Source organism: Pituophis catenifer, unplaced genomic scaffold (genome assembly GCF_029215685.1).
Source record: "Pituophis catenifer annectens isolate HBS135680 unplaced genomic scaffold, rPitCat1.0.hap2 SCAF_15, whole genome shotgun sequence".
NCBI classification, from domain to species: Eukaryota; Metazoa; Chordata; class Lepidosauria; order Squamata; family Colubridae; genus Pituophis; species Pituophis catenifer.
The window spans coordinates 16,657,543-16,723,619 of record NW_027256895.1 but is presented as its reverse complement, the minus strand read 5'-3'; the positions used below and the strand labels follow the sequence as shown (position 1 = coordinate 16,723,619).

Here is a 66,077-nt window from a genome sequence, read left to right as displayed (position 1 = left end):
TGGGTAGAGTTAGCCTGCAACACTATATTCTAATCCCAGAGCCACAACAAAGACTATTTGTGGAAGCTCTGTAAATCCCATGGCATTTTCTTCTTTTTATTTTTTTTCACTGACATCACTCACAAGCCTTTCCACCAAGCCTGATACAAAGTGGAAGCTTTGTAGAGCAAAACTATTATTACACAGTCTTGAAAAATGCAAAGCATTCTCTTCTATCCTTTATGAACAGGTCCGGCCACTTTCTCTGTGTAATAACTATTGCCCTTTGGGTTATGCTAAGAAGAGAATAGAAGGGAAGCCATTTTGTTGTTATGACTGTCTTCACTGTCCAGAAAGGAAGATTTCAAATAGAATAGGTGAGTGATGAACAATGAGTGATGCAGATTTTACAGATGTATTTATTTATTTATTCATTTAAATATTTGTCAACAAGTACAAGGAAACAGTATCAGTATAGACATAGACATGGACACATCAAAAAATGGCACAAATAAATGGATATAAATAACATAGCCATAAACACATGAAATGATTACATATAAATGGGGACACTACAACAGGGATTGCAGGCATGGTGGTGCGCTTATGCACGCCCCCTTAGGGACCTCTTAAGAAATGTGTAAGGTCCACTGTAGACAGTTTAAAGAAAAAGGTATGGGGTTAGAGAAACTAACAACAGGATCAGGTAGAGTGTTCTAGACATTTACTACTCTATTGCTGAAGTTGTATTTTCTACAATCAAGATTAGAGCGGATTACATTTAGTTTGTATCTATTGATAGCCCTTGTGTTATTGTGGTTGAAATTAAAGTAGTCATTAGCAGGTAGGACATTATGGTAGATAATCTTATGTACTAAGCTTAGGTCGTAACGTAGGCCGCACAGTTCAAGGTTATCCCGGCCTAAAATTTCAAGCCTGGTAGTATAAGAAATTCTCCTATAGAGGAGTTGAGAATTCTTTTACTTCTTGTAAAACTACTCTTTTTGTATTGGTATTAGGTACCATAAATATTCATTTCTATGCAGACAAAACATTCTCACAGTTTATAGATGCAGTGTAACTGTATAGTATGATAAGAATACAGATCTTAACTCCATTTTGTCACACTGTAGAAAGATCCCTATTTTCTCTGGGCAGCTCACATAACAGCAGTGGTGGGATGCTGAAATAGTTGATATTCAGGCAGTGCAGAGATTGAGATCAGATCCATATTAATCACTTCAGAAGACCATCTTCAACAGTTCAAGCTATCATGTCATTCTATGGAAACGCTATGTGTGTTTGAATGATGTAGAGAGGATATAATTTTGTGCTTCTGCAAACCAGAAGCCACGTTTGGAGATAAAATCCTATGCTTTCCACAGCTCTATTTGGCATTTCTATGTTGAATTAAACAATCTGATTGATTGTAAAAAATGGGACAATGGAATTAGAAAGAAATATTTACGGAAGTCCTTCTAATGCGGGTAGATGAAGAAGGACAGAGGAGAACTGCAGAACATCAGCAAAGTGAAGCTGCATTTAGAGTGGTAATGAGTTCAAAGGAGAATATCTGTTTATGGGTCCCTAGGAGTAGATACCAGCTTAATGCACATAATCAATAATTAATGTCAGTTCATTGTATAAGGACAATGCTTCTACCTGATTTTTTTCCTAGATATGGACGACTGTTTTCCATGTCCAGAAGATCAGTATCCAAACAAGGAACAGAATTCATGTCTTCCAAAAACTGTAACATTTCTGACATATGAGGAAACTTTGGGGTCCATCTTGGCCACTTGTTCTCTTTCTTCCTCTTTTATCATAGTGTTGGTGCTGGGTATCTTCATTAAGTACCAGGATACGCCCATCGTCAAGGCCAACAACCGAAACCTCACCTACATCCTTCTCATTTCTCTCCTGTTTTCATTCTTTTGTGCTTTACTATTCATTGGCAAACCTCACAAAGCGACCTGTCTCCTTCAACAAAGTGCTTTTGGTGTCATTTTTACTGTAGCTGTATCCTGCGTGTTAGCAAAAACTATTGTGGTGGTTTTAGCTTTCATGGCCACCCAACCAAAGTCTACTATGAGGAAATGGGTGGGGAAAAGATTGGCCATTTCCATTGTTTTTTTCTGCTCTTTCATTCAAGTAGTTCTTTGTACTGTCTGGCTGTTGACTTTTCCTCCATTCCCTCATTTTAACATGCACTTAATGGCAGAAGAAATTGTTCTGGAATGTAATGAAAACTCCTTTGTCATGTTCTACTGTGTCTTGGGCTTCATGTTCCTCTTAGCCCTTGTCAGCTTTACGGTAGCTTTCTTTGCCAGGAAATTACCAGACTCTTTTAACGAAGCCAAATTTATCACCTTCAGCATGTTGATTTTCTGCAGTGTTTGGCTCTCCTTTGTTCCTAGTTATCTGACTACAGGAGGCAAACATATGGTGGCTGTGGAGATCTTCTCCATTATAACATCCAGTGGGGGGCTCCTTGCGTGCATCTTTTTCCCTAAATGCTTTATCATCATACTGAGGCCAGAACTGAATAGCAAGCAGTATATAAAACAGAGAAATAACTGAGAGATCTATGACTGTATTACCTTCTATTATTTTACCCATGAGAAATCAGTAAGACCTCAAAGTGAAGACCTGTAACCTTTTGCCATTTGATGATGATGTTGTTATCCATTCAGTTGTAGCATACCTTTATTAAACATCATCAGAAACATTCATCAGAAACAGGTGACGGCCAAATTAGGACAAAAAATAGAGGGAAACAAGGAAGAAAAATGAAGAGTAGCAAAGCGATAAAAGGACAGAGGATTTAATATCAACAATTTACATTGTTACACATTCATATGGGATGAGGTTGTTGTCTTTTAGTATTCTGAGACAAATAAAAAGGCAATGCTAGAATATTATTGATTATTTAAAAATTAAACTATGTAGAATAAATAAAAGACAGAATGAAGACTCTTTTGGCCTTCTGTTGATCAAAAAATGCCCAAACATGACAGTGCTGTATTTTCAAATGACTAACAGGAGAATAACAACTTCCTACAAGAATCTCCTAGACCATCTTCATTGCAAAATCTTCCTGAAATTCTCCACCTGTGGAACACCATGCAGACCTCTCTCTTTGACCTGCTTTAATGCCATGCCATCTGCAATGTTGGAAAGGAAATATAACACAGCTGTTGCAGAGCAAAGTTGTCTCGGAGATTTGAAAGAACCAAAGATTCCAGCCAAGATTCCAGTCCTTTCTATTATAACCTTTATAACTCCATTTTCTGACAGAAACTCCACATTATCTCTTTCATACACACACATATCTACATGCATACAAATATATATGATTTCTTATTGAAAGAATAAACATATTAAGAAGGTGATGTTAAAATGGGAGGAATTAAAATTGTCACTATTAAGGAAGTATTGCTGCAAAATGAATAACTACTGAAATGAAGATGGGAAGCCACCTTTTAAATGTTTATTTTCATATTTTTTCATATATATATATATATATATATATATATATATATATATATATATATATATACATGTATGTATGTATGTATGTATGTATGTATGTATGTATGTATGTATATATATTACATAGTATTCTTTTGCATTTTAAGAATGTGCCTGATTTCCACTAAGAAAGCTGGAATTCATTTGAAAGATAGGAAATCACAATGGATAGTCTCCAATGGGGGGAGGGGCAGATTTGAACAGCTTGGCTTCAATGGGGTTTGTCCTCGGGATGAGCAAAACAACAGAGAGGTGTGGTGTTTTTTATTTTATTTTATTTTATTTTATTTTATTTTATTTTATTTTATTTTATTTTATTTTATTTTATTTTATTTTATTTTATTTATTTTATTTTATTTTATTTTATTTTATTTTATTTTATTTTATTTTATTTTATTTTATTTTATTTTATTTTATTTTATTTTATTTTATTTTATTTTATTTTATTTTATTTTATTTTATTTTATTGGATTTATATACCGCCCTACTCCCGAAGAACTCAGGGCGGTGAACAGCCAAAAAGATAAAACACACAAACTACAAAATTTAAAAGACAATATAAAAACCCATTTAGATAATTTGGCCCAAAATTGTTGTTGTTCTTGCTGTTTTCTTGTTTTGTGGAAGGGAAGTGGCTTCTGAAATCAGTGTTTGATCACTGTATGAAATCAGGAATTGATCATTGTATATGAATCATTGCATATGATTTGCAAAATCAATAAGTCAAACTGTTAAAAAAAAGTCATGTAACCCCAGTTTCAAGGAACAATACCATGGGATCAATTATGGAGGTAGCACAAATGATATCATTTTGCCAGGACCTTTTTAATTAATTAATTCATTCTTCCATCCATCCATGTGTAGCATTTATTTTCTATGGACTTCACAGAGACTCCCCCTTCACTGTTATAAATACAACATTGCAAATAACTGGGACTTTCATGCCTGCATTTAATTATCTTTTTCATCCTTGCTGCTTTGAGGCTTGCTGTCAAATCCCATTATTGCTTGGTGTCAAGTGGAGATTTTTTTTTTTTTGAGACATGACAAACAAACTGTTCCTTCTTGTTCAAGGTCCCTCAGGGCCTGGGAGTTGGTGGTTATCTCAATAGCAATAACAAGTATAAACATGAAGACATGACAAAACCTATAATCAGAAGACAGGGAGAAACCTCAAATAGATCAAAATCTGTTAATACCTGCCCCTGGAACATCCCCATCTGCAATTCCAGTTAGCTACTGCTTGACCGCATGTGATTTTTATCTCAAAGTCTGAGCTTTCCAATTTCTCCATAAGCACAGAAATAAAATATAAAGACAAGTACAGAAACAGGCAGCAACTATTTCTTTTGGACATAAATTAAAAATCTAGAAGGACAAGACGAGCTGGAGAAAGGTGACACACATTGAAGAATGAATTGTTTTCTTCTATGTATTATGTCCATAACATTCTTATCAATGCTTTGTCCACAAGGAATGTGTCACCTTTCTCATAGTAAATGCAGCACTGCAGATCCTCTGCCTCTTCTCCACAAGCAATACCAGTCAGGGGACATCCACTTTGCTAGCATCATTTCTCAGATCTTCCTGTTTTATACGATGATGGACTTTAAGGCACCTCCTTCTAGAAACCTCTTTGAGGAAAGTATGTAAGTATTGAGTTATGGCCAGAGAGATATATGTCAAATAAACCTGAAGATGAATGAGTGAAATGAGTGAGTGAAAATTCATTATTTGAATTGTATTATTCGTATAACACAACAACTGTTATGCTGATGTCTTGCATCAAATTCATGTAAGTATTCAGTTATGGTCAGAGAGATATATGTCAAATAGACCTGAAGGTGACTACGTGAAAGGGCATTGTATGAATTGTATTATGCATATGATATAGTTACATGTCTGCTGATAGTTTGCATCAAATTCACCATGTAGTTTTGAGTCATATGTAGAGCATGAAATAATTGCTAGCTATATGTGTTATATCAGTATATTTACAGTATCCCTGCATATGCATAAACATTTTATGTACTTTGCATATTTGGTGACTTTATCTGCTTCATTGAAGTTGGATCATCAAATGCCAAGCAAAGAATGTGGATGTTTCTTTCTGTCCAGTTATGTCTTTGTCATTGTTCCCCACCCTTATATTTCACCAAAATTAGGTTTGGTCTATGGAACCCAGGGCCTTCTCTTTGGAGATAATGTACAATATACTTTCTTTAATATGAATATTTTTGAATATTCATATTTATACAAATGGTGCTGCTTCTTTCACAATGACAAAGCTCCATGGGGGAGTTGAGACCCAAGGTTCCTTCCTTAGTAACTTCTTTGGATGAGCATCCTAGCCTAATCTAACAAGTAGCACTGTCCTAGTCTTGCCATGTAAGTATTTCCAGAGAAAAGATGGAATCAAAGAAAAGGTGGAAAAATAACTAATTATAGATCCCATCAGCAACTCTCATAAAAAAAGATACCCAAGAGATTGATGTTCACTGTTGCTTCCTGGGTCAATAGTGAAGGCATCACTGACATGCCAATAATACTGGGCTAGAATAAAAAAATTGAGATACTTGGCCAAAGAGCTAAATCTGATGGCAACTATATATTTCAAATAAAGTGCTTTGATTATTTTATTAGCTTAAATAAGTGCAATGAATGAAACTTTTTTTTTCATTAAAAAACAAACTTTATTAAACATAAAAAGATAAAATACCATATCGAGTATATACAGAATACATTTATATTAATCCGAACATCATTACTTACTCACAACAAAAGTAGAAAAAGGATAATCAAACAAAATAAAAAAGAGAAAAAAAATGTAGAAAGTGACTTTGTCACTTTATCACATCCTTTATCTTGTTGAGGGTGCCTATTTGTTAATTTTATTCTCTTACAGAATTTTACTTTAACTCTCCTTTTTTTATTGATTTATCCAGTCGTACCATCAATTGCCAACTGATCAACTAATAATCCAAAAATTTTACAATTGTGCGGAAATGGATAAATTAACATTTGAGTTAAAAGATAAGGTAGACTCAAAATACTACACGGCATGGAATAGATGGTACAGCAATGAATGAAACTTATTGCTTGTTACATATATAGACTGGATCAACTCCTTATATTACAGTATATTTGAAAGGAGAGACTAAATAGATATCATATTCTGCAAGAAATGAGTTACAGCAAATAATGTACCTCTCTCTTCAGGGTCATAACCCAGATTTACCAACATATTCTGGCTTTAGTATTTGCTGTTAAGGAGATCAATACTAATCCCCATATTTTACCCAATGTTACCCTGGGCTTTCAAATCTATAACAGCCATTTTAATCCAAAATGGATGTACCATGCTACAATGGAACTCCTTTCTTCTAAAGGCAGATTAATTCCTAATTACAACTGTGACATTCAGAAATATCCAGTAGCAATGATTGGAGGACCTGATACTGACGTATGTCTTCATGTGGCCATCATTCTACACATCTACAAATTTCCTCAGGTAACCATGTATGTGGAGTATGGATACATTCAAGTTAAATTTCTCCATTTATTTAAGTAAGACTTGATCGCTGGCATACAGTAAACACTGACTGAAATCAAGAGGAACATTTTTCTTTCAAACTTCTTTTCAAATCTAAGAAACACTCTTGTAAATAGTTGGATGTTCCATGTTAACTGGACGAGAAAGTTTCTGGTGCACCAAATGTTATTGACTGAATTCACAAAGTAATTTAATAAACAATTTTCTATCCAGAGCTTAAACAATAGATTGAACTAAACGTGAAGGTTTATACAGGAAAGGAAGCCCCAAAGAAATCAAAGCAAAATTGAGGCTATATATATGTATGTATATATGTATGTATGTATGTATGTATGTATGTATGTATGTATGTATGATAAATGCCAAATCTAAACCTGTTAATATGTAATGGAACTAAACTTTTGCTTTGTGTACTATAATGAAAAATATACATTAATGCACTTTTTAAAAAATCAAACCTATTGTCTCCTTTCTGAATCCTTCTGCATTTTCTATAGTTTATGTATGGGTCTGCTCCAGTGACAAATAAGGACAAACAGGCAGGTTTCTATCACCAAATGTTTCCAAATACGGACCTTCAGTATGAGGGAATTCTTCAGCTACTGCAGAATTTTAAATGGAAATGGATTGGGGTTGTAACTGTGAATAATGAGAATGGGGAGAAGTTTGTACAAAATGTGGTTCCCATGTTTGCCCAAAATGGGATCTGTTTTGACTTCATTGAAAGATTCCCATTTGCTTCTTATTTGACTGATATTGTCAATATGGTGGAAAGAGGGATGAAAATATACCGCACTGTCATGAAAAGCACTGTCAATTCGGTGTTAATTCAAGGCGAAATTGACATAATGATAATTTTGAGAATGTTTCCCTCAATGTTAAAATTTGAAGAGATACCAATACAAGGAAATAGTAAAATCTGGATTATGACAGCCCAAATGGATTTCACATCTCTTCCTTTTCAGAGATGGGAAGACCTAGATTTTCTCCATGGTGCTCTATCCTTTGCAGTTCATTCAAGAGAGGTCGTAGGATTTCAGGAATTTCTTCAGACAAGAAAACCAAACTTTAATGAAGAAGATGACTTTATTAGGGTTTTTTGGAGGGAGGCATTTGGATGCGTGTTCTCAGGCTCCATGGTTGGTGAGAAGAGAAACTCCATAATGGGCAGTCCATTGATATGCACTGGGGAAGAGAAGATAGAGACCCTCCTTGTATCTGTTTTTGAAATGGACATGACTGGCCACAGCTATAGCATCTACAATGCAGTCTACATTTTGGCACAAGCATTACATGTTGCTTATTCAACTACCTTCAGAAACAGAGCAAGAGTAGGCAAAGTTGGAGTTATTGAACTTCTCCAACTTCATCCATGGAAGGTAATGTCTCACGTCATGGGGGTTTCTACTCTCCATTATGTTAACATAATGTTATGTTATGTCTGACATTGTTGTTGCTAGTTGCAAAGTGATGTCCGACCCATTGCAACCCCATGGACAACATTCCTTCTTGTCCTCTACTGTCCTCTAGAATCCATTTAAGCTCACACCTACTGCTTCAGTGACTCCATCCAGCGACCTCATTCTCTGTCGTCACCTTCTTCTTTTGCCCTCAATCTTTCCCAGCATTAGACTCTTCTCCAGTAGGTCCTTTCTACTCATTAGGTAGCCAAACTATTTCAATTTCATCTTCAGGATCTGGCCTTAGAAAGAGCAGTCAGGGTTGATCTCCTCTAGTACTGACCAGTTTGATTGCCTTGCAGTCCAAGGGACTCGCAGGAGTCTTCTCCAGCACCATAGTTCAAAGGCCTCAATTCTTTGATGCTCATCCTTCCTTATGGTCCAACTTGCACAGCCATGCATTGCAACTGGAAAACCATAGCCTTGACTATAGGCACTTTTGTTGGCAAGGTGTTGTCTGACAAACAATTGTATAAATTTGTCTCCATATTATTGGATGGCCAGTTAAATATGCTAGCATGCCATTGAGAATTTATCACAAAATGGAGACAAGTCCCTTCCATTAAGATATAACCTATATGTAAAAAATGTACTTTCTTTTCCATGTTTCTGAAATGGAGGTAGGCTTTCATCATTTAACAGATTCTGATGAATTGTTTGTCCCCTCCCTTTATTCTTTGTTTCTGTTTGCAGCTCAATCAAATAGTAAGAAGGCTCTCTTTCAATAATACTGCAGGAGAAACATTATCTTTCAACCAAAATGGAGAACTAAAGGCTGGGTTTGATGTCATCAATTGGGTTACATTCCCAAATAAATCCTTTTTGAAAGTCAAAGTTGGTGGAATAGGATCTGTGACTTCCCAAGAGGACAGGTTAAAAATAGATGAAAAATTGATCATTTGGCCAAGCAGGTTTAACCAGGTTTGGATAATCTGGAATGAGGTTACTACTGTTTTAACTGAATAGATGTGAGCTGTGGGATAATTCCTGTGATTCCTCTGTCTGAAATACTAAAAGATATGCCTGGGGAAACCTATAATGGTTGATGTTATAGAAAGGGAGGTTTAATTGTCATATAGTATTCCTGCAAGTTAGAAGAAGAAAAAATGCCTTTAGAAGTGATGTAACAACCATGTCAACAAAGCTTTTACACATTTAGACCGTGCTGAAAATGTAACAATTTAATTGTAACCAAAATAAATCCCCAAAATTAGGAGAAATATCCCAATTTATTCCATAAGAACCTCTTAATTATGTGCTGGAAGAAATATCCACCTGGTTCAGTTCCAAGGTGGGAGAAAGACACTGGAAACATGGAAGCTGATTGGAAAGATGGTTTAATGATGAAGCAGAACCACCAAGCACATGGTTCTCTGGTGCAGCTGAACACATGGAGTTGAGAGTGAGGGGTATTTATACCTTCTCTTGGGCTTTGAACTTGAACTTCCTGTTCCTGTGCAAGAACATTCATTCTATTTTCTGTTGTAGGGGACATAGCTCTGTAGGTTGTCTCAGGTTTCGTTGAAGTTTTCTGGGTGATACAAAGTCCTTAAGAGATTCTGCAATGTGGTGCTGCTAGTCGGTTAATCCTATTATGTCCTGGAGGGTCATGTCTTAATCCCATCATCCTAGAGCTGAAAGTCTTTTGTTTTGTAGATAGAATGGCCCAATCTCTCTTAATGGGCACAAAATATCTGCTGGGGGGAGAGAGTTTGGGTTGAGTTTCTGTCTATTTCTCTCTTAGGGGAAATATTTTACCTTGTCTTTTTAAATATTCCTTAAAATATTTCATTCTTCTAGGAGATGGGTGGGTACTAATTTTCTACATATGTAATCCATATCATTATGCAAAATATATCATCTTAAATCACAGCAGGAATTGCCATTGAATAGTTCTTGGTTGATGGTATAGAAACTAAACCATTGATTTCTTTTAGTAGTAATTTACCAGAATACTAGAAAAGGCTATAGGAAGCTTCGAAAATACAAAGAAGACAAGGTAAACTATATGACTATATTACCAATAGGACTGCTCCATATTGCTTTACAGCACTCTCTGTACAATTTCAGCATATTGCTCCCAGCAATCTGGGCCCTCATTTTACCGAACATGGAAAGATGGAAGGCTGAGTCAAACTTGAATTCATCAGGGTATGGGTAGAGTTAGCCTGCAACACTACATTCTAATCCCAGAGCCACAACAAAGACTATTTGTGGAAGCTCTGTAAATCCCATGGCATTTTCTTCTTTTTATTTTTTTTCACTGACATCACTCACAAGCCTTTCCACCAAGCCTGATACAAAGTGGAAGCTTTGTAGAGCAAAACTATTATTACACAGTCTTGAAAAATGCAAAGCATTCTCTTCATTCCTTTATGAACAGGTCCGGCCACTTTCTCTGTGTAATAACTATTGCCCTTTGGGTTATGCTAAGAAGAGAATAGAAGGGAAGCCATTTTGTTGTTATGACTGTCTTCACTGTCCAGAAAGGAAGATTTCAAATAGAATAGGTGAGTGATGAACAATGAGTGATGCAGATTTTACAGATGTATTTATTTATTTATTCATTTAAATATTTGTCAACAAGTACAAGGAAACAGTATCAGTATAGACATAGACATGGACACATCAAAAAATGGCACAAATAAATGGATATAAATAACATAGCCATAAACACATGAAATGATTGCATATAAATGGGGACACTACAACAGGGATTGCAGGCATGGTGGTGCGCTTATGCACGCCCCCTTAGGGACCTCTTAAGAAATGTGTAAGGTCCACTGTAGACAGTTTAAAGAAAAAGGTATGGGGTTAGAGAAACTAACAACAGGATCAGGTAGAGTGTTCTAGACATTTACTACTCTATTGCTGAAGTTGTATTTTCTACAATCAAGATTAGAGCGGATTACATTTAGTTTGTATCTATTGATAGCCCTTGTGTTATTGTGGTTGAAATTAAAGTAGTCATTAGCAGGTAGGACATTATGGTAGATAATCTTATGTACTAAGCTTAGGTCGTAACGTAGGCCGCACAGTTCAAGGTTATCCAGGCCTAAAATTTCAAGCCTGGTAGTATAAGAAATTCTCCTATAGAGGAGTTGAGAATTCTTTTACTTCTTGTAAAACTACTCTTTTTGTATTGGTATTAGGTACCATAAATATTCATTTCTATGCAGACAAAACATTCTCACAGTTTATAGATGCAGTGTAACTGTATAGTATGATAAGAATACAGATCTTAACTCCATTTTGTCACACTGTAGAAAGATCCCTATTTTCTCTGGGCAGCTCACATAACAGCAGTGGTGGGATGCTGAAATAGTTGATATTCAGGCAGTGCAGAGATTGAGATCAGATCCATATTAATCACTTCAGAAGACCATCTCCAACAGTTCAAGCTATCATGTCATTCTATGGAAATGCTATGTGTGTTTGAATGATGTAGAGAGGATATAATTTTGTGCTTCTGCAAACCAGAAGCCACGTTTGGAGATAAAATCCTATGCTTTCCACAAATCTATTTGGCATTTCTATGTTGAATTAAACAATCTGATTGATTGTAAAAAATGGCACAATGGAATTAGAAAGAAATATTTACGGAAGTTCTTCTAATGCAGGTAGATGAAGAAGGACAGAGGAGAACTGCAGAACATCAGCAAAGTGAAGCTGCATTTAGAGTGGTAATGAGTTCAAAGGAGAATATCTATTTATGGGCCCCTAAGAGTAGACACCAGCTTAATGCACATAATCAATAATTAATGTCAGTTCATTGTATAAGGACAATGCTTCTACCTGATTTTTTTCCTAGATATGGACGACTGTTTTCCATGTCCAGAAGATCAGTATCCAAACAAGGAACAGAATTCATGTCTTCCAAAAACTGTAACATTTCTGACATATGAGGAAACTTTGGGATCCATCTTGGCCACTTGTTCTCTTTCTTCCTCTTTTATCATAGTGTTGGTGCTGGGTATCTTCATTAAGTACCAGGATACGCCCATCGTCAAGGCCAACAACCGAAACCTCACCTACATCCTTCTCATTTCTCTCCTGTTTTCGTTCCTTTGTGCTTTACTATTTATTGGCAAACCTCATAAATTAACCTGTCTCCTTCGGCAAAATGCTTTTGGTGTCATTTTTACTGTAGCTGTATCCTGTGTGTTAGCAAAAACTATTGTGGTGATTTTAGCTTTCATGGCCACCCAACCAAAGTCTACTATGAGGAAATGGGTGGGGAAAAGTTTGGCCATTTCTATTGTATGTTTCTGCTCTTTCATTCAAGTAGTTCTTTGTACTGTCTGGCTGTTGACTTTTCCTCCATTCCCTGATTTCAACATGCACTTAATGGCAGAAGAAATTGTTCTGGAATGTAATGAAAACTCCTTTGTCATGTTCTACTGTGTCTTGGGCTTCATGTTCCTTTTAGCCTTTGTCAGCTTTACGGTAGCTTTCTTTGCCAGGAAATTACCAGACTCTTTTAACGAAGCCAAATTTATCACCTTCAGCATGTTGATTTTCTGCAGTGTTTGGCTGTCCTTTGTTCCTAGTTATCTGACTACAGGGGGCAAACATATGGTGGCTGTGGAGATCTTCTCCATTATAACATCCAGTGGGGGGCTCCTTGTGTGCATCTTTTTCCCTAAATGCTTTATCATCATACTGAGGCCAGAACTGAATAGCAAGCAGTATATAAAACAGAGAAATAACTGAGAGATCTACAACTGTATTACCTTCTATTATTTTACCCATGAGAAATCAGTAAGATCTCAAAGTGAAGACCTGTAACCTTTTGCCATTTGATGATGATGTTGTTATCCATTCAGTTATATCTGACTCTTGGTGATTCTATGGGACAGATTTCTTCATATCTTCCCATTTTGCCCTTCTTCTTTTGTACAGAGGCCATTTTGATTCCTCTCCCATATCCATATCTTCTGTTTATTTATTGCATTATTAAAGAATGACAGGACATTAGAAGTTTCTTACTATATCACCTTAAATATGATTTCACAAAATGATTTATTGAGATGTTGCTGGGGATAACTGATTTTGAAAAACGATGGGAGATATTGTTCTGCAGAATAGTGTGTGCCACATATTTTCCACCAAGGGTTTTAAATGAAGATTTTGGATATTGTGACATTGTACAAAACTCCAAATGTAATGCATTATAACATCCAGTGCGGGGCTCCTTGTGTGCATCTTTTTCCCTAAATGCTATATCATCATACTGAGGCCTGAACTGAATAGCAAGCAACATCTAAGACAAAAAAAATAACTAAACAACTCTATTTCCTGTTTTTAATAAAGCAATACAAAAACAGGAAGGCCCCAAAGTGAAGAAATACAACCCTTTCCCATTTTTACCAGAGGAACAATAATCATCTTAACTGAGCCTACTTACTATTTTGGGGGTAAATGTACTGTCTTAAAGCCTATATTTTCCTTAGCTTTAACTTCCTTCTTTTAAGAATGTTTTAACATTCTTAATAACATTTTTATCAGCATGTTATATAGTTTTCTTTGTCTGTGAAACAACTTGTTTCTTGAAAGAGTTGGAATTAGCTCTTGTCTAACGTCCCAAAAGAGGGACGCATGACTCGATGGCTCAGTGGCTAAGACGCTGAGCTTGCCAATCATTTGAACTAACAAACAATACAGCATACCTTTATTAAACATCATCAGAAACAGGGGTCGGCCAAATTAGGACAAAAAATAGGGGGAAACAAGAGGGAAAAATGAAGAGTAGCAAAGAGGTAAAAGGACAGAGGACTTAATATCAACTATTTACATTGTTATATATTCATATGCGATGGGGTGGCTCAGTGGCTAAGACTCTGACCTTGTCGATTGAAAGGTCAGCAGTTCAGTGGTTCAAATCTCTAGTGCCGTATAAAGGGGTGAGCTCCCATTACTTGTCCCAGATTTGGCCAACCTAGCAGTTCAAAAGCACTTAAAAAAATAGAGACCACCTTTGGTGGGAAGGGAGCAGCGTTCTGTGCGCCTTTGGTGTTTAGTCGTGCCGGCCACATGACCATGGAAACATCTTCGGATAGCGCTGGCTCTTCAGCTTTGAAATGGAGATGAGCACTGCCCCCTAGAGTCGGGAACGAGTAGCACATATGTGCAAGGAGAACCTTTACCTTTACCTAATGTCTCAAAGTTATATTTTTGGAAAAGAGATTTATCAGATGTCCTTCTGTTTTTCATTTAATCAACATGGAAAGGAGTGTTTTTTCTTTGTCTTGGCTTGTGTAAACCCGGAATAGCAGGAAATAGGAAATAGGAAATAGGAAATAACAATTGAATTCATTTTCCCTCATTTGATGCTAAAGATGCAAAAGATTTCAGGACTTTTCTGTTGTTGTCTTTTAGTATTCTGAGAGAAATAACAAGGGCAATGCTAGAATATTACTGATTAGTTAAAAATGAAACTAAGTAGAATGAATAAAAGACAGAATAAAGACTCTTTTGGTCTTCTGTTGATCAAAAAATGCCAAAATGGGGTAGTGCTGTATTTTCAAATGACTAACAGGAGAAAACAACTTCCTACAAGAATCTCCTAGACCATCTCATTGCAAAATCTTCCTGAAATTCTCCACCTGTGGAACACCATGCAGACCTCTCTCTTTGACCTGCTTTAATGCCATGCCATCTGCAATGTTGGAAAGGAAATATAACCCAGCTGTTGCAGAGCAAAGTTGTCTCGGTGATTTGAAAGAACCAAAGATTCCAGCCAAGATTCCAATCCTTTCTATTGCAAACTTTATAACTCCATTTTCTGACAGAAATTCCACATTTTCTCTTTCACACATACCTATACGCACATGCATACAAATATATATGATTTCTTGTTGAAAGAATAAACATATTAAGAAGGTGATGTTAAAATGGGAGGAATTAGAATTGTCACTATTAAGGAAGTATTGCTGCAAAATGAATAACTACTGAAATGGCGATGAGAAGCCACCTTTTAAATTTAATTTATTATCCCTAGAAACATTATTAAATGAAATTAGAAGAGAAAAAGAAATAAAAGGTCTGAGAGTCAAAAAGGAGGAGTACAAACTTCAAGCCTTCGCCGATGACATGGTTTTTATAGTAGAACAACCAATAGGAACAGGAACTAAACTATTAGCAAAAATAGAAGAATATGGGAGGGTAGCCGGACTTAAAATAAACAAGCAAAAAAACAAAGGCAGTAACGAAAAACCTTACTAATCAACAAGAGAAGGAATTAGAAGACAAAATGGGTATTCAGACAACAAAAAAGGTAAAATATCTAGGAATATGGCTTACCAACAAAGGATTATCGATTAGGGAAGATAACTACAATAAATTGATAAGACAAATAAAAATTTTTTTAGAAATTTGGAATAAACTACAACTATCATTCCTTGGAAAGATTGCTTCAATTAAAATGAACATACTACCCAGAATCTTATATCTATTTCAAGTGATTCCAATAAAACCGGGGAAGAATTTCTTTAAAGATTTCAATAAATTAGTTGCAAACTACATCTGGTGGGGGAAGAAAGTAAGGATTAAAATAAAACACCTACAAGACACAAGGGAGAGAGGAGGACTAGCACTACCGGACTGGGAGACATACTATAAAGCATCATCACTGATTTGGATTAAAGACTGGATAGAACTCAAAAATAAAAGAATACTGACGCTAGAGGGATTTGATCTACAAAGAGGATGGCACACATTCTTGTGGGAGGGAAAAGACAAGCAACATGGATATTTTCAAAAACACATCATTAGACAAGCATTGTTCCAGACATGGCAGGGGATAAAAAAGACACACTACGATGAAATTCCGGAATGGCTATCGACTATGGAGGCACAGATTTACCCTAATGCCATGGACACTGCCAAAATGAAAACTTACAAAGAACTGCTAAATTACCAAGGGGAATTAAGATCGAGACAAGAACTGAAAGAAATGGGTACAGACATTGATTGGTGGCCATACTTGCAAATAAAATCTAGATATAAGACAGATTCAGCACAATTTGGATTCCAAAAAGGTCAATATGAATTAGATAAAATTTTACAAGGGACAGATGATAAATTGATAAAAAAAAAAAACTTACCTATTAAGATACAAATTAGAAGAAGTGGTTAAAGAAAATATGATAATTTGGGCGAGAAATTTCAGATATAACATTGAATTGGAAAATTGGGAAAATTATGGACAATAAATTATGAACTAACAATGTCTATACCCTATAAAGAAAACATGTACAAAATGTTCTATAGGTGGCACCTCCCACCGGCCAGACTGGCAAGGATGTTCCCCAATACCTCCCCAACATGCTGCAAATGCAAGCTCCAAAAGCTCTATTACCAAGCTCTATTACCATATGTGGTGGTCCTATCAGAAAGCAAAAGAATATTGGCAAATGATTAGAAAACAAATAGAAGGAATCATACACCAAAAAATAGAAATGAGGCCAGAAACTTTTTTATTAGGAATAATTATAAGACAATATGAAAAGGAAATAAAATATTTAATCATCCACATTTTAACAGCAGCACGAATAATCTATGCCCAAAATTGGAAGAATAATGATATACCAACAGAAGACGGAGTAATCAGTAAAATTATGGAATGTGCAGAAATGGACACACTCAGAAAGGAAATACAAGGAAAAGAGGAAAATGATTATTATTTACCATATTTTCCGGCATATAAGACGACTGGGCGTATAAGACGACCCCCGAATATTCCTGTTAAAATATAGGGTTTGGGCTATACTCGCTGTTTAAGACTACCCCTCTTCCAACGCACACCAAATAAAAATTAAAAACAACAAGTGGCTCACCCACAATGTAAAGGCAGCTGTGCTAGAATCAAAATGGCCTCTGAAACAAGCAGGAACCTCACACAGCCACAAAAAGCCCAAAAAAAGAACGTTCACACTTTACACACACACAACACAACACAACACAACTGGCTCACCCACAATGTAAAAGTAGCTGTGCTAGACCCAAAATGGCCCCTGAAACAAGCAGGAACCTCACACAGCCACAAAAAGCCCCAAAAAAGAACTTTCACACTTTACACACACACAACACAACACAACACAACACAACACAACTGGATCACCCACAATGTAAAAGTAGCTGTGCTAGACCCAAAATGGCCCCTGAAACAAGCAGGAACCTCACACAGCCACAAAAAGCCCAAAAAAAGAACTTTCATACTTTACACACACACAACACAACACAACACAACTGGCTCACCCACAATGTAAAAGTAGCTGTGCTAGACCCAAAATGGCCCCTGAAACAAGCAGGAACCTCACACAGCCACAAAAAGCCCAAAAAAAGAACTTTCACACTTTACACACACACAACACAACACAACACAACACAACTGGCTCACCCACAATGTAAAAGTAGCTGTGCTAGACCCAAAATGGCCCCTGAAACAAGCAGGAACCTCACACAGCCACAAAAAGCCCAAAAAAAGAACTTTCACACTTTACACACACACACACAACACAACACAACACAACACAACACAACACAACACAACACAACACAACTGGCTCACTCACAATGTAAAAGCAGCTGTGCTAGACCCAAAATGGCCCCTGCAACAAGCAGGAACCTCACACAGCCACAAAAAGCCCCAAAAAAAGAACTTTCACACTTTACACACACACAACACAACAAAACACAACACAACTGGCTCACCCACAATGTAAAAGTAGCTGTGCTAGACCCAAAATGGCCCCTGAAACAAGCGGGAACCTCACACAGCCACAAAAAGCCCAAAAAAAGAACTTTCACACTTTACACACACACAACACAACACAACACAACACAACATAACACAACACAACACAACACAACACAACACAACACAACTGGCTCACCCACAATGTAAAAGCAGCTGTTCTAGACCCAAAATGGCCCCTGCAACAAGCAGGAACCTCACACAGCCACAAAAAGCCCAAAAACCCAACTTTCACACTTTACACACACAAAATTCCACATACAGCTTTGTGAGATTTTGTGTGTTTGTGTAGTTAGAGTGAAACACTACAGAAACACTAAATCTCAGAAAGCTGCACAAATATTATTTTATTTTATTTTTATTTTTATATGAAAGCTAAATTTAAAACTTCCTAAACTTTAAATGGCTAGGTCTAAAAAAGAACAACTAAAAAAAAACCCAATTAAATATTTTTTTTTAAAGATCCCAAAGGGGAAAAAAAACTTACCCAATAGAACAGGGGTCTCCAACCTTGGCAACTTTAAGACTTGTAGACTTCAACTCCCAGAATTCCTCAGCCAGCTTTGTTTTGCTGGCTGAGGAATTCTGGGAGTTGAAGTCCACAACTCCCTGCCTGCTTGATGGCAGGCAGGGAGTGGCTTGCTGATGGAATGGATTCAGGCAAGCAAAGCAAGGCAAGCGAAGGAAGGCAAGCAGCTCAGGTAAGTAAGCTGGAGGGGGAAAACTTTTTTCCTTCTCCATGGCTCTGGCGATCCCAGCTGAGTTGCCTGATTAGCAGATCATCAGAGCTTGGATCGTCAGAGCCGTTTAAGGCTCGTCAGAGCCTTTCGGGCTGGTCTGCCTGGTTACAGGAGAACGACATCCGGCGTATAAGACGACCCCCGACTTTTGAGAAGATTTTCATGTGTTAAAAAGTCGTCTTATACGCCGGAAAATACGGTAGTATGGGAGAAATGGTACATGTGGTTGGAGGAAAGAAAAGAAAAAAGATAAGGAAATAAACGAGAAGATATAAATTATAGATATGAACATTAAGTACCAATTTAGGTTAATAGTGAATTAAAAATATTGATTAAGAGAAAATATGGAAATAATGTATTAGGAATATAGATATAAGAAATAGGTTAAAATAAGAAAAAGTAAAGGTATAAACAAAAATATAGATTACCGATGTGACAAATTTGAAAAGAGAATGTATACCTGATTTTTGTTTACTTGTTTGTATTCGTATGTTTTGTTGTTGTTTGTTTGTTTGTTTGTACTTCCTAATAATTTTTTTAATAAAAAATTAAAAAAAATAAAATTGTCACTATTAAGGAGGTATTGCTGCAAAATGAATAACTACTGAAATGAAGATGGGAAGCCACCTTTTAAAAGTTTTTCATATTTTTAAATATTTTTTTAACATAGTGTTGTTTTGCATTTTAAGAATGTGTCTGATTTCACTGTATGAAATCAGGAATTGATCATTGTATATGAACTTTGCAAAATCAATAAGTCAAACTGTTAAAAAAAATCATGTAAACCCAGTTTCAAGGAACAATACCATGGGATCAATTATGGAGGTAGCACAAATTATATCACTTTGCCGGGACAGTCAAGTTTCCGAAAGATGCCCTAATTAATTCATGAGCCATGATCCAAACTTCAAAGGAAATATAGTGATTTATTAGGAGCATCATTCCGGCAATACTGGGATGCAGTCGGGACTGACCCCACACAGATTTACGTCCCCCTATGACCCTGTCTCTCCCCTCCTCCCTGGCCATGTCATAAATCACATTCTCCAATTACCCACTTTGGCTGGCTGTGAAACCTAACACCCTCCTGATTGCGGTCAGAAAAAATGTATGGAATTCACTTCAGTTCTCCCTCCCTCCTGCTCATGGCAACTTGAAAGCTTTGCAAGTTGACAGGGACTTTTTAAATTCATCCATCCATCCATCCATCCATCCATTAATGGGTAGCATTTATTTTCTATGGACTTCATAGGAACTCCCCCTTCAATGTTATAAATACAATATTGCAAATAACTTGGACTTTCATGCCTGCATTAATTTGTCTTTTTCATCCTTGCAGCTTTGAGGCTTGCTATCAAATCCCATTATAGCTTGGTATCAAGTAGAGATATTTTTTTGGAGACATGACAAACTAACTGTTCCTTCTTGTTCAAGGTCCCTCAGGGCCTGGGAGTTTGTGGTTTCCTCAAAAGTAATTACCAGTATAAGCATGAAGACATGGAAAAACCTATAATCAGAAGATAGGGAGAGACCTCAAATAGATCAAAATCTATTTGGGACAATCTATCTTTTGGACTTAAATTAAGAATCTAGAAGGACAAGAAAAGGTGGTGAAAGGTGACATGCACTCAAAAATGATTTGTTTTCTTCTATGTATTATGTCCATAACATTCCTAACAATGCTTTGTCCACAAGGAATGTGTCACCTTTCTCATAGTAAATGCAGCACTACAAATCCTCTTCCTATTCGCCACAAGCAATACCAGTCAGGGGACATCCACTTTGCTAGCATCATTTCTCAGATCTTTCTGTTTTATGTGATGATGGACTTTAAGACACCTCCTTCTAGCAACCTCTTTGAGGAAAATATGTAAGTACTGAGTTATGGCCAGAGAGATATATGTCAAATAGACCAGAAGATGAATGAGTGAAATGAGTGACTGAAAGTGCATTATTTGAATTGTGTTATGCTTGTAATATATAGGTGAAACTCGAAAAATTAGAATATCGTGCAAAAGTTCATTTATTTCAGTAATGCAACTTAAAAGGTGAAACTAATATATCAGATAGACTCATTACATGCAAAGCGAGATAGTTCAAGCCTTGATTTGTCATACTTTTGATGATTGTGGCTTACAGCTCATGTAAACCCCAAATTCACAATCTCAGAAAATTAGAATATTGTTAAAAGATTCAATATTCTAGGCTCAAAGTGTCCCACTCTAATCAGCTAATTAAGCCATAATGCTCTATCAAAGCACATTAATAGAAAGTTATGTGGAAGAGAAAAGTGTGGAAGAAAAAGGTGCACATCCAGCAGGGATGACTGCAGCCTGGAGAGGATTGTTAGGAAAAGGCCATTCAAAAGTGTTGGGACTTTCAGAAGGAGTGGACAGAGGCTGGAGTCAGTGCATCAAGATCCACCATTCACAGATCCATTGTCAAGCCGCTCTTGAACAACAAACAACGTCAGAAGTGTCTTATCAGGGCTAAAGAAAAAAAGAACTGGTCTGTTGCTCAGTGGTCCAAAGTCCTCTTTTCTGATGAGAGCAACTTTAGCATCTCATTTGGAAACCAAGGACCCAGAGTCTGGAGGAAGAATGGAGAGGCACACACTGCAAGATGCTTGAAGTCCAGTGTGAAGTTTCCACAGTCTGTGTTGATTTAGGGAGCCATGTTATCTGCTGGTGTTGGTCCACTGTGCTTCATTAAGTCCAGGGTCAATGCAGCCATCTACCAGGAGATTATGGAGCACTTCATGCTTTCTTCCGCAGACGAGCTTTATGGGGATGCTGACTTCATTTTCCAGCAGGACTTTGCACTTGCCCACACTGCCAAAAGTACCAAAACCTGGTTCAATGACCATGGGATTACTGTGCTTGATTGGGCAGCAAACTTACCTGACCTGAACCCCATAGAGAATCTATGGGACATTGCAAGAGAAAGATGAGAGACATGAGACCGAATAATGCAAAAGAGCTGAAGGCCACTATTGAAGCATCCTGGTCTTCCATAACACCTCAGCAGTGCCAGAGGCTGATAGCATCCATGCCACGCCGCATTGAGGCAGTAATTGATGCTAAAGGGGCCCAAACCAAGTACTGAGTACATATGGATGTTTATACTTTTCAGAGGTCCAATATTGTTCTATGTCCAATCCTTGTTTTATTGATTTCATGTAATATTCTAATTTTTTCAGATTGTGAATTTGGGGTTTTCATGAGCTGTAAACCATAATCATCAAAATTATGACGAATCAAGGCTTGAACTATATCGCTTTGCATGTAATGAGTCTATCTCATATATTAGTTTCACTTTTTAAGTTGCATTACTGAAATAAATGAACTTTTGCACGATATTCTAATTTTTCGAGCTTCACTTATACTTACATAATTGCTGATGTCTTGCATCAAATTCATGTAAGAATTCAGTTATGCCCAGAAAGATACATGTCAAATAGACCTGAAGGTGAGTAAGTTAAAGGGCATTGTATGAATTGTACTATGCATATGATATAGTTACATGTGTGCTGATAGTTTGCATCAAATTCACCATTCAGTCTTGAGTCATCTGTAGAGCATGAAATAATTGCTAGCTATATGTGTTATATTTGTATATTTACAGGGTCCCTGCATATGCAAAATGATTTCATGGACTTTGCACTTTCTCTATATTTGGTGCCTTTATCTGCTTGATTGATGTTGATGCCAAGTAAAGAATGTTAGAGAATGGATGTTTATTTCTGCCCAGTTAAGTCTTTGTTGTTCCCTCCTCCCCTAAATTTCACCAAGATTAGGTTTTGTCTGTGAAACCTAGGGTCTTTTCTTTGGAGATAATGTACAATATACTTTTGAATGTTCATATTTATGCAAATGGTACTTCTTCTTTCACAACAACAAAGCTCCATGGGGGGAGTTGAGACCCAAGGTTCCTTCCCTAGTTACTTCTTTTGATGAGCATTCTAACCTAATCTAAGAAGTATCATTGTCCTAGTGTTGCCATGTAAGTATTTCCAGAGAAAAGATGGAATTGAAGAAAAGATGGAAAAAGAACTCCATTATAAATATCATCAGCAACACTCATAAAAAAAAATGCCCAAGATGTTCACTGTTGCTTCCTGGGTCAATAGTGAAAGCATCACTGACATGCTAATAATACTCTCCTAGAATAAAAATCTTGAGATACCTAGCCAAAGAGGTAAATCTGATGGCCACTATATATTTCAAATAAAGTGCTTTGATTATTTTATTGGCTTAAATAAGTGTAATGAATGAAACTTATTGATTCTTACATATATGGACTGGATCAACTCCTTATATTACAGTATATTTGAAAGGAGACAAAATAGATATCATATTCTGCAAGAAATGAGTTACATCAAATCATGTTCCTCTCCCTTCAGGGTCATAACACAGATTTACCAACATATCCTGGCTTTAGTATTTGCTGTTAAGGAGATCAATACTAATCCCCATATTTTACCCAATGTTACCCTGGGTTTTCAAATCTATAACAGCCATTTTAATCCAAAATGGATGTACCATGCCTCAATGGAACTCCTTTCCTCTAAAGGCAGATTAATTCCTAATTACAACTGTGACATTCAGAAATATCCAGTAGCAATAATTGGAGGACCTGACAGTGATGTATGTCTTCACGTGGTCACCATTCTGCATATCTACAAGTTTCCTCAGGTAACTATGTATGTGGCGTATGGATGCAAGGCGCACGGAACACTGTCACCTTCCCACCAAAGATGGTCCCTATTTTTCTACTTACATTTTTTACGTGCTTTCTAACTGCTAGGTTGGCAGAAGTTGGCACATGAAACAGGAGCTCACCGCATTATGCGGCACTAGGGATTTGAACCGCTGAACTGCCGATCTTTCAATCGACAAGCTCAATATCTTAGCCATTGAGCCACCACATTCCTATATATATGTTACATATAAGGATATACTAAACGAGAAGGGTGAATTGAAAACAAGACTAGAATTAAAAGAACAAAAGGTGGAACTGGAGTGATGGTCATATATGCAAATACAATCATGCTACATGAAAGATGTGAAAGTATGGGGTATTTACAGAGAATTAACGATATTAGATAAACTATTAGTGGGTATTGATGACAACATCAATTGTCAAAATATAACATTGATTGATAAAGACAACATATAAATATTTATTAGACTATAAAAGGGAGGAAGAACAATTAAAAGGGACAATGGTTGTATGGGCTAAAATTTTGGATATAACATTGATTTGGATAAGTGGCAAAAACTTTGGGAAAGGAACTGGAATCTGACATTGGCCACATCATATAAAGAGAATTTTGTAAAATGTGCTACGGGTGGCATCTTCCCCCGGCAAGATTGGCTAAAATGTTTAGCAACACATCCCTGAAATGTTGGAAATGTAACCAATCACCTGGTACATGCTATCACATGTGGTGGTCCTGTTAAAAAACTAGTAAATTTTGGTTAAAAATTGAGATGTGGCTAGAAAGAATGGTTGGACAATGTATAGAATTCAAACCAGAACTATTTCTATTAGGCATTATAAGAGATGGCTATAGTAAAGGGTCAATATATCTAATACTACACATCCTGATGGCAGCGAGAATGGTATATGCTCAGCAATGGAAAAGTAAAAACACCCCTTGGGAAAAGGAGATAATAAGGAAGATATTAATATGCACAGAAATGGATAGATTAACATTAGAATTAAAAAACAAAGGAGAGACAGAATATTATGACTCATGGAACAGATTTCATCAATGGCGGGAAATACAAGGTGGTAGTCAGAACACAAAACAATCAGGTTAAGTAGACCCAGAATGAGAAATTATATATGTAGCAGAATGACTAAGCGGGTCAAAAATAATTGTACAAAACCAGCACTGTGAAGGTAGTATATATGTTATTTGTCTTTCACCTTGTTTTTTACGGAAGATGAGTCACCAGGATAGTCACACTGTGTTCAATATCAGTATATGTAAATAATATCTAATATTTTTTTAAAAAAAATCCATGGGGAAAAAAAGAGGAACACTTTTCTTTCAACTTTATTTTGAAATCTAAGAAACATATGTTAGCAGATGCTCCTTCTTCAATTGCATGGTTAGTAATATAAGGATGGAGAACCATATTCAAATTAAACAGAATAGAAAACTCCCGATGCACCAAATATTAATCGCTACAGTCACAGAACATTCTTAATAAATAAATCAGCTCCTATGCTGAGTTTAAACAATAGATTGCATTAAATGTCCTGGTTTATACAGGAAAGGAAGCGATTAAGTAATCAAAGCAAGATTAAGACAAACAAAGATTGATAGATTCTCCACAATGAATCTTAAAATTTTATGCTTGAAAGTGTTGGAGGGACACAACTGCCAAATCTAAAACTATTAAGATACAATGTAGGTAAAGTTTTGTTTTGTGTACAATAATGAGGGGAAAAAAATCTATGGACAAACTTGCAAAAAATCAAAAGTTATTGTTTCCTTTCTTAACTCTTCTGTTTTTTCTACAGTTGATGTATGGCTCTGCTCCAGTGACAAATAAGGACAAACAGGCTGGTTTCTATCACCAAATGTTTCCAAATATGGACCTTCAGTATAAGGGAATTCTTCAGCTACTGCAGCATTTTAAATGGACGTGGATTGGGGTTGTATCTGTGACTAATGACAATGGGGAGAAATTTGTACAAAATGTGATACCAATATTTGCCCAAAATGGGATCTGCTTTGACTTCATTGAAAGATTCCCGTTTGCTTCTTATTCTACTGACATTGTTGATACGGTGAAAGAAGGGATGCAAATATACAGTATTGTCATGAATAGCACTGTCAATTCGGTGTTAATTCAAGGTGAAATTGAAATAATGATAATTTTGAGAATGTTTCCCTCAATGTTAGAATTTGAAGAGATACCATTACAAGGAAATAGTAAAGTCATAATTATGACAGCCCAAATGGATTTCACATCTCTTCCTTTTCAGAAACAGGAAGACCTAGATTTTCTCCATGGTGCTCTTTCCTTTGCAGTTCATTCAAGAAAGGTCCTAGGGTTTCAGGAATTTCTTCAGACAAGAAAACCAAACTTTAATGAAGAAGATGACTTTATTAGGGTTTTTTGGAAGGAGGCATTTGGATGTGTGTTCTCAGGCTCCATGGTTGGTGAGAAAACCAACAAGATGGACAGTCAACCAATTTGCACTGGGAAGGAGAAGATAGAGACCCTCCCTGAATCTGTTTTTGAAATGGACATGACTGGCCACAGCTATAGCATCTACAATGCAGCTTATATTTTGGCACAGACATTACATGATGCTTATTCAATGTCCTTCAAACATAGAGCAAGATTAGGCAAAGCAGGATTTATTGAACTTCTCCAACTTCATCCGTGGAAGGTAATGTCTCCCATCATAGGGGTTTCTTCTCTCCATTATGTTAACATATCTCCGACACACAATTGTATAAATTTGTCTCCATATATTCGAATGGCCAGATAAATATCTTGTTCAATATATTGGAGAGAGCAGCAGGCAGGCCACTTCAGCCATGAGTTGGCGACAGCGGCGGTGGTGCAGGTCACGTCAGCAGGCAGGCCCTGAGGTGGCAGTGGCGAATGAAGCAGGCCAGTGTCTCGAGGTAGAGAGCAGGTCGCACATCACCTTGAGTGACTGAGAGCTGCACCAAGAAAGCAGTGTTGGCTGTCAAAAATTTTTACTACTGGTTCTGTGTGTGTGGCTTGGTGGGCATGGCAGGGGAAGGATACTGTAAAATCTCCATTTGCTCCTGATCCCAGGGGGGAGGGCCTTCTCTGTAGGGCCACCTACGATCTGGAACGAGCTCTCCCCGGAGATACGGAGGATCCCGGATCTCCGCACTTTCCGCCGTGCTCTTAAGACCCTCCTATTCCAGCAGGCCGGCCTGGCCTAATTTTTCTCCCCTTCTTTTAAATTTTAAATTGAAATTTTAATTTGTTTTAATTTATTGGGAATTTTAATTGTCTTGGGCAAAACTATTTAATTTGGTTTTAATTATTTTTTAACTTTTGTATTTATGTGTTTTATTCTGTGCCTGTTCACCGCCCTGAGTCCTTCGGGAGTAGGGTGGTATACAAATTTAATAAAATGAAATGAACTGAAATGAATCAGCTGGAACTTTGGAGGCAGAGAATAGATGGGGGCGGTTGTATGTCTTTGAAAACTTATCACAAAATGGAGACAACCCCCTTCCATTAAGATATAACCTACATGTAAAAAATATAGGTTTTTTTTCCATGTTTCTGAGGTAGGCTTTCATCATTTTAAAGATCCTGATGAATTTCTTGCCCCCTCCATTTATTCTTTGCTTTTGTTTTGCAGCTCAATCAAATAGTAAGAAGCATCTCATTCAATAATACTGCAGGAGAAACATTATCTTTCAACCAAAATGGAGAACTCAAGGCTGGGTTTGATGTCATCAATTGGGTCACATTCCCAAATAAATCCTTTTTGAAAGTCAAAGTTGGTGGAATAGGATCTGTGACTTCCCAAGAGGACAGGTTAAAAATGGATGAAAAATTGATCATTTGGCCAAGCAGATTTAAACAGGTTTGGATAATCCGGAATGAGGTTACTACTTCTTTAACTGAATAGATGTGAGCTGTGGGATAATTCCTATGATTCCTATGTCTGAAATACTAAAAGATGTGCCTGGGAAAACTTATCAGGATTGATGTTATAGGAAGGGAGGTTTAATTGCCATACAGTACTCCTGCAAGATAGAAGAAGAAAAAATGCCTTTAGAAGTGATGTAATAACCATGTGAGCAAAGCTTTTCCACATTTAGACAGTGCTGAAAAGGTAAACAATTTAATTGTAACCAAAATAAATCCCAAAATTTAGGAGAAATATCCAAATTTATTCCATAAGAACATCTTAATTATGTGTTGTAAGAAATACCCACTTGGTTCAGATCCAAGCTGGGGGAAAGACACTGGAAACATGGAGGCTGACTGGAAAGATGGTTTAATGATGAAGCAGAACTACCAAGCACATGGTTCTCTGGTGCAGTTGAACACATGGAGTTGAGAGTGAGGGGTATTTATACCTTCTCTTGCGCTTTGAACTTGAACTTCCTGTTCCTGTGCAAGAACATGTATTCAATTGGCTGTTGTAGGGATCATAGCTAGCTCTGTAGGTTGTCTCAGGTTTGGTTGAAGTTTTCTGGGTGATACAAAGTCCTTAAGAGATTCTGCAATTTGGTGAGCTCTGCTGCTAGTGGGTTAATCCTATTATGTCCTGGAGGACATAATCCCATCATCCTGGATCTGAAAGTCTTTTGTTTTGTGGCCCAGTCTCTCTTAATCGGCACAAAATATTTGCTGGGGAGGGAGGGAGTTTGGGCTGAGTTTCTGTCTCCCTTAAGATTTTTATTTCTCTCTTAGGAGATACATTTTATCCTGCCGTTTTTAATAGTCCTCAAAATATTTCATTCTTCTAGGAGATGGGTGGGTACTAACTTTCTACATATGTAATCCATATCATTATGTAAAATATATCATCTTAAATCACAGCAGGAATTGCCATTGAATAATTCTTCGTTGATGGTAAAAAACTAAACCTTGTCATTTCTTCTTTTTTTAATTTTTTTTTAATTGAATAACGTAATAGTACAATTCAACATTGTCGGTTTGGCTACGTTCAACCATATTATATACTTATATAAATAGTATCTAACAAATTACATAAATATTTTAAGATTAAGATATGAATTACTTATGAGTTATTACTATGTAAATTATAATGTAGATTATTACTTAAGATACATATATTACATAAATGGTTTGATACTACCCCCCTTAGCTCAAATTGACATTTACGTTTATTTTCCAACCACCTATACCACATTTCCCATACCGTATAAAATTCAGAGTCCTCATTCTCATTTAACGCATGTGTTAACCTGCACATTTCTGCGCATTCTAATATTTTACTAATTATCTGCTCTTCTGTTGGGCGTTCTTTCTCTTTCCAAAGCTTTGCATATATTAATCTAGCAGCTGTGATGATGTGCATGATTAAATATTTCTTTTTCTTCCCATATGCCCTTTTTGGTACTCCCAGGAGAAAAGTCTCTGGCTCCAGATTAATATTTTCCTCTATTACTTCTTGAATCCATCTTTGTATTGTTCTCCAATACAAATAGAAGTGGTGACAGCGGGCAGCCTTGTCTCACTCCCTAATTTGAAAGGTTTTTGTTATGTCACCATTTAATAAAATGTTTGCTCTTTGCTTATCATAAATTGTTGTGATCACTTTCTCAGTTTTCTCCAAAATTCATCGCTTTAATTTACTGGATCATGAATTCCCAATTTAAATTATCGAACGCCTTCTGGGCGTCTAGGAAGACTAGTGCCATTTGTTTCTCTGAATGTGTTTCATAGTATTCTAAGGCGTCTATCACTACTCTCAGATTGTTTCTGATCTGCCTTCCCGGGAGAAATCCATTTTGGTCAGTGTGTATCCAATTGTTCAATATTCAATATGTTCAATATTATCTTCATCCTTCCTGTGATTACACTCATAAATATTTTGTAGTCTGTATTGAGTAGGGAGATTGGCCTATAATTCTTTATTTGTTTCAAATCGGTACCTTCTTTTACCAATAATGTGATGTACGCCTCCCTCCACGAGTCCGGAATTTTGGATCCCCTCAGAGCCTCATTGCATATTACCAACAATTTTGATAAGAGTATTTCCTCCAGGTCTCGATTTTTGTACAGTTCTCCTGGGAGACCATCCAGACCTGGTGATTTATTATTCTTTAATTTAGATATTACCCTCCTTAATTCCTCCATTGTAATCTCCCTATTGAGCATTTCCCTTTCCTCCTCTTTTATCTGCGGGAGTTTCTCCTTTGCCAAATATTGTTGTAAGGATTGATGCTATAGGAAGGAAGGTGTAATTGCCATACAGTACACCTGCAAGATACAAAGTCCTTAAGAGATTCTGCAAAGTCATGCTGCTAGTTGGTTAATCCTATTATGTCCTGGAGGGTCATGTCTTAATCCCATCATCCTGGAGCTGAAAGTCTTTTGTTTTGTAGATAGGATGGCCCAATCTCTCTTAATGGGCACAAAATATCTGCTGGGGGGAGAGAGTTTCTCTTTCCCTTAAGATTTCTATTTCTCTCTTAGGGGAAATATTTTACCCTGCCTTTTTAAATATTCCTTAAAATATTTCATTCTTCTAGGAGATGGGTGGGTACCAATTTTCTACATATGTAATCCATATCATTATGCAAAATATATCATCTTAAATCACAGCAGGAATTGGCATCGAATAGTTCTTGGTTGATGGTATAGAAACTAAACCATGTCATTTCTTTTACTAGTAATTTATCAGAATACTAAAAAAGGCTGTAGGAAGCTGACAAAATACAAAGAAGACAAAGTAAACTATATTAGCAATAGCACATAGAGTTATAAACTGCTCCATATTACATTACAGCACGCTCTGTACAATTTCAGCATATTGCCCCCAGCAATCTGGGTCCTCATTTTACCGAACATGGAAAGATGGAAGGCTGAGTCAACCTTGAATCCATCAGGCTATGGGTAGAGTTAGCCTGCAAGACTACATTCTAATCACAGAGCCACAACAAAACCTATTTGTGGAAGCTCTGTAACTGCCATGGCATTTTCTTCCCTTTGTTTTTTTTCACTGACATCACAAACAAGCAAACAATTCTCTTCTATCCTTTATGAACAGGTCCGCCCACTTTCTCTGTGTAATAACTATTGCCCTTTGGGTTATGCTAAGAACAAAATAGAAGGGAAGCCATTTTGTTGTTACGACTGTCTTCACTGTCCAGAAGGGAAGATTTCAAATGGAATAGGTGAGTGATGAACAATGAGTGATACAGATTTTACAGATTTATTTATTTATTTATTTGTCAACAAGTACACAGAAACAGTATCAGTATAGACATAGACATGGACACATGAAAAAATGGCACAAATAAATGGATATAAATAAGCAAAACATAGCCATAAACACATAAAATGATTACATATAAATGGGGACAGTAGGACAGGGATGGTAGGCATGTTGGTGTGGTTATGCATACCCCCTTAAGGACCTCTTAAGAAATGTGTAAGGTCCACAGTAGACAGTTTAAGGTAAAAGGTATGGGGGTTAGAGAAACTAACAAGAGGATCAGGTAGTGTTCCAGACATTTAATATTCTATTGCTGAAGTCATATTTTCTACAATCAAGATTATAGCGGATTACATTTAGTTTGTACTATTCTTGTATTGATATTAGGTACAATAAATATTTATTTCTATGCAGACAAAATATTTTCACAGTTTATAGATGCAGTGTAAGTATTTAATATGATATAAATACAGATCTTAACACCATTTTGTCACACTGTAGAAAGATTCCTATTTTCTCTGGGCAGATCACATAACAGCAGTGGTGGGATGCTGAAATAGTTGATATTCAGGCTGTGCAGAGATTGAGATCAAATCCATATTAATCACTTCATTAGACCATCTTCAACAATTCAAGCTGTCATGTCATTCCATTGAAAGGCTATGTGTGTTTGGATGATGTAGAGAGGATATAATTTTGTGCTTCTGCAAACCAGAAGCCACGTTTGGAGATAAAATCCTATGCTTTCCACAGCTCTATTTGGCATTTCTATGTTGAATTAAACAATCTGATTGATTGTAAAAAATGGGACAATGGAATTAGAAAGAAATATTTACGGAAGTCCTTCTAATGTGGGTAGATGAAGAAAGACAGAGGAGAACTGCAGAACATCAGCAAAGTGAATAGCCGCATTTAGAGTGGTAATGAGTGCACCGTTGGAGACTGAAAGACCAGATTAGGGACATGTTCGATGGAGAATATTTATTTATGGGTCCGTAGGAGTAGACACCAGCTTCACTGCACATAATCAATAATTAATGTCAGTTCACTGTACAAGGACAATGCTTCTACCTGATTTTTTTCCTAGATATGGACGACTGTTTTCCATGTCCAGAAGATCAGTATCCAAACAAGGAACAGAATTCATGCCTTCCAAAAACTGTAACATTTCTGACATATGAGGAAACTTTGGGATCCATCTTGGCCATTTGTTCTCTTTCTTCCTCTTTTATCACAGTTTTGGTTCTGGGTATCTTCATTAAGTACCAAGATACGCCCATCGTCAAGGCCAACAACCGAAACCTCACCTACATCCTTCTCATTTCTCTCTTGCTTTCATTCCTTTGTGCTTTACTATTTATTGGCAAACCTCACAAAATGACTTGTGCCTTTCGACAAAGTACTTTTGGTGTCATTTTTACTGTAGCTGTATCATGCGTGTTAGCAAAAACTATTGTGGTGATTTTAGCTTTCATGGCCACCCAACCAAAGTCTACTATGAGGAAATGGGTGGGGAAAAGGTTGGCCATTTCTATTGTATTTTTCTGCTCTTTCCTTCAAGTAGTTCTTTGTACTGTCTGGCTTTTGACTTTTCCTCCATTCCCTGATTTCAACATGCACTTAATGGCAGAAGAAATTGTTCTGGAATGTAATGAAAACTCCTTTGTCATGTTCTACTGTGTCTTGGGCTTCATGTTCCTGTTAGCCCTTATCAGCTTTACGGTAGCTTTCTTTGCCAGGAAATTACCAGACTCTTTTAACGAAGCCAAATTTATCACCTTCAGCATGTTGATTTTCTGCAGTGTTTGGCTCTCCTTTGTTCCTAGTTATCTGACTACAGGGGGCAAACATATGGTGGCTGTGGAGATCTTCTCCATTATAACATCCAGTGCGGGGCTCCTTGTGTGCATCTTTTTCCCTAAATGCTATGTCATCATACTGAGGCCTGAATTGAATAGCAAGCAACATCTAAGACAAAAAAATAATTAAACAACTCTAGTTCCTGTTTTTAATATAGCAATACAAAAGCAGGAAGGCCCCAAAGTGAAGATATACAATCCTTTCCCATTTTTACCTGAGGAACAATAATCATTTTAACTGAGCCACTTACTATTTTGGGGATAAATGTCTTAAACCCTATATTTTTCTTAGCTTTAACTTCCGTCTTTTAAGAATGTTTTAACATTCTTAACAACACTTTTATCAGCATGTTATATAGTTTTCCTTGTCTGTGAAGCAACTTGTTTCTTGAAAGAGTTGGAATTAGCTCTTCTCTAACGTTTCAAAAGAGGGACGCATGGCTCAGTGGCTAAGATGCTGAGGTTGCCAATCATTTGAACTAACAAACAATACAGCATACCTTTATTAAACATCATCAGAAACAGGGGTCGGCCAAATTAGGACAAAAAATAGGGGGAAACAAGAGGGAAAAATGAAGACTAGCAAAGAGATAAAAGGACAGAGGACTTAATATCAACAATTTACATTGTTATATATTCATGTGTGATGGGCTGGCTCAGTGGCTAAGACTCTGAGCTTGTCGATCAAAAGGTCAGCAGTTCAGCGGTTCGAATCTCTAGTGCCGCATAATGGGGTGAGCTACCATTACTTGTCCCAGATTTGGCCAACCTAGCAGTTCAAAAGTTCTTAAAAAATGCAAGTAGAAAAATAGGGACCACCTTTGGTGGGAAGGGAGCAGAGTTCTGTGCGCCTTTGGTGTTTAGTCATGCCAGCCACATGACCATGGAGACATCTTCGGATAGCGCTGGCCCTTTGGCTTTGAAATGGAGATGAGCACTGCCCCCTAGAGTCGGGAACGAGTAGCACATATGTGCAAGGAGAACATTTACCTTTACCTAATGTCTCAAAGTTATATTTTCGGAAAAGGGATTTATCAGATGTCCTTCTGTTTTTCAATTAATGAACATGGAAAGGAGTGCTTTTTCTTGGTCTTGGCTTGTGTAAACTTGGAATAGCAGGGGATGATAGGAAATAACAATTGAATTCATCTTCCCTCATATGATGCTAAAGATTCCAAAGATTTCAGGACTTTTCTGTTGTTGTCTTTTAGTATTCTGAGAGAAATAACAAGGGCAATTCTAGAATATTACTGATTAGTTAAAAATGAAACCAAGTAGAATGAATAAAAGACAGAATGAAGACTCTTTGGGCCTTCTGTTGATCAAAAAATGCCAAAACGGGGTAGTGCTGTATTTTCAAATGACTAACAGGGAGAAAACAACTCCCTACAAGAATCTCCTAGACCATCTTCATTGCAAAATCTTCCTGAAATTCTCCACCTGTGGAAAACCATGCAGGCCTCTCTCTTTGACCTTCTTTAATACCATGCCATCTGCAATGATGGAAAGCAAATATAATACAGCTGTTGCAGAGCAAAGTTGTCTCAGTGATTTGAAACAACCAAAGATTCCAGCCAAGATTCCAGTCCTTTCTATTGCAACCTTTATAACTTCATTTTCTGACAGAAATTCCACATTTTCTCTTTCACACATACACCTACACACATGCATACAAATATATATGATTTCTTATTGAAAGAATAAACATATTAAGAAGGTGATGTTAAAATGGGAGGGATTCAAATTGTCACTATTAGGGAGATATTGCTGCAAAATGAATCACTACTGAAATGAAGATGGGAAGCCAACTTTTAAAAGTTTATTTTCATATTTTTAAATATTTTTTTAACATAGTGTTCTTTTGCATTTTAAGAATGTGCCTGATTTCCACTAAGAAAGCTGGAATTCATTTGAAAGATAGGAAATCACACTGGATAGTCTCCAATGGGGGGAGAGGCAGATGTGACCAGCTTGGCTTCAATGGGGTTTGTCCTAGGGATGAGCAAAACAACTGAGAGGTATGGTCTTTTTTCTTGTTGTTGTTTTCTTGTTTTGTGGAAGGGAAGTGGCTCCCAAAATCAGTGTTTGATCACCGTATGAAATCAGGAGTTGATCATTGTATATAGACTTTGCAAAATCAATAGGTCAAACTATTAAAAAACAAATCATGTAAACCCAGTTTCAAGGAACAATACTATGGGATCAATTATGGAGGTTGCACAAATGATATAACTTTCATTCTTCCATCCATCCATCCATCCATTTGTAGCACTTATTTTCTATGGACTACACAGGGACTCCCCTTCATTCACTCCTCCTATATTGTTATAAATACAATATTGCAAATAACTTGCACTTTCATATCTTGCTGCTTTGAGGTTTGCTGTCAAATCCCATTATTGCTTGGTGTCAGGTAGAGATTTTATTTTGAGACATGACAAACAAATTGTTACTTCTTGTTCAAGGTCCCTCAGGGCCTGGGAGTTGGTGGTTTTCTCAAGAGTAATAACCAGTACAAGCATGAAGACATGACAAAAGTTATAATCAGAAGACAGGGAGAAACCTCAAATAGATCAAAATCTGTTAATACCTGCCCCTGGAACATCCCCACCTGCAATTCCAGTTAGCTACTGCTTGACCACATGTGGTTTCTATCTCAAAGTCTGAGCTTTTTAATTTCTCCATACACACAGAAACAAAATATAAAGACAAGTACAGAAACAGGAAGCAACTATTTCTTTTGGCCATAAGTTAAAAATCTGGAAGGACAAGACGAACTGGAGAAAGGTGACATGCACTGAAGAATGAAATGTTTTCTTCTATGGATTATGTCCATAGCATTCCTATCAATGATTTGTCCACAAGGAATGTGTCACCTTTCTCATAGTAAATGCAGCACTGCAGATCCTCTGCCTCTTCTCCACAAGCAATACCAGTCAGGGGACATCCACTTTGCTAGCATCATTTCTCAGATCTTCCTGTTTTATACAAGGATGGACTTTAAGACACCTCCTTCTAGCAACCTCTTTGAGGAAAGTATGTAAGTATTGAGTTATGGCCAGAGAGAGATATGTCAAATAGACCTGAAGATGAATGAGTGAAATGAGTGAGTGAAAGTGCATTATTTGAATTCTGTTATGCATATAACACTACAACATGTATGCTGATGTCTTGCATCAAATTCATGTAAGAATTCAGTTATGCCCAGAAAGATACATGTCAAATAGGCCTGAAGGTTAGTAAGTTAAAGGGCATTCTATGAATTGTATTATGCATATGATATAGTTACATGTGTGCTGATAGTTTGCATCAAATTTACCATGAAGTCTTGAGTCATCTCTAGAGCATGAAATAATTGCTGGCTATATGTGTTATATTTGTATATTTACAGTATCCCTGCATATGCATAATCATTTTATGTACTTTGCATATTTGGTGCTTTTATCTGCTTGATTAACGTTGGGTCATCAAATGCCGAGCAAAGAATGGATGAGAATAGATGTTCGTTTCTGTCCAGTTAAATCTTTGTCGTCGTCCCCTCCCCTAAATTTCATCAAGATTAGGTTTGGTCTGTGGAACCAAGGGCCTTCTCTTTGGAGATCATTCACAATATACTTTATTTAATTATATTTTTGAATATTCATATTTATGCAAATAGTGATGCTTCTTTCACAACGACAAAGCTCCATGGGGGGATTTGAGAGCCAAGGTTCCTTCCCTATTAACTTCTTTGGATGAGCATCCTAATCTCATCTACAAAGTAGCACTGTCCTAGTCTTACCATGTAAGTATTTCCAGAGAAAAGATGGAATTGAAGAAAAGGTGGAAAATGAACTCCATTATAGATCCCATCAGCAACACTCATAAAAAAAAATGCGTCAAGAGATTGATGTTCACTGTGGCTTCCTGGGTCAATAGTGAAAGCATCACTGACATGCTAATACTACTCTCCTAGAATAAAAATCTTGAGATAACTGGCCAAAGAGGTAAATCTGATGGCCATTTATATATTTCAAATAAAGTGCTTTGATTATTTTATTAGCTTAAATAAGTACAATGAATGAAACTTATTGCTTCTTACATATATAGACTGGATCAACTCCTTATATTACAGTATATTTGAAAGGAGAGGCAAAATAGATATCATATTCTGCAAGAAATGAGTTACAGCAAATAATGTACCTCTCTCTTCAGGGTCATAACCCAGATTTACCAACATATTCTGGCTTTAGTATTTGCTGTTAAGGAGATCAATACTAATCCCCATATTTTACCCAATGTTACCCTGGGCTTTCAAATCTATAACAGCCATTTTAATCCAAAATGGATGTACCATGGCTCAATGGAACTCCTTTCCTCTAAAGGCAGATTAATTCCTAATTACAACTGCGACATTCAGAAATATTCAGTAGCAATAATTGGAGGACCTGACAGTGAGGTATGTCTTCACGTGGTCACCATTCTGCATATCTACAAGTTTACTCAGGTAACTATGTATGTGGCGTATGGATGCAAGGCGCACGGAACACTGTCACCTTCCCACCAAAGATGGTCCCTATTTTTCTACTTACATTTTTTACGTGCTTTCTAACTGCTAGGTTGGCAGAAGTTGGCACATGAAACAGGAGCTCACCGCATTATGCGGCACTAGGGATTCGAACCGCTGAACTGCCGATCTTTCAATCGACAAGCTCAATATCTTAGCCATTGAGCCACCACATTCCTATATATATGTTACATATAAGGATATACTAAACGAGAAGGGTGAATTGAAAACAAGACTAGAATTAAAAGAACAAAAGGTGGAACTGGAGTGATGGTCATATATGCAAATACAGTCATGCTACGTGAAAGATGTGAAAGTATGGGGTATTTACAGAGAATTAACGATATTACATAAACTATTAGTGGGTATTGATGACAACATCAATTGTCAAAATATAACATTGATTGATAAAGACAACATATAAATATTTATTAGAATATAAAAGGGAGGAAGAACAATTAAAAGGGACAATGGTTGTATGGGCTAAAATTTTGGATATAACATTGATTTGGATAACTGGCAAAAACTTTGGGAAAGGAACTAGAAACTGACATTGGTTACATCATATAAAAAGAATCTTTATAAAATGTTCTACAGGTGGCATCTCCCCCTGGCAAGATTGGTTAAAATGTTTAGCAACACATCCCTGAAATGTTGGAAATGTAAACAATCACCAGGTACATGCTATCACATGCGGTGGACCTGTAAAAATGCTAGTAAATTTTGGCTAAAAGTTGAGATGTGGCTAGAAAGAATGGTTGGACAACGTATAGAATTCAAACCAGAACTATTTCTATTAGGCATTATAACAGATGTCTATAGTAAAGGGTCAAAATATCTAATACTACACATCCTGACGGCAGCGAGAATGGTATATGCTCAGCAATGGAAAACTGAAAACACCCCTTCAGAAAAGGAGATAATAAGGAAGATATTAATATGCGCAGAAATGGACAACATTAGAATTAAAACATGTTAAATATTTAACATTAGAATTAAAAAACAAAGGAGAGACAGAATATTATGACACATGGAACAGATTTTATCAATGGCTGGAAACACAAGGTGGTAGTCGGAACACAAAACAATTAGGTTAAGTAGACCCAAAATGAGAAATGATTTATGTACCAGAATGAATAAGTGGGTCAAAAATAATTGTACAAAACTAACACTGTGTAAGTAGTATATATGTTGTTTGTCTTTCACCTTGTTTTTTATGGCAGATGAGTCACCAGGATTGTCACACTATGTTCAATATAAGTATATGTAAATAATAAAATAAAAAATAAAAAAAATCCAGGGAGAAAAAAATTAAATAAAAAAAAAATCCAGGGAGAAAAAAAAAGAGGAACACTTTTCTTTCAACTTTATTTTGAAATCTAAGAAACATATGTTAGCAGTCATTCCTTCTTCAATTGCATGGTTATTAATGTAAGGGTGGAGAACCATATTCAAATTAAACAGACTAGAAAATTCCTGGTGCACCAAATGTTACCTGTTGCATTCACAGAACATTCTTAATAAATAAATCAGCTCCTATTCTGAGTTTAAACAATAGATTGTGGTAAATGTCCTGGTTTATACAGGAAAGGAAGCCACAGAGTAATCAAAGCAAGATTAAGACAAACAAAGATTGATAGATTGTGTGCAATTAGTCTTAAAATTTTGTGCTTGAAAATGTTGGAGGAACACAACTGCCAAATATAAAACTATTAAGATGCAATGGAGGTAAAATTTTGCTTTGTCTACTATAAAAAGAAAAAAATATATATTGACACACACTTGTAAAAAATCAGAGCCTATTGTTTCTTTTCTTAATTCTTCTGTTTTTTCTACAGTTGATATATGGCTCTGCTCCAGTGACAAATAAGGACAAACAAGCTGGTTTCTATCACCAAATGTTTCCAAATACGGACCTTCGGTATGAGGCACAGACATTACATGTTGCTTATTCAATGTCCTTCAAATATAGAGCAAGATTAGGCAAAGCAGGATTTATTGAACTTCTCCAACTTCATCCATGGAAGGTAATGTCTCCCGTCATAGGGGTTTCTTCTCTCCATTACGTTAACATATCTCTGATATACAATTGTATAAATTTGTCTCCATATCATCGAATGTCCAGATAAATATATTGTTCAATATCGTGTTGATTTTGGTTATAGTTCATTCTCCGATGAAATAAGATATATATATTTTTTAAAAAGGATAGGGTAAAAAAAAAAAAAGGAGAGAGACCTAATGCTCAAAGAGACAGCTGACGCCGCAGCTACCATTGGTAAGTGGGGCAGGGTCGCATTGTGGCTCTGTGTCACAATGGGCTCCAGGAAGAGGAGAGGACCCCATCTTCCCCATTGTGAAGTGCACTAAATTTTATTGAGGACCCGGATTGTGGGGGCAATAAACCAGCTTTGTATAGAACAACACCACTTAGGGGGGGGCCAAAAGCCCTAATAAGAAGGTATATATACATAAAAGTATGCAGGCTATTGCTATAATGCATTGTAAGCTGCCCTGATTCTACGGAGAAGGGCGGCATATAAATTGGACTAATAAATAAAATAAATAAATAAATTGTGCTGCGCAAGGTGCTGTGAGAGCAGCAGGCAGGCCACTTCGACCATGAGTTGGCGATAGCGGCGGTGGCACAGGTCATGTCAGCAGGCAGGCAATGAGGCGGCAGTGGCGAATGCAGCAGGCCAGTGTCTTGGGGTGGGGAGCAGGTTGCACGTATCCCCGAGCAATTGAGGTATGCCCAGCTGCACCAACAAAGCAGTGGTGGGTTTCAAAAATTTTTACTACCAGTTCTGTGGGTTTGGCTTGGTGAGCGTGGCAGGGGAAGGATACCGTAAAATCTCCATTTCCTCCGGATGAGCTGGGCCTTCGGAGGCAGAGAATAGATGGGGGTGGTTGTATGTCTTTGAGAACTTATCACAAAATGGAGACAAGCCCCTTCCATTAAGATATAACCTATATGTAAAAAATATACTTTCTTTTCCATGTTTCTGAAATGGAGGTAGGCTTTCATCGATAATCAATGATGAAGGGAGAGGACAAAAAATTCCTGATGAATTGTTTGTCCCCTACCTTTATTCTTTGTTTTTGTTTTGCAGCTCAATCAAATAGTAAGAAAACTCTCTTTCAATAATACTGCAAGAGAAACACTATCTTTCAACCAAAATGGAGAACTAAAGGCTGGGTTTGATGTCATCAATTGGGTCACATTCCCAAATAAATCCTTTCTGAAAATCAAAGTTGGTGGAATAGGATCTGTGACTTCCCAAGAGGACAGGTTAAAAATGGATGAAAAATTGATCATTTGGAGGCCACCAGACGGTCCCTTGGGACCGCCAGCCCCTTCGCCTGTAAAGAGCCGCCTGTACAGCGCAAAGGTGGCTCGAAAAACCCCATTTCCAGGAGGAAATGTGGGATAGAGCAGGTGAGTGTAGGTAGAGCTCTCCGTAGCCCCCAGAGTTTTTTTTTTTTACTCTTGGGGGCGAGCGGAGAAAGCTCCCTATAGCACTCGCCGTTCGCTCCAGGCGTTGGGAGACCTCTGCCTTTTTGCAGAGCAAGGCTACGAAGACAAGCTTTTTAAGATATTTAACAGATTAACTAAAGATGATGAGATTTGGATCTGGACCTGTGACCCTAAATTGCAAGTATTAATACTTATCTCGCAAAGGATATTCAACAAAGTAAAAAAGACCTTTTAAAATGGCGATTGCCGAAATTGGAGCAGGAAAGCTGAAAAGGGAAAGTCCTTCCGTTTCTTATTAAGTCACAAAGTAGCAGAATAAATGCTCCTGGCTACATTTGAAGGGATATGAGCTGGACCTGTGATCCTGAATCGCAAGTATCTCACTTATTTTATAATAATTATTGAAGAAGGAAAAGGAAAAGGAAAAAAGAATCTTTAAAAATGGCGATTGCCGAGGCTTGAGAAGGGGCTGAAAGGGAGAGTCCTTCCGTTTCCTATTGAGATACAAAGTAGCGGAATAAATACTTTTGGCTACATTTGAAAATAATGCTCTACTTTTGTGTTTTTCTCTTCCTGGAGATCTGATATTGATCTTGGTTGGAAAGAAGTTTTTTTTTCTCTGTTGCCTCTCTTTTCTTTTTTTTTAAAATAGTTTGTCTGTGCTGAAATATGGCATTAAAGCCGGACAAACAAGCAATGGGGGGGGGATTCCCCCATTAATAAATTACGTGAACAAGTTTTAAAGCTCCAGTCTCAGAAAAATGATTTTAATATAATTGAATTTCTTTTGGAGGAGATTGTAAGAAGGGATGAGATTGTGAATCAGAACTTTGAAAAATTTAAGCAGGAAATTAAAGAATTAGTGCAATTAAAATTTGATATTCTGGATCGAAAGATTATAAAAATGGCTAATGGCTTTGCAGAATTTATGATTAAGTTGGATGAAAATACTAACTTATTAGAGTCTAAAGTGGAAGAAATTGAGGACAATTTGGACAATAAAATTCAAAAAATTGAAAATGATTTGACAAACATTCAAGACAATAGCTCAGAAGAAAAACCTAAAATGGAGGTTGAACAAAAGACTTGTAATGCAGAAAATTTACAACAACGGATTGAAAGAGAGGTTCTAATGATCCAATACAATTTTACAGAATATGCGATTAGACTGAGAGGTTTGCAGGAAAATAACAGAGATGATTTAAGGAAAATATCTTCTGATATTCTGGCTGGGATTTTAAAGGTTCAACCTGAGGAAGTGTTTTGTAGGATTGACAGAGTTTACAGAATAAACTCCTGGATTTCAAAGCAAAGGCAATTGCCTAGAGATGTGGTGATCTATTTTACAGATAAAGAAAATAGGAATAATATTTTGCAAAATTCCTTCAATTCTACTTTGCAATTGTATGGAAGAAAGATATGGATCTACAAAGAGCTCCCCCCCAAGATGTTAACGGAAAGGAAGAAATTTGGTTTTCTGGTGACTGAGTTAAAAAACAGAAATATTTCATTTAGGTGGGATGCCCCAGTTGGTATAATATTGAGATATCAAGGAGAAAGATACCAACTAGATACTGTTGAAAAAGCGGAAGAATTTTATCAAAAAATTTTGAAAATGAACTTAACATCTTTAGGCACAATACAGGATAAGCAGAAGGAGTTGGAAATAAAGGGAAAATATTGAATTACAGAGGTTGCGGTAGACAAATTGCCTTTGGATTCTTTAGATACCCCAGCTGGATTATTTACAAATATGAGAGAAGCGGCATCTGACTTCAACGTGATGATTCACCAAGTCAAAGACAAATATGGAAATCAATTAGCTGACATACAATTGGCAAAAAAGAAATATGAGATACAAAAACAAAACCAACAAGATCAACTTATAAAGCAGAATGAAAACCGATCAGTTGATATACAACTTGTAGAAAGGAAAACAGGACGGAAATTAAACCCACAAAAAGAAAAGAAAAAAAGAAATAGGTCTCACAAAAACAGAAATTTCTAAATTAAGCAACAGTGAAGCCAGTGATTTAAAAAAAAAATGAATGAATATGTAAAAAGATAGTGGAGGCGAAGTATTGGTTAATATCATTCTGAGGACAGTGACAGACCTCTGCAATGCCGTAATTTTGGGATGTGAAAAGAGCCTTAAACTGTTGATTTGAATTATCTACTTTGGATTTCTTTCTTGTATTGATAAATATATTATAACTATCCTGAGCTACAAGGCAAGAGAGCTACGTTGGGGCATGCAGAAGATCTGGTTGTTACCCATTAGGATGATGGGAATTTATAATCCTGATGAAAGCCACAATTACAACTATATGGAATATAATTATAATGTCACTCGGGTGGTTGTTTTTACTTTTATATATATATGAGGATATTCATTACTGATGGGGGCAGATGATGACTGAAGATTTTGAACAAACTGTTGCACCAGGATGCTATGTTACCCAATTATGGATGAGGGACTCAACAATCCAGTGGAAAGACATCAAAGAAGATATTATATGGATTATAAACTTAAAGTCATTGTCTTTTTTTTTTATATATATATATAGCAGAGTGGGTAGTGGATTAAAGATATTAAGAATTGTTGTGTATGGCAATTTTGTAGGAAAGTGGGTGGAAACATGTTAGTTTACTGATTGATTAGTTTAAGAAAAGGGATGTTTAAGTGATATATTTAGGGGAGTGGAGGAAATGGATAGAATTGAATAAATGTTAAATTAGGATTTATGGGGAAGGCTGCTTTGAAATGTTATATTAATATACACAAAGAATAAATGTTAAAGTAGGACTTATTATATAGTCTTAAAGTGGAAGGTTGTTTTGAAATGTTGTAATAATATATAGATATAAGTTTGGGGGAAGAGAAAAAGGGCAGATTATTGCTAGTTATAATAATATTATGCTAAATTAGAAGTTATCATACAATGTTATAGTAGACTGCTTTTTTTTGAAATGTATGGTAAAAGGGGAAAGTAACAATATCAATAATATTTTTAGTAAGTAAGGGTCAGTATATAGAGGAGGGAATAAGGAGATGGTAAAATATTATGTAATCTGTTATGAATCAGGTTTTTGTTGTGAAGAAGTCACAGGGGGGGATGGGTGGTGGGGGGGTTAGGGAGGAGGGGGGGAAGAAAAAAGGGGGAAAAATTTGTATTTGAAAACTTTTTCAATAAAAAAAAAATTGATCATTTGGCCAAGCAGATTTAAACAGGTTTGGATAATCCAGAATGAGGTTACTACTGCTTTAACTGAAGAGATGTGAGCTGTGGGATAATTCCTGTGATTCCTATGTCTGAAATACTAAAAGATATGCCTGGGAAAACTTATCAGGAGTTTTATAACCATGTCAACAAAGTGTTTACACATTTAGACAGTGCTGAAAAGGTAACGATTTAATTGTAACCAAAATAAATCCCCCAAATTAGGAGAAATATCCCAATTTATTCCATAAGAACCTCTTAATTATGTGTTGGAAGAAATATCCACCTGGTTCAGTTCCAAGCTGGGAGAAAGACACTGGAAACATGGAAGCTGATTGGAAAGATGGTTTAATGATGAAGCAGAACCACCAAGCACATGGTTCTCTGGTGCAGCTGAACACATGGAGTTGAGAGTGAGGGGTATTTATACCTTCTCTTGGGCTTTGAACTTGAACTTCCTGTTCCTGTGCAAGAACATTCATTCTATTTTCTGTTGTAGGGGACATAGCTCTGTAGGTTGTCTCAGGTTTCGTTGAAGTTTTCTGGGTGATACAAAGTCCTTAAGAGATTCTGCAATGTGGTGCTGCTAGTCGGTTAATCCTATTATGTCCTGGAGGGTCATGTCTTAATCCCATCATCCTGGAGCTGAAAGTCTTTTGTTTTGTAGATAGAATGGCCCAATCTCTCTTAATGGGCACAAAATATCTGCTGGGGGGAGAGAGTTTGGGTTGAGTTTCTGTCTATTTCTCTCTTAGGGGAAATATTTTACCCTGACTTTTTAAATATTCCTTAAAATATTTCATTCTTCTAGGAGATGGGTGGGTACCAATTTTCTACATATGTAATCCATATCATTATGCAAAATATATCATCTTAAATCACAGCAGGAATTGCCATTGAATAGTTCTTGGTTGATGGTATAGAAACTAAAACATGTGATTTCTTTTAGTAGTAATTTAGCAGAATACTAAAAAAGGCTGTAGGAAGCTGACAAAATACAGAGAAGAGAGTAAACTATATTAGCAATAGCACATAGACTAGAGTTAGTCTGCAAGATTACATTCTAATCACAGAGCCACAACAAAGACTATTGGTGGAAGCTCTGTAAATCCCATGGCATTTTCTTCCCTTTGTTTTTTTTTTTCACTGACATCACACACAAAGCTTTCCACCACACCTGATACAAAGTGGGAGCTTTGTAGACAAAAACTATTGTTACACAGTCTTGCAATATGCAAAGCATTCTCTTCTATCCTTTATGAACAGGTCTGCCCACTTTCTCTGTGTAATAACTATTGTCCTTTGGGTTATGCTAAGAAGAAAATAGAAGGGAAGCCATTTTGTTGTTACGACTGTCTTCACTGTCCAGAAGGGAAGATTTCAAATGTAGTAGGTGAGTGAGGAACAATGAGTGATGCAGATTTTACAGATGTATTGATATTAGGTACTGTAAATATTCATTACTATGCAGACAAAACATTCTCACAGAGAATAGAATAGAATAGAATAGAATAGAATAGAATAGAATAGAATAGAATAGAATAGAATAGAATAACACAGTTGGAAGGGACTTTGGAGGTCTTCTAGTCCAATCCCCTGCCCAGGCAGGAAACCCTACACCACTTCAGAAAAATGGTTATCTAAACTCTTCTTAAAAATTTCCAGTGTTGGAGCATTCACAACTTTTGCAGGCAAGTTGTTCCACTGATTAATTATTCTAACTGTCAAGAAATTTCTCCTTATTTCTAAGTTGTTTCTCTCCTTGATTAGTTTCCACCCATTGCTTCTTGTTCTACCCTCAGGTGGTTTGGAGAATAGTTTGTCTCCCTCAGCAACCCCTGAGGTATTGCAACACTACTATCATGTCTCCCCTAGTCATTCTTTTCATTAAACTAGACATACCCAGTTCCTGCAACCATTCTTCATACGTTTTAGTCTCCAGTCCCCTAATCATCTTTGTTGCTCTTCTCTGACCTCTCTCTTGATGCAGAGATGTTTATAGATGCAGTGTAAGTGTATAATATGATATGAATACAAATATTAACACCATTTTGTCACACAGTGGAAAAATCCCTATTTTCTCTGGGCAGCTGACATATTGTGGGATACTGAGATGGTTGACATTCAGGCTGTGCAGAGATTGAGATCAAATCCATATTAACTACTTCAGAAGACCATCTTCAACAGTTCAAGCTATCATGTCATTCCATAGAAAGGCTATGTTTGTTTAGCTGATGTAGAGAGGATATAATTTTGTGCTCCTGCAAACCAGAAGGCACTTTTGGAGATAAAATCCTATGCTCTCCACAGCTTTATTTGGCATTTCTATGTAGAATTAAACAATCTGATTGATCATAAAAAATGGCACAAAGGATTTAGAAGGAAATATTTACTTCCCTTTGTATTTGCAATGCCATTGGAAGGATTACTTCCTACAATGTAGGCGGAGTCCTCAAAGAAAACAGTTGGGTTTTCAATCTGCTGTAAACTTTTGTACCATACTTGCACTGCACATTTTGTCTATTTCATACTTAATGATACAAATAAAGGAGTTCTAACTCTTACATCTCAGTCATAATAAACAATTGGATATAGTGGTTAAGTTATGGAAGTTGGAGTGGAAAACCTAAGTTCCAGTCTTGCCTTGGCAGATCCTGGAGACCTTTTACTGGTCAATCCTTCTGAGATTTAATAAAATAGCCATAGTAAACAATTTGAAAAAAAAAAAATCAAGAAGCTTCATCGATTTTTAAAAGCTGACTTAAAAACAAATACGTGTAAATATTTCAATAATATTTTCTAATACTGGTCTTATAGTTAGTATCAGTTTTCCAGTTTTACTCCAAACAAACTATAACTTAAAAGAAAAGCTCATATACTTATTGTGCCAGCAGATACAGGGCTGAAGAGCTCAGACTGAGATCACAAAACTTCAGGCTATCCTCAGAGCAGTGCATTCATATTCTTTCAGTTTAATTTTAAAACAATTATGTTCCTAACCTGATTTTTTTCCTAGATATGGACTGTTTTCCATGTCCAGAATATCAGTATCCAAACAAGGAACAGAATTCATGCCTTTCAAAAACTGTAACATTCCTGACATATGAGGAAACTTTGGGATCCATCTTGGCCATTTGTTCTCTTTCTTCCTCTTTTATCATAGTGTTGGTTCTGGGTATCTTTATTAAGTACCAGGATACGTCCATCATCAAGGCCAACAACAGAAACCTCACCTACATCCTTCTCATTTCTCTCCTGTTTTCGTTTCTTTGTGCTTTACTATTTATTGGCAAACCTCATAAAGTGACCTGTCTCCTTCGACAAAGTGCTTTTGGTATCAATTTTACTGTAGCTGTATCCTGTGTGTTAGCAAAAACTATTGTGGTGGTTTCATGGCCACCCAACCAATGAGGAAATGGGTGGGGAAAAGATTGGCCATTTCTATTGTAAGTTTCTGCTCTTTCATTCAAGTAGTTCTTTGTACTGTCTGGCTGTTGACTTTTCCTCCATTCCCTGATTTCAACATGCACTTAATGGCAGAAGAAATTATTCTGGAATGTAACGAAAACTCCTTTGTCATGTTCTACTGTGTCTTGGGCTTCATGTTCCTTTTAGCCCTTGTCAGCTTTACTGTAGCTTTCTTTGCCAGGAAATTACCAGACTCTTTTAACGAAGCCAAATTTATCACCTTCAGCATGTTGATTTTCTGCAGTGTTTGGCTCTCCTTTGTTCCTAGTTATCTGACTACAGGGGGCAAACATATGGTGGCTGTGGAGATCTTCTCCATTATAACATCCAGTGGGGGGCTCCTTGTGTGCATCTTTTTCCCTAAATGCTATATCATCATACTGAGGCCTGAATTGAATAGCAAGCAACATCTAAGACAAAAAAATAATTAAACAACTCTATTTCCTGTTTTTAATATAGCAATACAAAAGCAGTAAGCCCCCAAAGTGAAGATATACAACCCTTTCCCATTTTTACCTGAGGAACAATAATCATCTTAACTGAGCCTACTTACTATTTTGGGGGTAAATGTACTGTCTTAAAGCCTATATTTTCCTTAGCTTTAACTTTCTTCTTTTATTTATTTATTTATTTATTTATTTATTTAATTTGTATACCGCCCTTCTCCCAGAAGGGACTCAGGGCGGTGAACAGCCAAAATTAAAAAACATACAAATGCAAAAGTTAAGATAATTAAAAGAATTAAATCATTGGCTACCCAAATTTAAAACCCCAAATCCATAAAATTTAAAATCCCAATTAAAAAACCATTTAGACTAGGCCGGCTTGATGAAATAAAAATGTCTTCAGGGCTTTACGGAAGGTCCGGAGGTCCGGGATCAATCGTATTCCAGGAGGCAGCTCATTCCACAGGGCGGGTGCCCCCACAGAGAAGGCTCGTCCCCTGGGGGCCGCCAGCCGACATTGCCTGACCGACGGCACCCCGAGGAGGCCCTCTCTGTGAGAGCGTATTGGCCGGTGGGAGGTTATCGGTAGCAGCAGGCGGTCTCGCAAATACCCTGGCCCTAAGCCATGGAGCGCTTTAAAGATGAGAACCAACACCTTAAAGCGCACCCGGAAGACCACCGGGAGCCAATGCAGCTCGCGCAGGAGAGGTGTTACATGGGAGCGCCACGTCGCTCCCATAATCACCCGCGCGGCCGCATTCTGCACCAGCTGGAGCCTCCGGGTGCTCCTCAGGGGGAGCCCCATGTAGAGAGCGTTACAGTAGTCCAGGCGTGACGTAACCAAGGCATGAGTGACTGTGCACAAGGAGTCCCGATCCAGAAAGGGGCGCAACTGGCGTATCAGGCGAACCTGATAAAAAGCCCCCCTGGCCACGGCCATCATATGCTCTTCTAAAGACAGCCGTGTGTCCAGGAGGACGCCCAAGTTGCGAGCCCCCTCTGTGGGGGTCAGTGACTCGCCCCCAATAGCCAGAGATGGCACCAGCTGGCTATACTGGGACGCCGGCATCCACAGCCACTCGGTCTTGGAAGGGTTAAGCCGAAGCCTGTTCCTCCCCATCCAGACCCGCACGGCCTCCAGACACTGGGACATCACTTCGAGGGCATCATTGGGGTGGTCTGGGGTGGAAATGTACAGCTGAGTGTCATCAGCGTACAGATGGCATCGCACCCCAAAACCACGGATGATCTCACCCAGTGGCTTCACATAAATGTTGAACAGGAGCGGCGAGAGGACCGACCCTTGCGGCACCCCGCAAGCAAGGCGCCTCGAGGTCGACCTCTGCCCCCCTGCCAACACAGACTGCGACCGGTCAGAGAGATAGGAGGAGAACCACCGCAACACGGTGCCTCCCACCCCCAGTCCCTCCAGCCGGCGCAGCATGATACCATGGTCGATGGTATCAAAAGCCGCTGAGAGGTCTAACAGGACCAGAACAGAGGAACAACCCCTGTCCCGAGCCCTCCAGAGATCATCCACCAATGCGACCAATGCCGTCTCCGTGCTGTACCCAGGCCTGAAGCCGGACTGGCACGGATCTAGATAGACGGTTTCATCCAGGAACTGTGGGAGCTGTCGCACAACCACACTCTCCACAACCTTCGCAACAAAGCGAAGGTTGGAGACCGGACGATAGTTTGCCAAAACGGCCGGGTCCAGAGAAGGCTTCTTGAGGAGGGGCCTCACCACCGCCTCTTTCAAGGCGGGAGGCAAGAAACCCTCTCTCAGAGAAGCATTTATAATCCTCTGGAGCCAGCCACGTGTTACCTCCCGGGTGGCCAGTACCAGCCAGGAGGGGCACGGGTCCAATAAACATGTGGTTGTGTTTAACCTCCCCAGGATCCTGTCCACGTCCTCAGGAGTCACAGGGTCGAACTCATCCCAGGTAACATTCTCAAGACCAGCCTCAGTCACCCCGCCGGGATCTACCCAGTCAGAGTCCAAGCCTTCCCGAATCTGAGCGATTTTATCGTGCAGATACTGTGCAAAATCCTCAGCCTGCCCTTGCAAGGGGTCTTCCCGCGCTCCCTGATATAGGAGGGAGCGGGTCACCCTAAACAAGGCGGCTGGGCGGTTATCTGCCGATGCAATAAGAGCGGAAAAGTGGTTACGCTTTGCCGCTTTTATCGCCACTAGATAGGTCTTAATATGAGACCTAACTAGTGTTCGGTCGGATTCGGAGCAACTAGCCCTCCAACCACTCTCTAGGCGTCTTTTCCAGCGCTTCATCTCCCTCAGCTCCTCGGAGAACCAAGGGGCCGGGCAGGTTCGGCGTCGGGTCAGAGGCCGCAAAGGCACGACTCGGTCCAGAGCACCGGCAGCTGTCCTATCCCAGGCAGCCACCAGATCTTCAGCCGAGTCGTGAGCCAGAGTTTCAGGAACTGGCCCAAGCTCCCTCTGGAACCTATCAGGATCCATCAGGCGCCTGGGGCGGAACCACCTGGTCGGTTCCGCCTCCCTGCAGTGGGGTGCAGCGGTCAAAAGGTCCAGTCTCAGGAGAGAATGGTCCGACCATGACAGGGGTTCAATAACTATATCCCCTATATCCAGACCACTCCGCCACTGACCAGAGATAAAAACCAAGTCCAGAGTGTGTCCTCCCACGTGAGTGGGGCCATGAATTAATTGTGTCAGGTCCATGGCTGTCATGGAAGCCATAAACTCCCGAGCCATCCCAGACGCCCCACCGGTAGATGGCAGGTTGAAATCCCCCATGACCAAAAGTCTGGGGGTATCAACCGCCACCCCGGCAATAACGTTGAGAAGCTCAGGAAGGGCCGCTGTCACGTGGCAGGGAGCCAGGTACGCGATCAGCATGCCCACCTGCATCCCATGGCCCCACTTCACCAGGAGAGACTCACATCCGGCTATCTGAGGTACAGTGGCCTCCCTCGGATCAAGACCTTCCTTTATAACGACCGCCACCCCCCCCACCCCTGCCCTGGGCCCTTGGCTGATGGAATGCGCGGAAACCTGGTGGGCACATCTCTACGAGGGGGACCCCCCCCTTGGCCCAACCAAGAATGTTTTAAAATTCTTAACAACACTTTTATCAGCATGTTATATAGTTTTCTTTGTCTGTGAAACAACTTGTTTCTTGAAAGAGTTGGAATTAGCCCTTGTCTAATGTCTCAAAAGAGGAACACGGTGGCTCAGTGGCTAAGACACTGAGCTTGCCAATCATTTGAACTAACAAATAATACAGCATACCTTTATTAAACATCATCAGAAACAATCATCAGAAACAGGTGATGGCCAAGTTAGGACAAAAACTAGGGGGAAACAAGAGGGAAAACTGAAGAGTAGCAAAGAGATAAAAGGACAGAGGACTTAATATCAACAATTTACAATTTACATTGTTATATATTCATATGGGATGAAGTGGCTCAGTGGAAAGGATACTGAACTTGTCAATTGAAAGGTCGGCAGTTCAGCAGTTCGAATCCCTAGTGCTGCATAATGGGTTGAGCTCCTGTTACTTGTCCCAGCTTCTGCCAATCTAGCAGTTTGAAAGGATTTAAAAAATGCAAGTAGAAAAATAGGGACCACACATTCTGTGTGCCTTTGGTGTTTAGTCATGCCAGCCACATGACCATGGAGACATCTTCAGACAGCGCTCACAGCACTGGCTCTTCGGCTTTGAAATGGAAATGAGCACTGCCCCCTATATGTGCGAAGGGAACTTTTACCTTTACCTAATGTCTGAAAGTTATATATTGCCAGAATATTACTGATTATTTAAAAATTAAACTATGAGGAATGAATGGAATACAGAATGAAGATTCCTTTGGCCTTCTGCTGATCAAAAAATGCCAAAACATGACAGTGCTGTATTTCAAATGACAGGAGAAAACAACTCCCTACAAGAATCTCCTATACCATCTTCATTGCAAACTCTTCCCGAAATTCTCCACCTATGGAACACCATGCAGACCTCTCTCTTTGACCTGCTTTAATGCCATGCCATCTGCAATGTTGGAAAGGAAATATAATACAGCTGTTGCAGAGCAAACCTGTCTTGGTGATTTGAAACAACCAGAGATTCCAGCCCATATGTTGTTCTGATGTCCTCTCTATTATAACCTTTATAACTCCATTTTCTGACAGTAATTCCACATTTTCTCTTTCATACACACACATATCTAACATGCATACAAATATATATGATTTTTTATTGAAAGAATAAACATATTAAGAAGTTGATGTTAAAATGGGAAGAATTAAAATTGTCATTATTAAGGAGGTATTGTTGAAAAATGAATAACTACTGAAATGAAGAAAAATGCAAAAGAGTGTTCTTTTGCATTTTTAGAATGTGCCTGATTTCTACTAAGAAGGCTGGAAATCACACTGGATAGTCTCCAGTGAGGGTGGGGGCAGATGTGACCAGCTTGGCTTCAATGAGGTTTGTCCTAGGGATGAGCAAAACAACTGAGAGGTGTGGTGTTTTTTCTTTTTGTTGTTTTCTTGTTTTGTGGAGGGGAAGTGGCTCCTGAAATCAGTGTATTGTCACTGTATGAAATCAGGAGTTGATCATTGTATATGAACTTTGCAAAATCAATAAGTCCAAAATGTAAACCCAATTTCAAGGAACAATAACATGAGATCAATTATGGAGGTAGTACAAATGATATCACTTTGCCAAGATTTTTCATTCATTCATCCATCCATCCATCCATCCATCCATCCATCCATCCATCCATCTATGTGTAGCATTTATTTTCTATGGACTTCATAGGTACTCCCCCTTCACTGCAATACAATATTGCAAATAACTGGGACTTTCATGCCTGCATTTAATTATCTTGTTCATCCTTGCTGCTTTGAGGCTTGCTCTCAAATCCCATTATTGCTTGGTGTCAAGTAGAGTTTTTTTGGGGGGGGGGGCGGAGACATGACAAACTAACTGTTCCTTCTTGTTCAAAGTCCCTTAGGGCCTGGGAGTTGGTGGTTATCTCAATAGTAATAACAAGTATAAACATGAAGACATGACAAAACCTATAATCAGAAGACAGGGAGAAATCTCAAATAGATCAAAATCTGTTAATACCTGCCCCTGGAACATCCCCATCTGCAATTCCAGTTAGCTACTGCTTGACTGCATGTGATTTTTATCTCAAAGTCTGAGCTTTCCAATTTCTCCATAAGCACAGAAATAAAATATAAAAACAAGTACAGAAACAGGCAGCAACTATTTCTTTTGGACATAAGTTAAAAATCTAGAAGGACAAGACGAGCTGGAGAAAGGTGACACACATTGAAGAATGAATTGTTTTCTTCTATGTATTATGTCCATAACATTCCTATCAATGCTTTGTCCACAAGGAATGTGTCACCTTTCTCATAGTAAATGCAGCACTGCAGATCCTCTGCCTCTTCTCCACAAGCAATACCAGTCAGGGGACATCCACTTTGCTAGCATCATTTCTCAGATCTTCCTGTTTTATACGATGATGGACTTTAAGGCACCTCCTTCTAGAAACCTCTTTGAGGAAAGTATGTAAGTATTGAGTTATGGCCAGAGAGATATATGTCAAATAAACCTGAAGATGAATGAGTGAAATGAGTGAGTGAAAATTCATTATTTGAATTGTATTATTCGTATAACACAACAACTGTTATGCTGATGTCTTGCATCAAATTCATGTAAGTATTCAGTTATGGTCAGAGAGATATATGTCAAATAGACCTGAAGGTGACTACGTGAAAGGGCATTGTATGAATTGTATTATGTAAATGATATAGTTACATGTCTGCTGATAGTTTGCATCAAATTCACCATGTAGTTTTGAGTCATATGTAGAGCATGAAATAATTGCTGGCTATATGTGTTATATCAGTATATTTATAATATCCCTGCATATGCATAAACATTTTATGTACTTTGCATATTTGGTGACTTTATCTGCTTCATTGATGTTGGATCATCAAATGCCAAGCAAAGAATGTTAGAGAATGGATGTTTCTTTCTGTCCAGTTATGTCTTTGTCATTGTTCCCCACCCTTATATTTCACCAAAATTAGGTTTGGTCTATGGAACCCAGGGCCTTCTCTTTGGAGATAATGTACAATATACTTTTTTAATTATATTTTTGAATATTTATATTTATACAAATTGTGCTGCTTCTTTCACAATGACAAAGCTCCATGGGGGGAGTTGAGACCCAAGGTTCCTTCCTTAGTAACTTCTTTGGATGAGCATCCTAGCCTAATCTAACAAGTAGCACTGTCCTAGTCTTGCCATGTAAGTATTTCCAGAGAAAAGATGGAATCAAAGAAAAGGTGGAAAAATAACTAATTATAGATCCCATCAGCAACTCTCATAAAAAAAGATACCCAAGAGGTTGATGTTCACTGTTGCTTCCTGGGTCAATAGTGAAGGCATCACTGACATGCCAATAATACTGTGCTAGAATAAAAAAATTGAGATACTTGGCCAAAGAGCTAAATCTGATGGCCACTATATATTTCAAATAAAGTGCTTTGATTATTTTATTAGCTTAAATAAGTGCAATGAATGAACCTTTTTTTATTAAAAAACAAACTTTATTAAACATAAAAAGATAAAATACCATATCGAGTAAATACAGAATACATTTATATTAATCCGAACATCATTACTTACTCACAACAAAAGTAGAAAAAGAAAATCAAACAAAACAAAAAAGAGAAAAAAAATGTAGAAAGTGACTTTGTCACTTTATCACATCCTTTATCTTGTTGAGGGTGCCTAATTGTTAATTTTATTCTGTTACAGAATTTTACTTTAACTCTCCTTTTTTTTTATTTATCCAGTCGTACCATTAATTGCCAAGTGATCAACTAATAATCCAAAAATTTTACAATTGTGCGGAAATGGATAAATTAACATTTGATTTAAAAGATAAGGTAGACTCAAAATACTACATGGCATGGAATAGATGGTACGGCAATGAATGAAACTTATTGCTTGTTACATATATAGACTGGATCAACTCCTTATATTATAGTATATTTGAAAGGAGAGGCTAAATAGATACCATATTCTGCAAGAAATGAGTTACAGCAAATAATGTACCTCTCTCTTCAGGGTCATAACCCAGATTTACCAACATATTCTGGCTTTAGTATTTGCTGTTAAGGAGATCAATACTAATCCCCATATTTTACCCAATGTTACCCTGGGCTTTCAAATCTATAACAGCCATTTTAATCCAAAATGGATGTACCATGCTACAATGGAACTCCTTTCTTCTAAAGGCAGATTAATTCCTAATTACAACTGTGACATTCAGAAATATCCAGTAGCAATGATTGGAGGACCTGACACTGACGTATGTCTTCATGTGGCCATCATTCTACACATCTACAAATTTCCTCAGGTAACCATGTATGTGGAGTATGGATACAATCCAGTTAAATTTCTCAATTTATTTAAATAAGACTTGATCACTGGCATACAGTAAACACTGACTGAAATCAAGAGGAACATTTTTCTTTCAAACTTCTTTTCAAATCTAAGAAACACTCTTGTTAATAGTTGGATGTTCCATGTTAACTGGACGAGAAAGTTTCTGGTGCACCAAATATTCTTGACTGAATTCACAAAATAATTTAATAAACAAATTTCTATCCAGAGTTTAAACAATAGATTGAACTAAACGTGAAGGTTTATACAGGAAAGGAAGCCCCAAAGAAATCAAAGCAAAATTGAGGCTATATATATATGTATGCATGTATGTATGTATGTATGTATGTATGTATGTATGTATGTATGATAAATGCCAAATCTAAACCTGTTAATATGTAATGGAACTAAACTTTTGCTTTGTGTACTATAATGAAAAATATACATTAATGCACTTTTTAAAAAATCAAACCTATTGTCTCCTTTCTGAATCCTTCTGCATTTTCTATAGTTTATGTATGGGTCTGCTCCAGTGACAAATAAGGACAAACAGGCAGGTTTCTATCACCAAATGTTTCCAAATACGGACCTTCAGTATGAGGGAATTCTTCAGCTACTGCAGAATTTTAAATGGACATGGATTGGGGTTGTAACTGTGAATAATGAGAATGGGGAGAAGTTTGTACAAAATGTGGTTCCCATGTTTGCCCAAAATGGGATCTGTTTTGACTTCATTGAAAGATTCCCATTTGCTTCTTATTTGACTGATATTGTCAATATGGTGGAAAGAGGGATGAAAATATACCGCACTATCATGAAAAGCACTGTCAATTCGGTGTTAATTCAAGGCGAAATTGACATAATGATAATTTTGAGAATGTTTCCCTCAATGTTAAAATTTGAAGAGATACCAATACAAGGAAATAGTAAAATCATAATTATGACAGCCCAAATGGATTTCACATCTCTTCCTTTTCAAAGATGGGAAGACCTAGATTTTCTCCATGGTGCTCTATCCTTTGCAGTTCATTCAAGAAAGGTCCTAGGGTTTCAGGAATTTCTTCAGAGAAGAAAACCAAACTTTAATGAAGAAGATGACTTTATTAGGGTTTTTTGGAAGGAGGCATTTGGATGCGTGTTCTCAGGCTCCATGGTTGGTGAGAAGAGTAACTCCATAATGGACAGTCCATTGATATGCACTGGGGAGGAGAAGATAGAGACCCTCCTTGTATCTGTTTTTGAAATGGACATGACTGGCCACAGCTATAGCATCTACAATGCAGTCTACATTTTGGCACAAGCATTACATGTTTCTTATTCAACTACCTTCAGAAACAGAGCAAGAGTAGGCAAAGTAGGAGTTATTGAACTTCTCCAACTTCATCAATGGAAGGTAATGTCTCACGTCATAGGGGTTTCTACTCTCCATTATGTTAACATAATGTTATGTTATGTCTGACATTGTTGTTGCTAGTTGCAAAGTGATGTCCAACCCATTGCGACCCCATGGACAACATTCCTTCCTGTCCTCTACTGTCCTCTGGAATCCATTTAAGCTCATACCTACTGCTTCAGCGACTCCATCCAGCGACCTCATTTTCTGTTGTCACCTTCTTCTTTTGCCCTCAATCTTTCCCAGCATTAGACTCTTCTCCAGTAGGTCCTTTCTTCTCATTAGGTAGCCAAACTATTTCAATTTCATCTTCAGGATCTGGCCTTATAAAGAGCAGTCAGGGTTGATCTCCTCTAGTATTGACCAGTTTGATTGCCTTGCAGTCCAAGGGACTCACAGGAGTCTTCTCCAGCACCATAGTTCAAAGGCCTCAATTCTTTGATGCTCAGCCTTCCTTATGGTCCAACTTTCACAGCCATGCATTGCAACTGGAAAACCATAGCCTTGACTATACACACTTTTGTTGGCAAGGTGTTGTCTGACAAACAATTGTATAAATTTGTCTCCATATCATTGGATGGCCAGTTAAATATGCTAGTATGCCATTGAGAATTTATCACAAAATGGAGACAAGTCCCTTCCATTAAGATATAACCTACATGTAATATACTTTCTTTTCCATGTTTCTGAAATGGAGGTAGGCTTTCATCATTTAACAGATCCTGATGAATTGTTTGTCCTCTCCCTTTATTCTTTGTTTCTGTTTTGCAGCTCAATCAAATAGTAAGAAGGCTCTCTTTCAATAATACTGCAGGAGAAACATTATCTTTCAACCAAAACGGAGAACTAAAGGCTGGGTTTGATGTCATCAATTGGGTTACATTCCCAAATAAATCCTTTTTGAAAGTCAAAGTTGGTGGAATAGGATCTGTGACTTCCCAAGAGGACAGGTTAAAAATGGATGAAGCCATCATTTGGCCAAGCAGGTTTAACCAGGTTTGGATAATCTGGAATTCAGTTACTGCTTTAACTGAATAGATGTGAGCTGTGGGACAATTCCTGTGATTTCTATGTCTGAAATACTAAAAGATATGCCTGGGGAAATCTATAATGATTGATGTTATAGAAAGGGAGGTTTAATTGCCATATAGTATGCCTGCAAGTTAGAAGAAGAAAAAATGCCTTTAGAAGTGATGTAATAACCATGTCAACAAAGCTTTTACACATTTAGACAGTGCTGAAAAGGTAACAATTTAATTGTAACCAAAATAAATCCCAAAAATTAGGAGAAATAACCCAATTTATTCCACAAGAACCTCTTAATTATGTGCTGGAAGAAATATCCACCTGGTTCAGTTCCACGGTGGGAGAAAGAAATTGGAAACATGGAAGCTGATTGGAAAGATTGTTTAATGATGAAGCAGAACCACCAAGCATATTTATTTATTTATTTATTTATTATATTATATTTCTATACCGCCCTTCTCCTGCGGGTCTCAGGGCGGTGTACAGCCAGGATAAAACATAGCATATAAAATTTAAAAACATTTTAAAAAACAATTAAATAATTTTGGCCCGAATTTAAAATAACCCAATTAAAGCCGAAATTCAATTAAAAAACTGAGAGGATGGGATCAAGCCAGCCCATCTAGATGGAACAAGTGTGTCTTCAGGGCCCGACAAAAAGTCCGGAGGTCAGATATCGTGCGTATCTCAGGGGGCAGGTTATTCCAGAGGGCAGGTGCTGCCACAGAGAAGGCTCTCCCCCTGTGGGTCGCCAGCCAGCACTGCCTGGCCGACGGCACCCTGAGGAGGCCCTCTCTGTGTGAGCGAACCGGTTGGTGGGAGGCTATTGGCGGCAGAAGGCGGTCTCGCAAATACCTGAGCCCTAAGCCATGGAGTGCTTTCAAGGTGGTTACCAACACTTTGAAGTGCACCCGGAAGACCACAGGAAGCCAGTGCAGCTCATGCAGGAGAGGTGTTATATGTGAGCGCCCCGTCGCTCCCATAATCCCCCACGCGGCCGCATTCTGGACCAACTGCAGCCTCCAGGTGCACCCCAAGGGGAGCCCCATGTAGAGAGCATTGCAGTAGTCCAGGCGGGAAGTGATGAGTGCTTGAGTGACTGTGCGTAGGGAGTCCCGATCCAAAAAGTGATGCAACTGGCGTATCAGGCGAACCTGATAAAAAGTCCCCCTGGCCATGGCTGTCATATGCTCTTCTAAAGACAGCTGTGCATCCAGGAGGATGCCTAAGTTGCCAGCCCTCTCCATGGGGGCCAGTGATTCACCCCCAATAGCCAGCGATGGCACCAGCTGGCTATATCGGGACGCCGGAATCCATAGCCACTCGGTCTTGGAAGGGTTGAGTCGGTGCCTGTTTCTCCCCATCCAGCCCTGCACAGCCTCCAGGTACTTGAACATCACTTCAAGGGCATCGTTGGGGTGGCCTGGGGTGGAGATGTACAGCTGAGTGTCGTCAGTGTACTGATGGAACTCCACCCCAAAGTCGCGGATGATCTCGCCCAGCGGCTTCACATTAATGTTGAACAGAAGGGGCGAGAGGACCGACCCTTGTGGCACCCAACAAACAAGGTGCCTCGGGGTCGACCACTGCTCCCCTGTCAACACAGATTGCGACCAGTCAGAGAGGTAGGAGGAGAACCACCGCAGAACGGTGCCCCCCACCCCCAACCCCTTCAACCGGTGCAACATGATACCATGGTCAATGGTATCAAAAGCCGCTGAGAGATCTAACAGGACCAGGATAGAGGAGCAGCCCCTATCCCGAGCCCTCCAGAGATCATCCACCAACGCGACCAATGCCATTTCCGTGCTGTGCCCAGGCTGGAAACCGGACTGGAGCGGGTCCAGATAGACAGCTTCATCCAGGTACTGGGGAAGCTGCCACGCCACCACACTCTCAACAACCTTCGCAACGAAGCGAAAGTTGGAGACCAGACGATAGTTAGCCAAAATAGCTGGATCCAGGGAGGGCTTCTTGAGGAGGGGCCTCACCACCGCTTCTTTCAAAGCAGCCGGCAGGACCCCCTCACTCAGAGAAGCGTTAACAATCCCCTGGAGCCAGCCTCGTGTAACCTCCCGGGAAGCCAGTACCAACCAGGAGGGGCACGGGTCCAATAAACATGTGGTCATGTTCAGCCGTCCCAGGATCCTGTCCACGTCCTCGGGAGCCACAGGATCGAACTCCTCCCAGATAACACTCTCAAGACCTGCCTCAGTCATCCCGTCCGGACTTACCCAGTCAGAGGCCAGGCCTTCCCGAATCTGAGCAATCTTGTCATACAGATACTGCACAAAGTCCTCAGCTCGACCCTGCAAGGTATCATCCCATGCTTCCAGATGGAGGAGGGAGCGGGTCACCCTAAACAGGGTGGCTGGGCGATTATCTGATGACGCGATAAGAGCAGCAAAATAGCTAGATTTCGCCGCTTTTATCACCACTAGGTAGGTCTTAATATGAGACCTCAGCAGTGTTCGGTTGGATTCGGAGCGGCTGGTCCTCCAACTACTCTCCAGGAGTCTTTTCCAGTGCTTCATCTCCCTCAGCTCCTCGAAGAACCAAGGAGCTAGGTGAGTTCGGTGCTGGGTCAGAGGCCACAAAGGCACGACGCGGTCCAAAGCCCCGGTGGCCGCACTATCCCAGGCGGCCACCAGGTCTTCAGCCAAGTCATGAGCTAGAGTCTCAGGAAATGGCCCAAGCTCCATCTGGAACCTATTAAGATCCATCAGGCGCCTGGGGCGCAATCACCTGGTCGGTCCCGCCTCCCTGCAGCGAGGTGCAGCGGTTAGAAAGTCCAGTCGAAGGAGCGAGTGGTCAGACCATGACAAGGGTTCGATGACTATATCCCCTGTATTGAGGCCACTCAACCCACTGACCAGAGACAAAAATCAAGTCCAAAGTGTGTCCACCTATGTGAGTAGGGTCATGAATTAACTGAGTAAGGTCCATGGCCGTCATGGAAGCCATGAACTCTCGAGCCACCTCAGACGCTTCACCGATAGATGGCAGGTTGAAATCCCCCATGACTAAAAATCTGGGGGTACCAACCGCCACCTCGGCAATAACATTGAGCAGCTCGGGCAGGGCTGTTGTCACGTGGCAGGGAGCCAGGTACGCGATCAACAAGCCCATCTGTACTCCACGGCCCCACTTCACAAAAAGGGACTCACATCCGGCTATCTGTGGAACAGTGGTCTCCCTCGGATCAAGACCTTCCTTTATAATAACTGCCATGCCCCCGCCCCTGCCCTGGGCTCTCGGCTGATGGAATGCACGGAAGCCTGATGGGCACATCTCTATGAGGGGGACTCCCCCCTCCTGGCCCAGCCAGGTCTCCATAATACCTGCCAGGTCCGCTCCCCCCTCTTGAATAAGATCACAAATGAGGGGGGCTTTATTTACCATGGACCTGGCATTGCACAACAGCAGCCGAAGGCTCGGGCCCTGAGAGACTGAACTGCCTGGGGTGCGAGAAGGGCTATGGGGACCAGGGCACGCCACCGCTCGAAGATAGCGATAGCGAGAGTTCATGGCTTCCATGACGGCCATGGACCTTACTCAGTTAATTCATGACCCTACTCACATAGGTGGACACACTTTGGACTTGAATTTTGTCTCTGGTCAGTGGGTCGAGTGGCCTCAATACAGGGGATATAGTCATCGAACCCTTGTCATGGTCTGACCACTCGCTCCTTCGACTGATACGGCCCCCTGCTCCCGCCATATCTGCCCCTCTCACTCAACGCATTAATGGAAAAGCCCTCAACAGAATAGATTCTAATGTCCTTTTAAAGTTACTGCTCTCACTGGTCCGCACCCTCCATGGCCCCATTGACAGCTGGGCCAGACCCCTCCCCCCGCAGATTAACTCCCAAACCCACACAACCCTCCCGCCCCTTAAAATCCCTTAAAAAATGGTTCTCTGGTGCAGCTGAACACATGGAGTTGAGAGTGACGGGTATTTATACCTACTCTTGGGCTTTGAACTTGAACTTTCTGTTCCTGTACAAGAACATTCATTCTATTTTCTGTGTAGGGGCCATAGCTCTGTAGGTTGTCTCAGGTTTCATTGAAGTTTTCTGGGTGATACAAAGTCCTTAAGAGATTCTGCAATGTGGTGCTGCCAGTGGGTTAATCCTATTTTGTCCTGGAGGGTTATGTCTTAATCCCATCATCCTGGAACCGAAAGTCTTTTGTTTTGTAGATAGAATGGCCCAATCTCTCTTAATGGGCATAAAATATCTGCTGGGGGGGAGAGAGTTTGGGCTGAGTTTCTGTCTCCCTTAAGATTTCTATTTCTCTCTTAGGGGAAATATTTTACCCTGTCTTTTTAAGTATTCCTTAAAATATTTCATTCTTCTAGGAGATGGGTGGGTACTAATTTTCTACATATGTAATCCATATCATTATGCAAAATATATCATCTTAACTCACAGCAGGAATTGCCATTGAATAGTTCTTGGTTTAATGTGGATAAAAGAAAGGAATCATACAGAGTCAGATACATGAACTCTAAAGGACCCTCTCTATTCACATTATTATAAGGGGAAGACGTGCTTAGAACATGAACTCTGAGAGACCCTCTCTATTCACATGATTATAAGAGAGAAAAGTGCTTGCTTGGAGATTACATTAAAAGCAACTAAACCCCATTAAGTGGTAATATATCTTCTGATGAGACCTAGATGTCACGGAAGGACAGCCATATGGAAAACATCTGACTGACCTCACTGTGAATGACACAAAGACATATATGTTACAAAGAGTTACTTAATCCAATAAACTTACCTAAGAACAGCAGTAAATTTCCCATTAACAACCACAGCACTTAAGAAAAGTTGTCTAGCTAAAGATAATCTTATAAACTAAAAATAATGGTTTACTAAAGGTTTACTAATGAGGAAATGTGTCAATTATCATATGACAGGTGTGTGTTAGCTATATATGGAGAATGTATGATCTCATGTTAACCATATATGGAAAATGTATGATCTCACTGAATCCTTTGTTTTAGAAATGTATAAAAACAGAGATATCACAGCTCTTGGGTTGTTCAAAACTGCAGGTACAAATCTGGCTCTGAACCTTGCGCAATAAAACTGTCTCTGGCTGACCCAGGAATGTTGTTTGGTCCCTTCATTCTACAACAGGTTGATGGTATAGAAACTAAACCATTGATTTCTTTTAGTAGTAATTTACCAGAATACTAGAAAAGGCTATAGGAAGCTGAAAAAATACAAAGAAGACAAAGTAAACTATAGTCAATATAGTCAAATATATGACTATATATTACCAATAGGACTGCTCCATATTACTTTACAGCACTCTCTGTACAATTTCAGCATACTACTCCGAGCAATCTGGGCCCTCATTTTACCGAACATGGAAAGATGGAAGGCTGAGTCAAACTTGAATTCATCAGGGTATGGATAGAGTTAACCTGTAAGACTACATTCTAATCACAGAGCCATAACAAAGACTATTTGTAGAAGCTCTGTAAATCCCATGGCATTTTCTCCCTTTTATTTTTTTTCACTGACATCACTCACAAGCCTTTCCACCAAACCTGTTACAAAGTGGAAGCTTTGTAGAGCAAAACTATTATTACACAGTCTTGAAAAATGTAAAGCATTCTCTTCTATCCTTTATGAACAGGTCCAGCCACTTTCTCTATGTAATAACTATTGCCCTTTGGGTTATGCTAAGAAGAGAATAGAAGGGAAGCCATTTTGTTGTTATGACTGTCTTCACTGTCCAGAAGGGAAGATTTCAAATAGAATAGGTGAGTGATGAACAATGAGTGATGCAGATTTTACAGATGTATTTATTTATTTATTCATTTAAATATTTGTCAACAAGTACAAGGAAACAGTATCAGTATAGACATAGACATGGACACATCAAAAAATGGCACAAATAAATGGATATAAATAACATAGCCATAAACACATGAAATGATTACATGTAAATGGGGACACTACAACAGGGATTGTAGGCATGCTGGTGCACTTATGCACACCCCCTTAGGGACCTCTTAAGAAATGTGTAAGGTCTACTGTAGACAGTTTAAAGGAAAAGATATGGGGGTTAGATAAACTAACAACAGGATCAGGTAGAGTGTTCCAGACATTTACTACTCTATTGATGAACTCGTATTTTCAACAATCGAGATTAGAGCGGATTGCATTTAGTTTGTATCTATTGATAGCCCTTGTGTTATTGCGGTTGAAGTTAAAGTAGTCATTAGCAGGTAGGACATTATGGTAGATAATATTATGTACTAAGCTTAGGTCATAACGTAGACGGCACAGTTCAAGGTTATCCAGGCCTAAAATTTCAAGCCTGGTAGTATAAGAAATTCTCCTATAGAGGAGTTGAGAACTCTTTTACTTCTTGTAAAACTACTCTTTTTGTATTGGTATTAGGTACCATAAATATTCATTTCTATGCAGAAAAAACATTCTCACAGTTTATAGATGCAGTGTAACTGTATAATATGATAAGAATACAGATCTTAACTCCATTTTGTCACACTGAGGAAAAATCCCTATTTTCTCTGGGCAGCTCACATAACAGCAGTGGTGGGATACTGATATAGTTGATATTCAGACTGTGCAGAGATTGAGATCAAATCCATATTAATCACTTCAGAAGACCATCTTCAACAGTTCAAGCTATCATGTCATTCCATGAAAACGCTATGTGTGTTTGAATGATGTAGAGAGGATATAATTTTGTGCTTCTGCAAACCAGAAGACACGTTTGGAGATAAAATCCTATGCTTTCCACAGCTCTATTTGGCATTTCTATGTTGAATTAAACAATCTGATTGATTGTAAAAAATGGGACAATGGAATTAGAAAGAAATATTTATGGAATTCTTTCTAATGTGGGTAGATGAAGAAGGACAGAGGAGAACTGCAGAACATCAGCAAAGTGAAGCTGCATTTAGAGTGGTAATGAGTTCAAAGGAGAATATCTATTTATGGGCCCCTAAGAGTAGACACCAGCTTAATGCACATAATCAATAATTAATGTCAGTTCACTGTACAAGGACAATGCTTCTACCTGATTTTTTTCCTAGATATGGACGACTGTTTTCCATGTCCAGAAGATCAGTATCCAAACAAGGAACAGAATTCATGTCTTCCAAAAACTGTAACATTTCTGACATATGAGGAAACTTTGGGGTCCATCTTGGCCATTTGTTCTCTTTCTTGCTCTTTTATCACAGTGTTGGTTCTGGGTATCTTCATTAAGTACCAGGATACGCCCATCGTCAAGGCCAACAACCGAAACCTCACCTACATCCTTCTCATTTCTCTCCTCTTTTCATTCCTTTGTGCTTTACTATTCATTGGCAAACCTCATAAAGCGACTTGTCTCCTTCGACAAAGTGCTTTTGGTGTCATTTTTACAGTAGCTGTATCCTGCGTGTTAGCAAAAACTATTGTGGTGATTTTAGCTTTCATGGCCACCCAACCAAAGTCTACAATGAGGAAATGGGTGGGGAAAAGATTGGCCATTTCCATTGTATGTTTCTGCTCTTTCATTCAAGTAGTTCTTTGTACTGTCTGGCTGTTGACTTTTCCTCCATTCCCTGATTTCAACATGCACTTAATGGCAGAAGAAATTGTTCTGGAATGTAATGAAAACTCCTTTGTCATGTTCTACTGTGTCTTGGGCTTCATGTTCCTCTTAGCCCTTGTCAGCTTTACTGTAGCTTTCTTTGCCAGGAAATTACCAGACTCTTTTAACGAAGCCAAATTTATTACCTTCAGCATGTTGATTTTCTGCAGTGTTTGGCTCTCCTTTGTTCCTAGTTATCTGACTACAGGGGGCAAACATATGGTGGCTGTGGAGATCTTCTCCATTATAACATCCAGTGGGGGGCTCCTTGTGTGCATCTTTTTCCCTAAATGCTTTATCATCATACTGAGGCCAAAACTGAATAGCAAGCAGTATATAAAACAGAGAAATAACTGAGAGATCTACAACTGTATTACCTTCTATTATTTTACCCATGAGAAATCAGTAAGACCTCAAAGTGAAGACCTGTAACCTTTGCCATTTGATGATGATGTTGTTAACCATTCAGTTATAGCTGAGTCTTGGTGATTCTGTGAGACAGATTTCTTCACATCTTCCCATTTTGCCCTTCTTCTTGTGTAAAGAGGCCATTTTGATTCCTCTCCCATATCCATATCTTCTGTTTATTTATTGCATTATTAAAGAATGACAGGA

At 38.5% G+C, this 66,077-nt stretch overlaps 2 protein-coding genes across 2 annotated transcripts; both read left to right on the top strand.

Annotated features, from left to right (window-relative positions):
• The first annotated feature begins 16,369 nt into the window (after positions 1-16,369).
• On the top strand, positions 16,370-32,940 carry LOC139324465 (vomeronasal type-2 receptor 26-like). Its single transcript, XM_070954176.1, has 6 exons — positions 16,370-16,481; positions 20,716-20,890; positions 23,423-23,714; positions 25,555-26,433; positions 30,784-30,910; positions 32,039-32,940. The coding sequence occupies exons 1-6, from the start codon at positions 16,370-16,372 to the stop codon at positions 32,938-32,940; spliced, it is 2,487 nt and encodes an 828-aa protein (XP_070810277.1).
• A 4,212-nt stretch (positions 32,941-37,152) lies between these two features.
• On the top strand, positions 37,153-65,819 carry LOC139324464 (vomeronasal type-2 receptor 26-like). The gene is made up of 8 exons (XM_070954175.1): positions 37,153-37,296; positions 39,195-39,383; positions 40,470-40,648; positions 55,100-55,391; positions 55,929-56,810; positions 57,582-57,806; positions 63,489-63,615; positions 64,918-65,819. Exons 1-8 carry the CDS (start codon positions 37,153-37,155, stop codon positions 65,817-65,819), a joined length of 2,940 nt encoding a protein of 979 aa, XP_070810276.1.
• The last annotated feature ends 258 nt before the right edge of the window (positions 65,820-66,077 follow it).

Bases quoted from the DNA above. Each gene is read 5' to 3' on its own strand.
- LOC139324465 (XM_070954176.1), top strand. From the start codon at position 16,370: ATGGAGGCACAGATTTACCCTAATGCCATGGACACTGCCAAAATGAAA. The intron at 23,715-25,554 runs GTAACTATGTAT...TTTTTTCTACAG, and splicing joins ATATCTACAAGTTTCCTCAG to TTGATGTATGGCTCTGCTCC. The intron at 30,911-32,038 runs GTGAGTGATGAA...TTTTTTTCCTAG, and splicing joins GAAGATTTCAAATGGAATAG to ATATGGACGACTGTTTTCCA.
- LOC139324464 (XM_070954175.1), top strand. From the start codon at position 37,153: ATGGAACTCCTTTCCTCTAAAGGCAGATTAATTCCTAATTACAACTGC. The intron at 39,384-40,469 runs GTAATGTCTCCC...TTTGTTTTGCAG, and splicing joins TCCAACTTCATCCATGGAAG to CTCAATCAAATAGTAAGAAA. The intron at 55,392-55,928 runs GTAACCATGTAT...CATTTTCTATAG, and splicing joins ACATCTACAAATTTCCTCAG to TTTATGTATGGGTCTGCTCC.